General features: G+C 39.3%; 1 protein-coding gene across 1 annotated transcript; it reads right to left on the reverse strand.

The window, feature by feature from the left end:
- Positions 1–751: 751 nt before the first annotated feature.
- On the reverse strand, positions 752–13,498 carry camkvb (CaM kinase-like vesicle-associated b). The gene is made up of 10 exons (XM_041783678.1): positions 13,395–13,498; positions 13,145–13,276; positions 9,220–9,294; positions 6,882–7,020; positions 4,732–4,852; positions 4,548–4,623; positions 4,293–4,429; positions 4,058–4,136; positions 2,593–2,680; positions 752–2,423 (listed from the first exon to the last, which is right to left on the reverse strand). The coding sequence occupies exons 1-10, from the start codon at positions 13,487–13,489 to the stop codon at positions 2,076–2,078; spliced, it is 1,290 nt and encodes a 429-aa protein (XP_041639612.1). The 5' UTR covers positions 13,490–13,498; the 3' UTR covers positions 752–2,075.
- Positions 13,499–72,089: the final 58,591 nt, after the last annotated feature.

Genomic DNA, 72,089 nt, shown 5'->3' on the forward strand with positions numbered 1-72,089 from the left:
CAAAGAAATCCCTTTAATTGAACCTGTCTGAAGTAGTGAAGTAGACTAAAAGATCTCAAAAAGAAACACATCATGTCACCAAATAAATACATTTAACAGATGAGAACAATGTCATAGACATCTTCTAGTCTGGAAAGGTATGAAAAGTCATTTCTAAGGCTTCAGGACTCAGAAGTAATGTGAGAGCCATTATCCACAAATAGAGAAAACTTGTACCTTAGAGAAGTGGTGACCGAGGTTATCATAGTTAATTTAAACTAACAAAATAACTGACACTGAAATGTTAAAATAATTTGAGTTACCTGAAACTAAATTAAAGTTAAGCTTTACAAAAAAAAAAAAAAAAAAAACAACTTAAATTTAATGATGTGTTTACAAAATAAAATAAAATAAAATAAAATTAGGGACAAAATCCCCTTTTTTTAGTATTTGACAGCAGCAGACTGACTAAGAAGTACACCCAAGACTGAAGAGAGCAAAAAGGTCTGATTTGATTGAAGAAGACTTTACAGAATGGTTCATTTTAGGTCTTGCGTTAAATTAAAATATCATATTTGAATAAATAAAAAAGAAAAGTTAAGAGAAGCCTGTTTGAATATGTTTTAAAAACTGTATGATTTTCACCAGTTCTGACCCTTTTACCCCCCCCCCCCGACAATTTCCCTGTATTGCGGAAAAAAAGAACTCCATTTCACCAGTCATACCCAGACCTGAATACTGCCAGACCTGTTGAATCAAGACGCCCCTTAAGTCTCATCATGCCACTATCCAAAGACATTCAAGAACAGATGAAAACAAAGTCACAGACATCTATCAGCCTGAGGGGATTAAAAATCCATTTCTAAAACTTCGGGACTCAGGAATTATGTGAGAGCCATTTATCCACAAATGGAGAAAACTTGGAACAGTGTTGAACCTGCCCAGGAGTGGCCGGCCTACCAAAATTATTCCAAGAGCACAAAAGAATCTTGAACAACATCTGAAAACCTGCGAGCCTCACTTGACTCAGGTAAGGTCAAGATTCATGATTCAAGTAGATGAAAGAGACTGGGCAAAAAAACCACTGCTGACCAAAAAGAACACAAAGGCTCATCTCACATTTGACAAAAAACATCTTGATGATGCACAAAGACTTTGGGAAAAATATTCCCTAGACAGACAAGACAAAGGCTGAACTTTCTGGAGGGAGTAAAACTAGCAGCTCTCTACCATTCAATCCAGAAGGAAAATGTCAGGCCATCAATTTGGAACCTCAACTCAAGCACCACTGGGTTATGCACAAGGGAAATAATCCAAAACACACCATCAAGTCCACCTCTGAATGTCTTAAAAATATAAATAAAGGTTTTGGAGTGGAAAACTCAAAGTCTGGACCTAAATCTTATTGAGGTGCTGTGGCATGACCTTAAACAGGCCTTCAACGACCCTCCAGTGTGGCTGAATTGAAACAATTCTGCAAAGATGAGTGGGCCAAAATTCCTCCACAGCGATGTAAAAGACTCATTGCCTGTTATTGCAAACACTTGACTGCAGTTGTTGCTGTGGGTGGCACAACCAGTCATTAGGTTTAGGGGGCAATTACTTTTTCAAATAGGGCCAGGTAGGTGTGGATGGATGTTTTCCCTTTAATAAATGACATCATCGTTTAAAAACTGCATTTTGTATTGATTCAGGTTATCTATTCTAATATTAAATTTTGTTTGATGATCTGTAACATTTAAGTGGGACAAATAGGCAAAAAAAAGTATTACAAAGGGGACAAATACTTTTCACAGCACTGTAACCAGTTTGACAATAAATCTGTTTGTTCCCCAAAAATTTAAGTGATCAAAGATACAAGGGCTGTATATAATCAGACACAAAATGCTGGAGGGTCAGTGAAAAAAGACACAATACATAAAAAAGCCAATGCAACGCAGCACTCAGGAAAGGTAGCACACAGCCTTCATGAGATGATACTAATGCTGCGAGTGAGAGAGAAGCAGAGTCAGTGTCACCATGCTAGCAGCTAATGTACAGTGTGCAGGACTTGGTGGGGACTTCAGAGGTCACACAGGGAGGACTAGTTGCTGGTTCTAACCCTGCTCATCCCCAGCTTCAGGGCCTGCATTGAGAGCAGCAGAAGCTTCTCCGTTACAGCGCGATGTTGGCTCGGCGTCCTCTGGCAGCGGGCTTGGCTGCTGGAGCTCAGCGGCAGCTGAAGCCGCCTCTCCGGCTCCGGCTTCTGGCGCAGGTTTAGCTGTAGCGGAGGTGTCTGTGACTTCAGCAGGTGCTCCCTCAGGTGCTGCCACAGAAGAGGGTGCGGAGGGGTCTGTGACTGCTGGGGGAGATGTGGTATCTGCAGGGGCAGCAGCGTCAGCGCTGGTAGTCTTTGACTCAGGTGATCTTAGTCTCTTCATGATGGTAGTGACCCGCACTGCTTTCTGTAGGAGGAAGAACAGAGTGAACTCAACAAGGTGCTACTTCCTGAAGATTTACTCAGAGAACATCAGCTCCCAGAGGAGTGCCAGAACTCTTATACAATAGTACAACACTACACCGGCCTGTTCAGGAGCGAACAAGAGCGCTGTGAAGGAGAACAAAAAGGCTTACCTTCCATTTAGCTCTGGCGAAGTTCTTCTCTATCTGTGCGCACACATTTTCCTTAATGTTCTTATCTGAAGCTGCACCTCCAGAGATCCTGTTAGGGAAAAAAGGAATATGACACAATTACACCTTAGCCTCATACTTCCCCAAACTTATAGATGCCACAAAATGAATTTGTTGTTCATTATTTTTGTTTGGCAATTTTCTGCAGGTCCTTTCAATTTCCAACGATTTTTTTTACCCTTTTGTAATCCTTTTTTTCAAAATTTATTTGTTTTATTTTTACTTTTAAAGATTTTAACCTGTTGAAAATGGCTGGAGCTTAGTTTTTTGAAAAATCCTACTTCTGAGAGTAGTTATTGAGCAGAGTACTTTTTACTCCTACTCTGTTACATTTGTGATTAAAAAACGATACTTCTACTCCATTACATTGGGCATGCACTGGTCGCTACTTTTACTTTTCTATAATTTATTTTCATTAAGTATTTTTTACACTCAGCTGAGATCTCACAGCAGCGTGAGGTAAAATCCTCAGTACCACAGAGAAAACGGAGGACTGACCCCTCCCCCTTAACTATCAACAGTTGGAGATAATGGCTGAAGGTGTAATACCTGCGCCTCCTTCAGAGGAGCATGTTCATCCCTGGTCCAACATCAAGACTTTCTTTGCCTTTCGAACAGCGAGGAACAACAGCCACATAATGCGCTGCCTACTGTGTCTACCTAAAACTGTGGAAATCTCAAGCTTCAAAAGTAGCACATCAAATCTAAGAAAGCATGTTATGGTAAGTAAGATAAACAAGTTTATGACCGCACTGCTGGTTGGCTAAACATGTAAGCCCAAATCTCTGGCTGTGTCCAAAACCACACACTCATTCCCCACTCCCTATCCACTCTATAGTGAGCAGCATATAGTGGACTATACAGTGGACTCAACTGCAAATCACAAAAATGATTTCGGACACTACTCCGGCCGAGGGCGATGACGTCATTCTCAAAATTTAAAAGGTTTAGCAACAACGGCTTGTGAATTTCCTTGACAATGGCTGAGGATTGAAATTAACAGTAGAATGTATTACTTCTTTTAACCAGGCAATGATATTATTGGCAAAAAAATATGAAAACTTGTATAAATGAGCAGACATTTGATGACATTTAACACTATTATTCTTTATAAACAGCGCAATTAGACAAAACCAAATTTAGCCACAGATGTGTACAGAGCAAACTAAAATGTTTAAGCTACATTTGTTTTAGATACTGCAGCAATTTTCAGTTTTGAAAATGTTGATCATCTTTGCAGAGAAGTGATTTACCTTGAAAATAATGAACTCTAATATAACTGTGGTTTTAAGACTGGTCTAGGCAGACAAGAACCTGCTCTTTTACAGCTTTTCTGTTTACAGTAACGTCAGATCGTATGTCTCTTCTTTGACTGGTCTGCAGGATAAAGCAAAGCTCTGCTGCCTACCATTCATGATTTATAGCCTCCTGGGCTGTCAGTCTCTGGTCTTGATCCACCTCCATCAGACGAGCAACCAGAGTCTTTGCTGTCAGGAAGGAATCACAGAGAAAAGAAAAGTCAACAAAAAGAAGATTTTGTCCTCCCGGTGAACGGTAGTATAAATATGGCATGTGTTCAGGGCTGAGAAGGGAGAAACTTTTCAGTTTGAAACATTGAATCAGTGAGGTGTCATTCCCAGTACCTGAGTCTGAAATGTCATCCCAATAAGGAGAGTCGAACTCATAATCCCCTGCCAGGATCTTTCGGAACAGGTTCTTGTCGTGGTTTTCATAATCATCGTCATCAGATTCATCGTAAAAAGGAGGGTTGCCTGACAGCCTGAGGAAGCACAGGAAATAACAACTAACAAGCTCACAAATCATCTGCAAAACATTTTTACAAAAGCACTTCTGAATTCAAATGAAATGCAACGGTTTGTTTTAGCGGCATAACTTACAGAATGTACATGATAACACCAGTCGCCCAGCAATCCACTGGCCTGCCATAGCGCTGTCTACCAACCACTTCTGGAGCTGCACACAAGAAAGACCCTTCATCAGAATCTCTGCCAGTTTAAAAGCAGACAGCCGCATCACCATCTCCACTAATCTGCCTGTGTGAAATGTTAGAAAAACTCTCACCAAGGTACTCTGGTGTTCCACAAGGGTCCTTTATAAGTCCATTCTCCAGCTTAGCAAGATGGAAGTCGCTGATGACTATCTTAGAGTGCTTCAGGCGGTTGTAATAAACCAAGTTCTCCAACTAAAAAAGGAATGACAGCTTGCAATGAATAATTCATGTTCAGAGGCTATCATTTTCATAGTTATTTATGTGGTGAGAATTTTGAAGGTTGTATTTCAGTTGGGAGATCATTTTCATTTATATGAAGGACAAATAAGAAGACTAAGGACTTCAAAAAGTTCAATTATCTGCTGCAGATTAAAACAAAAAAGATTCAAATGTGTTTTTTTTTTGTTTTTTTTGTCATTTTATGATGTTTGGATATTAACTAAGTGCTCTGACCAACTTTGATGTATTTCCATTTTAGAAAGCATTGGTTTTATCTCAGTCGATAAAGCCCTATCAAGGGGGGTCAAGATCTATCACAAGGGGGGCCTTATCAAGTTGATTCTCTAATATCATTAAGGAGCTATTGAACTTGTCCTCTACCACCGAATCAGATTCCTAAATTGCTATTTCTGTAGTGCTTGTATTGTGGGGGGCTGCATAGTGGTGCAGTGGATGGTGCTAGTTTCCATGTGTGAAATTTGCATTTGCACATTGAGCATGCATTTTATCCATTTATAAATCACTATTGGTCAATGTCATTTGGCTATTTTGACAAATAAAAAACTCCTCAAAATTAAAGTGAAAACAAATTTCTCCAAATTCATGTCAAGACAAAAAAAGGTAAAATAAGCAATTGCATAAATATCCACAGTTAAAGTTTCTGACCTAATTCAAGGTTTCAGCTAACTGGTGCTAGGAGTCTCACAATTAGTGAAAATGGAGATCACCTGAGTGCAGTGAATGTCTCAAGTGGTTGTGGTGTAAAGACACCTGTGTCTGGAAGGTCCAGTCACTGATCAATCAGTGTCCCTTGCTACCATTACACCATGGACACAAAAGAACACTCTAAGCAATTTAGATAAAATGTTATTGAAAAGTATTAGTCAGGGGATGGATAAAAAATCCAAGGCCCTGAACTTCTCTTTGAGCTCAGTTTAATCTTTCATCAAGAAATGGAAGGAATATGGCATATGTGTAAATCTGCCTTGATCAGGCTGTCCTCACAAACTGAGGGTTTCCACCAAGACACCTATAACTACTCTGAAGGAGGTACAAGCTTCTGCAGCTTTATGGGAGTCTCTGCTACAACAACTCCCATAAAGCTGTCAAAGCTTTATGGGAGAGTGGCAAAGAGAAATTTACTGTTGAAAAAAAAAACAAATCAATCTTGACTAGAGCTGGTCAAAAGGCATGTGGGAGACTCCATGGTCAAGTGGAAGAAAGTTCTTTGGTCTGATGAGACCATCAGACAAGGCACTAATTTTGGTGGGCACAAAACACCCCACATCCACACAGTGGGGGCAGCATCATGCTGTAGGGATGCTTCTCTGAAAATCCTAGAGGACAATCATATTCAGTCTGCAAGATAACTGTGGTTTGGGAGAAGATTAATTTTCTAGCAAGACAATGACCTGAAGCATACAGGGAAAGCTACACAGAAATGGTTTAAAGACAACACGGTGAATGCTAAATCCAATAGAGAATTTGTGGCTGGACATGAAAAGGGCCGTTCACACCTGATCCTTAAGCAATTTGACAGAGCTTGAGCAGTTTTGCAAAGACGAATGGAGTAAATTGCATTTTCCAGATGTGCAAGCCTGATTGAGACCTATCCACACAGACTCAGTGCTGTGATTACAGCCAAAGGTACATCTACTAAATACTGACTTGAAGGACGTGAATATTTATGCAGTCACTTATTTTACATTACATATTTTTATTTTATTGACATTACTTTGTAGAAATCTGTTTTCACTTTAACATTTAAGAGGGTTTTTTTGTCAAAAAAGCCAAATTATACTGACCATGATTGAATTATAAAATCAACATACGGTTAAAACATCCAAGAGGGTGAATGCTTTTTATTGGCACTGTACATATGTCAGTGGATTTTACAATATTTAAACCAATAAAAAGTTCCAAAAGGATGCGTACGCCACTCATAGTGTCAACATCCTTCGATGATGGACACTGTGTGCAAAACTAAAGTGGTGGGCTTTACCTTGAGGTTTCTGTGAACAATATTCAGAGAGTGAAGGTAGGCGACAGCCTCCAAAACCTGGCGCACCACATTACTGGTATCTCGTTCTGAGTAGTAGCCCTGGTCCAAGATCCAGTCAAATACTTCTCTGCCTGTTGCTCTTGAAGAAAAGAGACAGTACATGAGTATCAATGTTATTACAGCTCATTTTGAAAGCTATAATTTTATAATAATAATAATTATAATAACTTTAGTTGTATAGCACTTTTAAAAACATGGGTTTACAAAGTGCTTTGAGAAGTGCAGAAGCAAGCAGAAGAACAAAGCAACAACCCAAAGAAAAGATAAGAAGACAGAACGTGACATGCAGACAACATCAGCAGAATCCACACATTTAAAGAAACTAAACAGGAATATGGATGAGATAGTAATTCATCAACATCAATATACATCAAAACCTAGATGTCATGTGAAGCCATGCAAACTAAGACATCACAGATATCAATCAGAGTGCAGACATGAAGCCATTCTACACAACTAAGACATCATGTACATCATCAGGATGCAGGCAAGACACAGACACCAAGTACCATAAAACAATAGGAACAATAGGAACCCAGGCAATGCAGAAACCCAGCTGCACAGGCTGAGACCGAGAGGACCAGAATTAAAACATGAAAAATTAAAAGAGAAACAAGGAGGAGTAAAAACAAAATAGGAGATAAATGAGAAAAAGCAGTAAAATGTAAATAAGAGGGCAAAAATAGACAGTAAAGCGAGGTAAAACGAGCTGTAAAACTGTAAAAACAGTAAAATTGATACATATTATAACAGAGGTAAACAAAAGGGAAGCAATAAAGACAAAAAAAAAGCAATGATGTGAGGGAGACAGTAACGATTAAAAAAAACAGCCAGGGGGCAAGGAAATAAAATGAGGTTGACAGGGAGTAAAGGAGAGATTAAGAGGAAATTAAACTAAAACAGGTAAGAATCTGTGAGAAGATAAAAACTAAATAAGATGAAGACAAAGACGACATCACGTAAAAGCCAGTCTATAAAAATGAGTTTTAAGATGTGATTTAAAAGAGATTCTGCATGCCTTATCTCCTGGGGCAGGTCATTCCAAAGTCGAAGGGCTCTGATGGAGAAGGCCCTGTCACCCTTAGATTTGAGTCTCGACTTTGGAATGACCAGGTAGCCCGTGCCCAATGATCTAAGGCTGCGGGTTGGCTCATAGGGGGTTAAAAGTTCTCGTATATAGATTGGAGCCAGACCCTTCAGTGCTTCAAAAGCAATTAATAAGATCTTAAAATCAATTTTAAAACTAACAGGAAGCCAGTGTAAAGATGCTAAAAGGGGGGTGATGTGATGTCGTCTGTTAAAACCAGTGAGAAGCCTAGCTGCTGCATTCTGTACAAGTTGGAGGCGAGAAAGTGATTTCTGGGAGATACCGGAGAGGAGTGAATTACAGTAATCTAATCTGGAAAAGATAAAAGAATGGATGAGTTTTTCCAGGTCCTGTTGAGTCAGTATTGTTTTTATTTTGGAGATGGTACGTAGTTGAAAGAAACAAGATTTAACGACTGATTTTATGTGATGATCACAGTGGATTTGATGTTAGTTGCTGCTAGAGAACCGAGGTGGCTGTTGATGAAGGGGGAGAAGTGGGGATTAAACAACATGATTTCTGATTTTGAGTTGTTGAGTTGCAAAAAGTTTTGTGCCATCCAACAGTTAACATCATTTAAACAATCTGTAACAGCAGCTAGGCTTCTCGGGTCCTCAGGTCTCAGGGGCAGGTATATCTGTGTGTCGTCTGTGTAGCAGTGAAAGGAGACTTTATGATTCTGGATTATCTTATTATCCCATTGTGCACAAAGGCAAAAGTAATGTGTAAAATTATTTGTGTAACCTGTAGTATATCATTGAATATTTTAAGATTTGATATACATTTATTACAGAATTCTTAGAGGACGGCATACCTTTTAAATGAAAATGGTATTACTTATTTCCCTAGATGTGTTTCTTTTGTGTATGATCATTTTCCCTCTAACCAGACCCCTAAACCCACTCATCACACATCCTTGAAGTATGAGACTACAATCACACATTCAGCATATCCACGGAAATGTATCTAATTCCCCAAGAAAACATGCTGATGAGAATGGTGCAGCTAGAAAGCAATCATATCTGAATACCAAATAGGGGGAGTTCAGAGCTGCTCTCATATCTACCAGGCCTCAGGCTACAACAGCTTATTCCCCACGAGTGTATAATCAACACATGCAGCCCAGCAGGCCTGAGCGGCTACAACAAGCAAAGAGCCTTTTCCCCCGACTCATCAGACATCTGAACTCACAGTTCAAGGAAGAGGAAGTACTCTTTTTTGGTCTCAAAGACATCCACCAGCTGGAGAATATTGGGATGCTTCACCCTGTGGAGACATGTCAGAAATCACGAAAGAGAAACAGAAAGAGAGAGGAGGATTGATTTGAAGATTTATGTAAGAGATGATAGCTGCATCATTCATGGAGGATGATGGAGGAATAACATAAAGATCGGTTGTGATCCTCATTAATAACGCATGCAATGGTGCAGCCATTGAACAAGCAAGATAAATTTTAATGTATTCTGTTAACTTAACTTCTTAGCTTCCTGTCCAACTGTCCATCCATAGATAAACAGATTTATATAATCTGGATCCTCCATCTGGGAACAAAACTGACCGTGCAACAGCGTGGTGCAGAGCATTTGAGCATGCTTTACACAACCACAGCACCAGATGGGAATCTTAATGGTGAATTGGGCCCACTGGGCAGCAGTTAGTTTAAAACTTTTGATTGCTGCTCTTGCCAGGAAAGTTGGCAATGCACCCACACACTGCCTTTAATTATGCCAAATGCAGAAAAGGGTTAACAGAGCTGAAATTTTGTCTTAATTTTCCCAGGTTTAAGATCTGAAATATCCATCATTATTTGCATCATTACTAACACAAATGTTGGTTTTGTAATTTACATTTCTGTGACAGCAGGAGCAGAGGAAAATCACTGCATTGGGAGATTTAAAGCAGAAATTTTGGGGGATCTGTGACAACTACATACATCAAATCAGGGTTCAGAATTTGAGCAATGAAATAATTTAGTACACATTAAATATATTTTGACAGGAAGCCTTATGGGAGAGAATATAAGGCATTAAGAATGGCTTCTTGCAGCTACATCAGGACAGTAATGTTTGTATTTCTCTGTATAATTCAGAGGGTGTCACTGGGCAACATATAGATGAAGTCATTTTTCCAATTTCATGGGTTTGTGCACAAAACTTGGTGTGTGCTGCCAAAGAATTGATTGCTTTACCACAGTACTGCCAGTACAAAATAAAATCTTTCCAAGCATTAAGAATCCTTAAGACATATTTTGGAAATGTAATATTACAGGCCTGGGGAAACAGAGAATCTTATATGGTCTTTTTGTGAAAAATTGCCAAGTTCATAAAGCATGTGTCCTAAAGTATAAAACTGCAGTTTGACTGGGCGTTTTTCTTTTGTTTTATGTCACACCTCTACTCTCTTCTCCTAGTTCATCCAGTGGCCCTTCAGATTTCAAAAACAGTGTGCTCTGAGGTTGTTGAAATTAGGTTCACTCAGAAAATCTAAAATCATAAAAAAATCCATATGAATGGTTCACATAAAGGTTTTTTGGTAATAACACTTGGGTGTTTGGGCTATTTTGTTCAGGTTTAACCAATGAAAACAATTCAAATTGATGTTACATATGTGTGTGTCGGGGGGGAATGGGGGGGTCGCTCAGTGGAAAAATGGTTGGGAACCACTGTTTTAGACTATAGAGACACTTCAACAAACATGCAGCTTCTTCTGTCTTAGCGCAAGACAGAGCGAGTACAAGTTCTCTGCCAATAGTTGACGGTCCATGACAAGGATTCTAGGAAACCACTATGGGGGTTAGCATTAGCGGCAAAGGCAAAAAATGATCTAAAATGGATTTAAAAATGGATATAGATGCTCAATATTGGATAGAATGGCATAGATTTAATCTTTAACAACCATGAAAAGAGACACAAGTACCAGGCTCACTAGAAAAGGGATTTGAAGGCCTGGATATCGTCATTGGAACGGCACAACAGCTAACCTCATGAGGACAAAAGTAAGAGGCCACGATTTATGGTTTAAAAGTTATTCAAGTTTAAATAACCTGTGCCTCTATTTGTCATACTCAACAACATTAGATAGTTAATGTAGTTAAACTGTGTGTAAACTCCAACTACTCAGCTCTGCACAGCTTTGCTTCTTTCTTGTTATTTTGAATAGATGACTCTCTTCGTTTTACTGCAGTCCATAGGTGCATTTATTAAGCATAACCACATAATCATGATGAGAAGCTGTTAGAAGTGGCCTTCCTTGTTTGTCCTGTGAGTTACTCACTAAACATCCTGAGGCTGCTTGTAGCATTAACCAGGAAGGCTAATTTTAACAGCTTTTCCCCCTCATTAAAAGATGATACAAAAATGGTGTTTTACTACAAGGTAAACACACCTTATAGAGAGATTAAAAAACAAACAAACAAACAAACAGAAAAACTCCTTTATTCTAAATAAGTAACCCACAAAGGTGGGCAGAGCTGAGCAAGCGTGTCTCTACTCTACCTTGAAATGTCTAGTGGGACCACAATGTAGCAGGGGTCAGGTGGTGGAGAGAAGCACAGCATAACTGAAGTCTAGCATAAGCAAGTACCACAAAACATGAGATATTTCATATTTTAAAAAAAATGTCCCACACTTGAATCTTGCAGACCGATACACTGATTTTGTCTATTCATTCCAACAATGGTCAAAGCATGGTGTTTAAAGAGAGGTCTCAGAGCCTCGTAGACCCAGCAAGACAAATGGAGTACACAAAAGCCTTTAGTCTCTCATCGTTCTGCTCCCTTTCTATATATAATTCTCTTTCTGCCATGAATTCTCTCATGCTGACATTTTGCGAACCTCACCACCTCCTAATCACAGCCTGTCTTCCCAGAATCATCAGCCATCAGTTTTTTAGCCATCCAGTCTCTGCAGCTTTTCAACCACCACCACCAGAGTCTGGACTCTGTGGGGGATTTTTTTCTGCTGCTGCTCAGACAGTCATGCTTCAATCACAAAATACCCCCAGAGAGCTCATGCACCAAAGAACTTCTGTCAAGAAGTTCTTTGGTGCATATCTTCCATGATATTTATTATAATAAACAGTTTTTAAATTTGTCTCTCCTGATAAAAATAATAATAACATATTTCAGACAAATATGTCTACCTTTTCAGATGGAAACCAAAGTATAGGGGCATTTAGTATTACTGTTGATCAGCAAGAATCCAAATCTAGACATTTTAGCACAAAATATTTAAATTCTACAGTTTTTATTAGAAATGTGCATGGTGACTGCTCTCTACAGGTTGAAACCATCTACTGCAACTGATTTTTTTTTTCTGAAAAATCTCTGTTGGCTGTTCTGGTATGCTGTGATGTAGGTGATACCACCTGCTTTTCCCCCTACTGGTAACTGCACTGTGGTGCAGGGGATAGCACTGTTGCCTTACAATAAGAAGGTCCTTGGTTCACTTCCTGGTCAAGGCCTTTCTGCATGATTTTGTCTTTGCATGTTCTCCCCGTGCATGCGTGGGTTCTCTCCAGGAAACAGCATGTTTTTTCCCACCACCATAAAAAAACTTGCTTGTTAGCATAATTGGTGACTCTAAACTAGCCTTAGGTGTAAGTTTGAGGGTGCCCAGTCGTCTGTCTCTATATGTCAGCCTTGTGCAGTCTAAGGTGTACCCCACCTCTTGCCCAGTCACAGCTGGGATAGGCTCCTGCCCCCCCCCCCCCCCCAACTTGGGACACGCTGTGTATCTTTCTTAAAACAAGGCATAATATGCTAGCTTGTGTCTTCTACATCTTTGGTTCCCGAGGTCTGGGACCCCCGAAGGGTTCCTGAGGGGAACAGTGGTTCCCCCACTTCCCCCATGTAGCTCATGTTGAGTCTACCTTGAATGCTTATGACATCATGGCTAATAATCAAATCTAACAAGCAGCATAGACTGAATGATGTTGTGGCTGATCAGGGACGGTAGGAAGGGGAGAGTGGACATATCTTATCCCGCCTTCCTCCTACCCCTCTTCATGACGTTTTTGAAATTCCAGGGTAATTGCACCTCAGCTAAAGCACTCAAGTTATATTACTCTTTAAAGTGTCTTGACTCTCATGTGAATATCAATCAAGTGCACAACTTACATCTTTAGGATAAGAATCTCGTTTTTGGCAGCCTTGCGGACTTTTCTTCCATCCTTTTTCAGGAACTTTTTACAAGTGTACATTTTCATTGTAGTTTTGTCCTTGGCTCTGAATATCTCACAGAATTCCTCCCTGAAAAGAAATATTTACAGCTCTTTAGATCAGTAAGAGTTGCTTACAGAGATGTTTAAAGTCTTCACTGATGATGTTTGTGCTTTAGAATAAGAATAATTAGTGCAGAGATACTTACGATTTAACAATTTGACCCAGGTCATATTTGTCTGTCACATCCGAAGGATTGTGATAATCCTTCTTTTCTCCAATTGTTAAACAGCCAAATGGCATGGCCGCACCTGACCTGTGGGAAGAGAACAGAAAAAGGCAGAAGAGAAGAGAATTAAATGAAGAAATAAAATAACATTTCTCTGAGATCCATGAGGATGTGCAGGGCATCCCACCAGGCTTATGATCTCTTTCCAATTCAGCCTCTCACTGTGCCATAATATTACATTGAATGATGACTTGGCTAAAATCAGGCCTCCCCCAGTCATAAACAATTGCTCCAACAATGCTGAGGAAGCCTTTCAAAGGCAGGATGGCTGTATAGCCACCGGAGGATCCAGTGTGATGCAGAGGATTGTTTCACTAATTCTGAAACAGAGCCTTTCATGAGCCCGCTTTAATAATTGGCAGAGCCAGAGAGGGACATGCAGCACAGGCTCAGCTTTATGCTAATATCTAACTTATATAAGTCTAAAACAGCAAGGGTAATGTTTTTGTAGTGACGCAGAGGTCTGAACTGAATGTACCAGTGCTTCACTGTGGGGTGAAAGTTGCAAACAACAGGGGTCAGGGAGCAGAAGGAGCAGCTGCTTTTGTGGTCAGAGAGCTCAGTGAAACAACAAGTGAAGCTTTTCCAATCAAAAAGTGAACCAGCAATTACAGCTACAGCACCCGAGGACTCAGAGAGGAATTAATGTTCTTTAGCTCTGCATCAACACTTCAACATCTAATTGCCGTGCAGCCTCTCTGTGCTTCACTAAAAGAAGAGAGAGAGGGTTTTTCTCCACAGGATTGAAGGTTTGTAGTCGGCTTTGTTGGAGTTGTTATTTTTGAAACAGGAAGGAAAAGAAAAGGCCTTTCTTATTTTTTCTCCCTGGACTGTACAGTCAGAGACCATGCTACTAAAAACAAGAAGGAAATTGGAAGTTTTCGGATTGTTCATGAAACATTCATGCACCCCAGCAGTAAAGACAATACAACTCTCTTTTTTGTTCTTTCTCCCTGAGTGTGTGCAATATCCCTGTAACCAACATGCTAAGAAACAGACGCTTTACAACTTAGAGCACAGATACAACACAGAGGTAACAGTGCCATTTGTTATGCATCATTGTATTAGAGGGTTACAGGTAGGCTTTAGCAGCTATACACAGGTTCAAACACTATAGATTATGTCACAGCTGCCATGCTCCTCATGTAACCACATCAGCTACAATAAGCATGTGGCATTGTCAGCGATCAGAGTTGCTACATGTAGAAATCCTACTCAGCTGTCTTTGTTTAGTCTTTTTGTTGTTTTCAAATTACGTAACCCTTGAATAGCTTTATTCTCCTGCTAAGGCAGTGAAACCATACACTCTATCATCCCCTCCTTGTAGATGACAGAATACATAAATTACTGTATGACGCCCTGCACAGACTCTGCATCCACACCTCCCCATCTAGTGAGGCAGGGTAGAATCAATCACGCAGTCTGTTTGTTTGACAGAATGAAAAAGACAAAGACTGCCACTGACAGCCAACCTGAGCTGTTGCCAGGCAACCAGCGGTGACTTTAGGTAGCTCCCATCCAATAAAAAACAGTACATTACCTGTGAAACAATGAATTATTCTTTTACATTGTTGGTATCAATGAATTCAGTGAGTAATTCAGAATTTATAAACACTTCAAACAGTTCTTTAGCTTTTGTGCACTTACATTTACAAGTACAAAATCTTTCCTGTAGCCTTTCATCCCACTGTAGGAAGCATCTGATAACACTAAGGCTGGAAATAGAGCTGGGCGATATGGCCTAAAACTCCTATTTTTAAGTGATATCATGTTATAGATCCTTGCAATGATACTGCTGAACAGGATCCATGATCGCTGCTCCAACACCAGCGTCCTGAACAGTCCGGCCTTACTCACAAGTGGTGTACAGTAGACCGCATTTCTACTTTCGGTCCTCACAGAGCGCTTTCGGCCTATGTTGACTTCTGAAAGACGTTTAGAAGGGATGACCTCTGAAGCAGGGGTGTCAAACTCAATCACAGCAGGGGCCAAATTCTGAATTCTAACAGGTTCAACATTTGACCATAAAATGTCAACCTCATATTTACCAGTGATAAATTGTTGGCGGGGGGGGCACTGACAATAAATGATTTTGCAATTAAAAAAAAAAGAAAAGAAAAACAAAATTATATGTTTAAAGCACTGATCATCAACTGGAGGCCACATCAGGTCCTCGACAGCTTCCCATCTGGCCCCCAGAAGCTTGATTAAATTGAAAAAAAGAGCTGAGGAAGAAAATATATTACTGTATTTAGGGTATCTTATCTTTCTTTCCTTTAATGTGCCCTACCAATGTTTAAGTAACTCTAAAAATAAGTGAAATTGAAACCTTTTGTTTTTAAAGACTGGTTTAATGTTCTATCAGTTTTACAAAAATCCAACTATCATTAAGTATTATTAGCAAATGAGATGCATTAAAAACAGTTCATTCTTGATAAAAGCAGCATAACCCATCAATCAGCTGACTGTAAGGCTGAGATCAACCACAGACTTGGACTCATGCAAGGGGTGACAGGTTTGCTGAGCAAGACAGAATGTCATACCCAGTCTGAGCGTGCAGAGGAAAATCAGATTCTTTTGGTCCTTGGGCCTTCCGGTCATGCAATACTGTTGTGAGGGCTGGACTTTGACTGATGCTCAAAGGTGCCAACTGGATTCCTTTGTGACAACTTCTCTTTGGCACATTCCTGGGTATTGACTGGCAAGACCATGTTTCTAATGCTGACGTACTCAGGAGAACAAGGATGGGAAGGGTCAGGTGCGTGCTATGGGAAAGGCAGCTGTGCTTTTATGGGTACCTAGTGTGCGTTCCTGGGTCTGATCCAGCTCAGTGCATACTGGGTGCCCAGGACCCGGTGGGAATTGCATTTAGACGGCTTAAAAAGTCCACATGATGGTCTCAATATAGTAATTTTATACATCTCATGTGGCAAACACAGCAATAAATAGGGAATACATAGAGTATACTTGGTACATCACCCATCCCCAGCTGGAAATTACATCAATTTTTCCCCACAAAAAATAAATCATTAAAAAAAATAACTGGGATTAGATATAAGAGGCAAGATTGGGACATTCTGTTCAGGTTAACATTTCTGGAAAAGGCAGTGAAAAGGCAGGAAATGCTGCTTCTGTAACATGATGTTTCCCTAGACCAGGCAGTCAACACTACTCATCATTCCTGTGATGCTTTACTGGAGATAACACAGCACTCTAACTCTGTTGATCTGATGTGAATATTTTTATGCAATGCTAATTTATATTAGCAGGGATGTGCTGTAAAATGATTGCACAGCAAAAAATCCTCCAGTTGACTGAAAGGTAGAAAATATTTATGTTCCTAGCCATACCAGATCCATCTGCACCGACGGCCGGGGTGATAAATATCCACATGTAAATGAGTGCAGCCAGCATGAGGCGCATAGCGCTATGTGTAAGAAGGGCAATCTGTTTGCTGTAGCTCTGCGAACTGACTGGTGATCTAATTTGAGAGACATCTCAAACTGCAGAGAGAAAAGCGTGCTCTCTCTGAACTTCCATTTCTCATCTGAGGCTGGAGTCTATAAGCTATAGTGTGTAGTCAGCGAGAGAGGCTGACCTTTTCTGGCTCCCTATCTCTTACCCTCAGTACACTCTGCATGTCTCTGTGTGGTAAATGCTTTGACTCGGTGAAGTTCTGCTGCGAAGAAGAAAAAAAAAAGAGCTCTGCAGGGCCAGTGGCTGAAATGGAGGTTATTCTGAGGAATTCTGACAGAAGAAAGTCATTAGTAAGCATGTCAGAAGAAAATCTATATTTTGCAAGGGTACACTTTTGATGTTAAAGTAGCTACAATAGTCAGCAAAAGAGATGGGTGAAAAAGACTGGAGGAAAACAGAGCTTTGTGCAGACATATGGAGAAGTCAGCATGTGGGAAAAAGTAACCAAAAGCTTAACCCCTAATTCATCTAACAAAGTAAGGCACATGTAATGAAGGGGCATCTAAAGTTTTCATCATCTAACACTTGACTCCATGCAATCTAGTGATCATTTGCATAACCGCCTAAAGTACATTATACAGTATTATACATATTGTATAATGAGTCATTTCACAACAATAAAGAGAGAATTTTTATCTTTAAATGGTAGAGATTTATTTTAAATCTAAAATGAGTTTATTTTAAGCAGATACATTGTTGAAATAATCAATACTGTTCTGGAAAAGTGAGTCACAACTTAATCAAACTATTTATCAAGTCACTAATAAGTAACAAGCATCCAGCTGTATTTAAGTTAGAAGTTTTTTCAAAAGCAAAAGAGATTCTGATGATAAAGTGCACTAACCTTGCAAAGCCAAGACATTTGGCAGATTTCATGTCTGTCATCAGGCAGATCCATCTTGCGAAACGTTAGTGGGAAACATACTTTCCTGGTCATTGGATGACCAGGCCAACCCGAATCATTGCTGGAGAGCGAGGTTGTAGCAATGAGAGTGGTTTAGTTTTACTGCAAGCCTGTTATTAATACCTGCAGTTGCCAGGTCTGAGGGATAAACCTAGCCCAACAGCCAATCAAAACCGCACCTGGCTGCAGACATAAGATGACCAAAAGACACATGCCCACTTGGACATTTGTAATTTTTTTTTTTTGGTGGTGATTTGTAATCTATATCCCTACTGAAGATGTCCAAGTGGGGTATGAGTGGTCTGTTTATTTGAGGAGACTGGTTGTTAAAGATCCCAGGCCCTCAAGTAGTTTGAGAGCACCCCGTTTGGCTAACCCTAACCCTAGCCCAGGCAAACCCTAACCCTCGCTTAAAAAAGCAGGGCTTGGAGAAGGGGCCCCAGGACCTTGGGGGTTGGGTTAGATTGGCCCTTCTATATGAGGGGACTGGTTGTGAAAGATCCAAGGACCTCACGTAGTTTGAGTGTGCTCTGTTTGGCTAATCTTAACCCTAGCCCTAGCAAACCCTAACTCTAGCTTAATGCCAGTGGAAGTTCAGAGCTCTACAGCTATGAAATCAGCAGAGCACTGGCAACTTTTTTGCACGATGGACCTTAGCAGTTGTTGACCACGCCGTGTGGTTTAAGTGGTTTTCCACTTTGTAATTTCACTGACATTTGACTGTGGAATATCCCGCAGGGTTGAATTTTCACAAACCGTCTTATTGCAAATTTGGCATCCATCCTAGTACCATACTTGAAGTCACTGAGCTCTTCAGAACAACTCATTTTGTAACACAAATATTTGCAAATGGAGACTGCATATATAGGTGCATGTTTTTATACACTTGTGGCAATGAGTTTGATTGAAAAACTGAATTCAATAAGTTACAGGTGTGGCCAAATACTTTTGTCCATATAGCGTATGTGCCATATCATGAATATTTGAAACAATGAATCTGGCATGTTAGGCTCAACATATATTGGTTAGCAGCTAATAAGATAAACCTTTGTTATTTTGCAAACACTTCCTTAGCTCAGTGAGCGAAGCCTTTATCAAAAGCTTTCACATGGTACTGTCTGAGAAAAATCCAACAGATTAATGTCGCAAATCCAAGTCTTATCCCAAAAAGTCTCAGTCAGCCTCTTGCATCTATAAAAAGTCAGATTTACAGTGATGGATGAGTATTTGTGATGCATTTCAAATGGAGAGTACAGGATGCTGCTTATATCATATAACAGAGGCTGCATAATGGGCCCATTTGGACTGACCACCATCAGCAGCATTCAAGCATTATCTCTACATATTCTGAGTGTTATCTGCCCTGCTGGAGCACCAATCAATGATTGTGATGCTTTATAGCCCACTATGCAGTCAGGGTCTCCAAGCTTGGATTTTCTGCTGTAAAGATGTACAAGAAAGAAGATGGATAGTGATAAAGATCTTGGGCTTATTAGGGGAGCATAGCACCTCCTCTAAGTGGGGGAGTCAAAAAGTAAATTATGTTTTCTCTGCCTCTATTGGAATCAATAAGAATCTCTTGTGCCTGGGAAGAATTTAGAATAAGGATAAATTCAGCGCTTTTGTGCAATTTCAAGACTTTTTAACAGCAGTGGAGGCCATTATTAAACCTGCTGCTGGGTTAAAACTGGGGGAGATGAAGATAAATGGATCTGTTTGGTATGGTAACCCTACATATATGTGGGTAAGTTTATTTCCCACATAAATTCCTAAGAGATTGAGTTTTTTAATTTTTCATTTGCTGTTTAGTTTTCAACAGTGTCCTCCTCCCACCCCTCCTTCTAACTCTCCCTCTGGCTCAGCAGCATCTTAATGAGGATGCACAGTAAAGATCAGACCCCATGCATCACACTTGTGCTGACTGTAGGCCATTACAGATTTACTGAAGTGAAACTAAGCAGTGCTGACTCTCAACGGTTATGTACAAACTATATTTTACACAGACCACAGTCCCTTGAGCCAGTTAAAAAATATGATCAAATAAAATATGCTGCATTAATTACATTTCATTTTTGATGGATGATCAGTTTTCCCTACATGATCTTCATCCTAAGCTCAAATGACGACATAAAACCACTGACTAATTTGTTTTAAATACCTTTTCAACATAACATAATGCACGTCTTTGATAGAATCTGAGCCAACATGTTAAATAGTACTAATAAAAAGTATTCACCCCCTTGGATGTTTTGCCCTTTTTATTGATTTTATAAATCAATCATGGTCGTTATAATTTTGTCAGAAACAACTTGTGAACCCTCTATAATGTCAAAGTGAAAACAAATTTCTACAAAGTAATGTCAATTAAATTCAAATGTGTAATAAGTGACTGCATAAAAATTCACCCCCTTGAAGTCAGTATTTCGCACCTTTGGCTGTAATCACAGCGCTGAGTCTGTGTGGATAGGTCTTAATTAGGCTTGCATCTGGACACTGCAATTTTACTCCATTCTTTTATTGCAAAACTGCTCAAGCTCTGTCAGGTTTAACAAGGATGTGGCGTGAACAGCTCTTTTTAAGTTCAACCACAAATTCTCTGTTGGATTGAGGTCTGGGCTTTAACTCCAGAACATCTACCTTATTTTCTTTAAAGACCCTGTAAAGTGAAAATAAATCTTTATTTAGGTTTCTTCTGTGGCAGGTCACTGTGTTATGAACCCCTACTTTAAATTTCAGTCAAATGAAACATCTCCAAGTTTATAAAATAAAGCTTCAAAATCATGACAAATGGGGTCGTAAAACCTGCTCCAAAATGGTGTGGGTGTGTCTGTTGAATGAGCTGAAGCCACGCCCACTCAGGAGAAATAGAATCCTCTCAAATTAAAAAAAAAGAAAAAAAGATGTTAGAATCTGAATGGAGGAAGGTTCTGACACCATTATCCTGCCCCTTGACCTTATGATCAGAGCGCGGATGCCTGACAGTGGCAGAGAGGAGACAAAGTCTGTTTTCTGGCTCACATCTCTGTTATGATGCTTTAAGTGATCCATAGATCACTGTGGCTAAAAGATTTGGCAAATTTACCTCACAATGAACAAAAAAAACAGCATTTAACTGACTTTTAACTTTCAATAAAGGCAGTGACAACAGCTAACAACAGACTGTAGAGATGAGCTGCTCTGTGACTTTACATTGTAATTGTAGAGGGGTGGGGTCATTCCATTCTGTGGGCTTGGGACATCATGAGCCCACACATTTACCCCTCCCAAATTAAACCCAGCCAGGAAAAAGGTGAAATACGTTCTAACAGTCTAAATCCAGACTTCAGTCACATGTAGATCTCAGTGTTTTCACATGTTTATAGCAACCATATTCCAAAATATCTAGTGTGTTGAGACAAAAACTTTGGATTTCACTTTAGAGGGTCTTCACATCATTTTGGTGTAGCTTTTACTGTTTGCTTGGGTCATTACCTTGCTGGAATATGATTCTTCTCCAAGGCTGTAGTTTTCTTGAAGGCTGAATAAGGTTGTCCTCTAGGATTATCCTATACTTTGCTGAATTTATTCTACCCTCTACCTTTACAAGCCTTCCAGGGATGGCTGCTGAGAAGAATCCCCACAGCATGATGCTGCCACCGCCATGCTTCACAGTGGGGATGGTGTGTTTGTGGTGCGCAGTGTTTGGTGTCTGCTGACTGTAGCGTGTTGTCTGATGGCAAAAAAGCACCATTTAGTCCAATCAGACCAAAGACCTTTCATCCACTTGACTATGGAGTCTTCCACATGCCTTCTGGTGAATTCTAGTCATGATTTAAACTAGGTTTTCATCAACAATGGCTCTCTCTTTGCCACTCTCCTACAGGTTTGACTGGTGAAGAACCAGGGCAACAGTTGTGGTGTGCAGAGTCTCTCCCAGCTCAGCTGAAGAAGCTCGTAACTCCTTCAGGATGGAAGTGAAAAAAAAAAAAAAAAACAGAAAATTGGCCCTTTATTGTTATTTGTTTTTCCATCTTGCGATCAAAATGAACAAATGAGAAAACAGCATGTTTTTCTGTTGTTTTTGTCTGTCAAAAACAAAAAAATGGAATAACAAGAAATTCCCCAGATTTCAGAGGCTCGTTTCAAACAGGAAATGGAACTGCCAGAAAATACACTGACCTGAACTTTCCCAGGAGCAGTTCTTCATGATCAGCACTGATAACGAAAGAATCTGTTAGAAGGTCGTCATATTTATATGGGCAGAACTGATTGAGCCGTGACTACCTGAGAGTTCTGTGAGATAGTTGTTCAACCAGCAGCCAGCTGTTTAGCTCAAACTATGACTGCTGATCCTGCAGGGACAAATGCTAATCTTGATTTAGTTTGCTGTAAAATGAAGCCAGTTGGAACAGTTATCAGCTACAGTTTTAAATCTAATGTGTTTTATTTTGTTTAGTGTTGACAGTGTGTCAAAGTTTGGTAGGTGTTATGAAACCCATTTACTGCCCACATGTTGGGACAAGTCTGAACAAGAAATCAATGCTGGCATCACCTGCCTCCCAGAGTGGTCCCAGCAGACTGTACAAACCCTCGCTTTGACTCGATTCTTTAATATACTGTCATTTTCAGACCATCAGGTCTTAAGAAGGCAAAAGCTGACATCACTTTAGACCACCTAAAACCCGGTCTGAGGTTGTTTTCAGTCTGGTGAAGTGTGTTCCTGATATTAAGGAGACTCTCCCAGCTGTCCTCTGTGTGGTTTGACTCCAGTATTTGTTGTCAAACAGAGACACACTATCTCACATGGTCTTATGATGTTTTTTAAATCATTTGCGATGTTGTGGGAATCCTTCAGTGAACAAAAATTCCAGATTGCATTTAAAATATTTCCTACAGAAATCCCACATGTGTTCTGAGAGAAGTTCAAATGAGCTGGCCAGAGTTTGTCTACTTCAGAATAAACACAAAAATCTAGTTTGTGTGAACCAGTGCACTGGCTAGAATTGGGCCCCTTGTTTTTCTCATTCACAGCTATGGATTTGCAAATGCTTGGTATGATTTTATTTTTAACCTCATAAGACCAGACTTGCTCTCCGTCTCAATCATCTGGTTGTGTAGGCGGGGTCAAATTCATAAGATCTGTCAGAGACACCATGGGACTTTTCCTACTCATTCTCACTCTTGAACTGTGAAAGAACTGGTTCAAGGTTTCTGTCTGGTATGTCTTTTATTTTATTCTACTGATAGATTTGATGTATTTTAGACCTCGCTTCCTGGAGAACTTGTGTTTTTCTCTGACAATAGTTTAATACAAGTCTTTGATTTTTCGTGCAGTTGTAGTAGGAAACTGTGTTCATTTGTTTGTATAGAAGTAATGCAATAATCAAATGGCTTCTCCACTAACCAGTGAGCTAATGGAGAGTCTATTTTTGGCACTGTCAATACTCAGCCAACTAGAGCCCATCACTGTGCTTGAGGATTAAAAAATGTCTCACTGGGTTTGCATTGCTCAGAATTAACTCACAAGTGTAAATGTATAAGGGGTTGCCTCACAGACAAAAGGTTCCTGGCTCTAATCACTGTCTGACAGGGCCATTCTGAGTGGATCTTGCATGTTCTCCCCATGAAGGCATGAGTTTGCTTCAGGTACTCCAGACCACTCCCACAAACCAAAAAGAAGCTCCTTAGGTTAACTGGTGACTCGAAAATGTATATCCTTTCTATCTTTTGAGTGTTCAAGGGTCAAGTCTACTGCAGCTCCTCACCCCGTATTTTGACTTTATTTCTATACAAACAAAGAAAAGAATCCATCCTTACATACATAATTAAGTTTTTATAGGGAAAACTTCAGCTGGGGGATGAAAATAACACGTCATAAAACCTTTCAGCTTTAAATCTAAAGTTAGCTTTTTCCCACCGTGACGTTCTGTCAGTTCCCCTCTGTATACTACAGTTCTGAGAGTTCAGACAAACTACTGATTCTGTTTTGACGGGGTTCCTCTAAACCATCGAAGATATCATTTCTACCCCATCTATCTTTCAGTCTTTGCCTGGCTCTGAGGGATTGGTTGGAGCCCAAACCCCACAAGGACAGACTACAGCTATTGGGAAATAAACATCTTTGATATTTAATTTCTTTTCATCCCCACTCATCTCCTGGGACTACCCAAGAAACTGGGATAGCACTTTGCTGTCAGTGGAAAGGAGAATTAAAGGTCAACAGAGGTGTGAATGGTGACAGCGGTGTAATCTTAATGGAGACCAGGGTGAAAAGAAAGTTCAAAATGCTGCTTCCAGCTATCTCCTCAAGTGAAAAAGTTCATGCTGAGAGTAGGAAAAACAAGCAATTCATGGTATATACTGTAAGTTGAGAAAATCAAACCAGCTTGTTGGTTTGAAGTGTTTTTTTTGGCTGACCACTGAGGTCAGCCCTACACGTGGCAATGTCTGTGTCTGACTGAGTGAGTGATCATACTTTCAACGCCCTACCATAACAGAGTTGCCTTTGCTTGTACTGAATGCTGTCGGTAACGGCTGCCTCCACTGTGTTAACTAGAGCCATACATACAGAGTTGCGCTATGGGCGGGGTGTACTTGTGCTGAAAGCCCTCTAATGGCTTCCTCCACTGCTGTAAATACTCAGATATAGCTTTAGCATGGACTCTGTTTAACCAGAACTGGGCCACATTTCTGTGCGACAAAGAATAAAAACAACCCTATAAGCTTTTCATGTTGGGAAAGATGTTTCACTCTTCTGCTGACCTGCTTTGGCATCACTATGTGATAGTTGAGGGGAAAATGTAACTTGTTGTGTAAATGCTTCTGTACGCTGGCTGCTTGGAGCGATTAGCTCTGAATTAGTCACAGCAGCACTTTTATTCATTAAAACAAGCGAAGACAGTAACACTAAAAGCTTTCTGTAACAGAAAGGGTGTTCTTGCTCTTCTGCCAAACTGCTTCAGCGTGAGTGTGTGATAGTTAAATGGAGAAAGGGTTACTTGTTGTGCTTGTATACAACGGCTGCTAGCTAACAGTAGCTCGGCCTTAGCCAGACCAGCACATTTCTTCATCACAGTTAGCGCTGAGAGCAACATTGAAAGCTTTCTGCGACAGAAAGCGATGTTGTCGCTCTTCTGCCGCCCTGCTTTGGCATGATTATGTGGTAGTTACAAGGGTTAGTTGTTGTATACAGCTAATGAGTTTTTTTTGTCCCAGCTAATGACTATAACAGGCCTGTCATTAGTTGGGACTGAGCTGCAGCGGTGCTTTTGTCCGAACCACACAAAGTGTCTAAATCCAAACAAGCACAGAGAGCAACACTGAAAGCTTGCTGTGACAAAAAAAAATGTTCCCGCTCTACTTCCGGTCTGTTTTGGCATGGCTTTCCGATCATGGCGGTGAGTTTGTCCCATTTAGTCCAGTGTTATCTGTTAGCCTGGATGTTGCAGTAGGACCGTTGCAGGTTACTCCAACCTGGACCACTGTTCTTGTTGAAACCAGGGCACAGAGCCACACTGACAGCTTGTCTTGTGCTGAGGAGAGGTTTTTGCTCTTTTCTTGTAGTGTTGTCCTCCATTCGCGCAGTAATAGCAAAGAATACAGAGAGTGTCAGGTCAGTCGTTGTGTGTCTGTGTTGTGCTTCAATCAGATGTGGTAGAAGAAAAGCAGATGGGGAGGGGGGATGACACTACTCTGGGCTTCATTAAAAACAGAAGGAGACAGACAGAGAGAGAGGGCAACATGTAGCTTTTTACATTTCAGACTTGTGATTTGAGAATCCTACACAACCTTTGATTTTTAATTTTTCCATCATGATCTCCTGTCCCCCCCTCTTTTTCTCCTATCGTCCCTTTCTCTTTGACTGTTCGTGCGTCTTTTACGCAGCAGCGTTGGCTGTTCTCCTCTCATCCTTGTCCTCTTTCATGCTGCATAAAAATGACACACAAATGCAACGCTCAAGCACCTACCTACACTGAAATGCACGCTAACATGTTGGTAATATAGACTTCAGGCTTCCATTTGTTGATGGCAAAAGTTTCGGATTACTAGAGGATAAACACCTGAACTTTCTCTAGCTGTGTGTCTCGTTGCCGCCCATGTGAGCCAGGGCTGTGCGCTATGTTAAAAAAAAAAAAGGTAAATATTCCCTTAATACTATATGTTTTTGGGGAACAAATAAATGTTAAAATCTTAGCATTTGCGTTGTTAAGAGAATGCTACTTAAAACGTTAACACGTCTTAATTTGCAGGGAATATAATAATAATAATAATAATAATAAATGTGCTGTTTATAGATAATAAATGGATATAAAAGACTATAGGAACCTGAAAGTAGAAATTCAGCTTAATTTTACAAATATAAAGACCCTTACATGCCTGTCTGAGGAGAATAACACATGTTAAAAAAACCTGCTGCAGTTCTTTTTAATTTCAGAATAAACTGTTTATTAACCGTTAGTGTTTTATTGTTAGTATAAAATTACTACCATTAAAGACTGATATCTGACAAAAAAACATTTAATCTCCAGTGACACCGTCTGTCTTCATCAGTGAAGTCTGACTCATGTCTCTGTAACGTTTCATATGTACACAGAGAAGAGTTTTATTAAGAGGAGAGACAGAGAGATAGAGGACAGAATGTAGCTATATATATTTAAGTTGCCACAATAAATTTGGCTCACAAAACATAACAATAATGACAAAATCACTCTGCCAGTCAGGCATTTCAACAGACATCCCAGATAGTTGCGGTCAGCCATATGCTAGGTTTTAACCTGGTCTTGTTTCAATGGAAAATGCTTTAATCAAACTATTGGGTTAATTATAAAATGTTGAAAAGCTATTTTTTATTTGTCCTTATGGTTTCAGTTCCACCAAAATCTCAGTTCTGGTTCATTTGGGCTCTGTGACCTGATTTACTAGAATTTAGCTCTTAGTTCTGATGACATTTTGTGAAAGCTCACATTATTTTTGTGGCACAAGGACTCAGCTTTTGTGTGAGCGTGAAACCTCATCATTTATTCTGTATTCAATATTTGCTGTATCTTTCTTCTTTGTAAATCATGATTGTGTCAAAAGATGCCATCAGTGGAGATTAATAAAAATTAACTGTAATCAAGGTTCACAGCAGAGGAAGACTCGATGAATGAAAAATGTGAAAAAAAAAAAACATGAACATGAATGAAACTGAATTTTTATCAGTCCTCTGGAGTAAATGATGGATTAATGTTAACTCTTAATGTCATGCAGAAATGGTTGACAGCCACCGTAAAGGGTTAAGCTGTGCCTGCCCAGAACAGCTCTGGTTCTGACAATTCAAGTCTTTTGCAACAGTGTTACTCTCTCTCCCAGGATGCTGCTGTGTTTACTTTGGCATCACGTCATCCACCAAACTGGATATTTTATGACCTTTATCATAGAGTTGCCGGCTGTGAAAGTAACAGGTAATGAGTGCTAAATTTTCTTTAATTGTGAGTTGTTCTGATTCTGGTACCAGAATGGAAATATGTCCGATACTGCTTATAATGCAGGTATTGGTATCAGCGAGTACAAGAGTTTATGCACCGATGCGATACCGTTTGGTTTAACTTTATATTTTACTTTGTTTAACCATGCTAAATGTTAGCACTATCAACCTGAAATGAATTCTTCTTTGCTGCCACAGAACACTGTATGCACAAGCTACCGTTTTTAGAGCAGCGAAGAAGAGCCAAAGGACCTACTGCAGCACCAAAGAATAACAGCTGCATGACAGTTTTCTCTGAATGTGATTGTTAAAACGCCTTCCAGACCAGCGCTGTTGTACACGACAAGAAGTGACACAGGTTATCAAAAGTTTAAAAACGTTTGAACCATAAATCGTTGTCTCTTACTTGTTTTTCCACTTGAAGCTAGCCGTTGTGCCTTCCCATTGTACTATTGATGTCTTTGAATCCCTTGCAACAGCATTTTCAGCAAGCCTGTAACTCTTGTAACTCGTATGCCCGAATAAAGTATAATGGAGAGAAAGATAGAGACAGCCTGTGAAGCAGCCCCCTGTGTTACAGTTATTTTAATATTTAGCAGTAAAACTCAATGAACAGCAGAAAAAAACAACTTTAAGGTCAGAGATGCTGTATACTATGATTCTATTTGCTGAGCCATGTTCTGAGTCAATTATAGGTCTAAAATAATTAGCTAGTCTGCACAAACAGTCCAGAAAGTTCACACCGGTATCGGATCAGCACTCTGTATTGGCTGATACAACACTTTGTTATCGGAATCATATTGGGAAGGAAAAATTTGTATTGGAACATCCCTAGTAATTGTTACAGCGTTAATGATTTAACAATACATTTTTAAAAATCCATATGTCAGCGTTTTTAATATAGGAACCAAGCTAACTAGCCTTAGCTACCTCCTGACAATCAAGTGTGTTCTGGCACAAAAAAGGCATTCAAAGACAGAGAAAAGTGCTAAGACTGTGTACTAAATTACTGTTCAAGTAATTAGTTACTTTTCCAATGCAGTAACTCACAAATTTTTGAGAGCAGTAACTAGCAACTGTATATAGTTACTATTTTTCAGTTACTTACCCATTTCTGGTACTGTTTTGCTATTTTGGTGTGGAAAAAAAGATCACTAGTGGAAGTTTCACTGTTGCCCCTTATTACCCACACCCAGAAGACTGGAGACAGGTACTGGACAAGAAAAGAGGGTTACACTACAACACTTAAGGGTTGTGGGCAGCTTATGGTAAGTCTATCCTGGACATCACAGCCAACGCTGAAATCAGCTATAGACAAAAATGAATGGGAATTTATTCCTGGAACCGAACTGTTGAGCTCTTTACAATTTCATCTACAAGCTGTCTCCAAACTATTTGAACTTTCACTCGGGACCTGGACCTCAGGACCTCCTTGTCTGATGAACAGTAGGAGCAGACGTCAAACGGTTTCCAAACTCCCTCTATTTGCCCTCTATTTAAAACTTTACAGAGTCCACCTCATCAATACTAAGCTGCCAAATACCCTCATAAAACATTTGCATTCGACAGATTTCAACAATTCCTTCCTTACAGTCATATGTTCCTGCTCTGTTCACAACCTTCAGAGTTGATCACTGCAACATTTGAAATGATTAACAGGCCAAACCTTAGACCCCGAGCCCCTCCCCACCCTTTTAGAATCTCTTCCTTGTACCGTGTGCTTAAATCCACTCACACACAAAAAATCTGGACTCACTACTGTACTTGCTCAAAGGCTTATCCTCCTTAAATGGACCCATCCCTTACCTCCCACCCGTAACAAATGGATTCACGAGATACTGCTCTGCATTACATTGGAGGATATCAGGTTCTCTTTGATAGGTTTCTGAAATATCAGGATATTTTAGAATAATTTTGATTCTCTGGTCTCTGAGATCCTAAGATCTGAAATAAAAATATACAGTGTAGTCCTTATTTTATTATTAAATTGCCTAATTTTGTTTAATCTGTGTGCTAGAGGGTGTTTGTCTATCTTATTATGTGGGTTTGAGTGAGGGATGAATTGGGTTGAGTGGGACTATGCTTTTGCTGTTGAGTGGGATTAGATTTGGAGCTTAATTCACAAAACTCTATTGCTGTAACAGTACAGCCATGCTGAATCCTTCCAACACACTGAGGGAAAAAAAGGTGAGGGAGAAAAGTGGCAATGCTTTCAGGCCTAAAGCTGTAAATGCTCCCAAAATGCTTTGCTTGAAGCTCATATCTGCTCCTGTCTGGTCACCAGCCAGAAGGTGTCACCACTTTGAAAACAGCTTTTTCTATGTATGATATTTAACTACGGCATAACAAAGTTGGTTTCTTAAGTATTAAATTCACATTATTTAATTTACTGTTTTTATTGAAATTCAAAAAAGCAAATTAGCAACAGAGGGGGGAACAGCTGTGTGGCCCACAGTGGCATGGCTCAGAGGAAATAGGGCCCATTACTGTTGCACTTTTGTGAAAATTGAAATTCTATTCATTGTTGTGTAAAAACAAGGTACAGTGAAAGAATGCACAGTTCACAAAACAGATAAAGTAAAGGTCAGACCAAACAGGTAGGTCTTAAGTTGCTTTTTAAAGGAATCAACAGTGTCTACTGATCTTAAACCCAATGGAAGAGAAATCCAAAGAGTTGGAGCAATGACTTTAAACACACAGTCTCCTTTGGTTTTAAGTCTGAAATGTGGAACAACCAACAGACCCTGATCAGAGGACTGGAGAGTCCTGCTCAAATTGTAAGATGGTAAAAGTTCAGAAAGTTAAGGTCTTAACACACTGGGTCCGTTATTTTCGGATGTGCACTCAGGCATTGCACACTAGGTCTGATGAGTTTTTATTTGCCTTCACTGCGAAAATTCGTAAAATGTCAGAAATAGTTTTGTGTCTCTGTCACTCCTTTAAAATCCTGCTGGATCCATCCTGACAGAGAGCTTCATACAGCACACGCTCATACGTCGTAGCGCTGAGCCCAGTTGGAGAGTAACTTTTTAATTCAGCCTCTGTTATGACCTGTGAGTAGGCTACAAACTTCCTCCTTTATCTGTCATATTTCTATACCTGATATCCACATAATACACCAGCAAACTTCGGTCTTTGCAGTGAGGTTTTGGTGCGAGAGAGCGAGAGAGAGGGAGGGGTTGGGCGGGGGTAAGCGAGCAAGAGAATAAAGCAACAGGTGCTGATCTGAATCGTCAATCACCTGTTATATTTCCAAGGTCGACATCCACATATTAAATAAGCAAACTTTGGTGTTTAAAGGGAGGTTTGGTGCGAGAGAAAGGGGAGAGAGAGGAGGGATCCGTCCGGTGTGAGCAAGCGAGAAGGAAGCAGCGGGCACTGTTTTAAATCATCAAGGTCCCATTTAAATGAATTGGACTGATGAGAAATTTCGCATGAAATCGAGCCTGTTTAGAAAAAGAAATATGACAGATGAAAAATTTCAGCTTCAGTGTGCAAACATGATTGTAACAACACGAGCTTGATTTTCTTTTTTAACGTGTTAAAAAATTTCGGTCGAAATAAATAGACTCAGTGTGCAAGGCCTTTATACTAATGCTTGACCATGTAGTGCTTTAAAAGTAAACATTAGAAACTTGAAATATATTCTGAAATGTATGGGAAGCCAGTAGAGAGAATACAGAATTGGTGTTATGTGTGACCTTTTTGAAGACTTGGTAAGTAGTCTAGCTGCAGCGTTTTGAACCAATTGTAGACAATTTACAGATGTTGTACTCAGGCTACGTCCACAGGGAAACGAATTTAGGAGTGTACGCAGAAGTTTCTTATTGTATTGGCATTTCATCCACATGGAAACTGTGTTTTGAGAGGCTGTAAACGCTACTTTTTGAAACACAAATGTTTTCAAATGACGACTACATGGCTAGAATCTTGATTTTATACAACTGTTGCAATGGATGATGGAAATCCCTAATTTCAATGGTTAACAGGTGTGGCCAAATACTGTTGTCCATATTGTGTGATGTGTGTCATCTGCTGTGTAGTCCCACTATTGTCAAAGCTGTCCACATGCAAGGAACTTAAATAGATGAATGTCCGACCCAAGAGCTGAGAGAACCAGGTAATGCCGAGATTTTCTCCATGTAACAGAATCCTCCTTGTACTCCTGGGATATGCCTTTGATAATTGCTGGCAAAACTTCCCTTTCAGCAGAACAGCTCTATAGGTAGGTCTATATCTAAGACATTCAACCCAAGATAAAGACAAAATCCATTTGCTCTTTTTGTATGTGTATTCACTGTTGAAAGTAATACCTGCATTCATTAAGTGGCATTTCATTGTATATTTGGAGGATTGTCTCAGGAAGTCACTGGGGAAGAGACAATAACATTATGCAACATCATCACATTGCCTCATTAATGCACCTTAACGAGAATGGTCTCTCTATGTTTGACTGTGGGGGAGATGGCTTCTTGGGAATGTTGACACAAAAGTTTTGCATACACTGTCTCATGGGAGTTTCACCACACTAATTAAAGTTGCTATGCATCACATAAGGCTTGTTCCAGCCTTTGCAGGGCCAGAAGAGAAGTGTAGAGCAACAATGGGGGGGGGGGGGGGTGAACAGGGCAACAACAGCAGATAGGAAATAAATTAAGGGACAGAAAGTAACATGTTGGAGTGGCATCCAAATAAAGATGGTGGCAAGCATGAGCTCATATGCAACTGAATTAATTATTCATGATTGGCAGGCTCCACTCCATGCTGTGTCTCACCGGGCCTGCAGGTCGTGTCTTTCTTGTCTCGAGGAATCGCTGTTTCCTCTAGTTCTCCCCTAACAGTATGCTAAGGGCAGAGGCATGTCAGCTCTGGCGCTGCTGTAATAATTACTAGTCATGTCTCCTAAGCTTTCCTACTAATCCCAGTTCAGTGTGCAGCAACGCTTGTGGGCGTCGGCATCAACACAGCAAATCTCTGAAGAATTGGGATGATTGGATTTCTTCAGGGACCATAATCATCCTTCCACAGAATCGTCACAATCACATTCTTTGTACTGACAATCATTCAAACCAAGAATCTGCATCTATATCATATTTTTCAATTTTTACTTAAAAAAAAAAGGGAGAAACACAATATAGCTTCTTCAGAAGCAGAGATTATTCACTTAAAGCCACAGATCCAAACTTGCCTTCTCCTGAACTCTATCAGCTGAACTGGATAGGGTGTAATGGGCAGGCCTGCCCACAGAATTGACCCCTGAAAAACCCAGTGAATGGGCCTGCCACAGTTGTGATTTATTGATGATGTCAGTGCAGGTGTGTTGGATCATTCTGGCTAACATTCACTTCATTTGGAGCTGAAAAGTGTGTGAAGCTGTTATTAGATTCTGATGTTCAAATTACTTATTTGTGAAACTTTTTAGCCACATTTTATCAATATTCTGCCTATCCACATTGTGAACCGTGGCAAAAAGAAGTAGTTGTTTTCACAAAAAAAGGGTTTAAATTTTGAAAAGGATATATATTGTACTACAGCATAAATTAATAAATAAAATTCACTTTTAATGCTTTGATAAGAGTGGTTATTGTTCAGGTTAATTATGAAATACGTTATCACAAATTGACTTTACAATGGACCATGATTTTCCTCCCTCCACTGGGCCCCCATATGACTGGGCCCTGAAGAAAGCTGTCCCCTTTATTCCTGTAAAGGGCTTACTTGATTATGGGTCAGCCTTATGGACCAGTGCCCACACATAAATGCAGCTGGCCCACCATAAATTATCCGGAGATTACACATTTTTATTGTCTTTCCTTTAGCCTCATTTGACACCTAAGATATATATATTAATAACCCCCCTTTGAAAAAGCTAAAGACATTAAAATTATGCTGCTATGAGATGTGTGAAGTCATAACCAGTCATATCTGGTTCAGGCTTGTAAAACTAGAAGGTGTGAGCTAGCTCTTGCACTTGTGCCATGCTTCTCAGCTTCTAAGAAGATGGATCCATGAGTGACAGAGAGAGAGAGAGCTACATGTGAATGACAGGGACTCAGCTTTAACCACGTAAACGTCAGACAACTCCTCAAGGATTCATGACCACCATCCCCTCATCCAAAGTGACTGGCACTGCTTCTGCTGAAAGAGTCATGTCTAATTTTCATAAGTGGAATAAGATGTCTTTATGACTACTAAAAAGGAATGTCAGGAGATAGCACTGGATATTCCTGTCTGATCTGGTTGTCTTTTGTATTGTCTTAAAAGCACAACCAAGCTGTTACTGATGATATAAGCTCAGACAGACTGAGCAGTACATTGCTCTTTTTCCATTCACGCTCTCTTTCTCTCCATCTCCATGATCAATACAAACAAATAGCCTGATTTATTCGTTTGTATCATCAAAAAAGAGGATATTCTTACAAAGAAGGTGAAGAACTGTATAAAAACTGATTTGTGGGATTTTCACAAAGCAGAGAACAAGCATGATTACGTATCTTTTTTTCGCATTGGGAAGTAAGAGGTGAATGCTTTACTCGTGTCAATATGACAAATTGATACATATTTCTCTTGAGAAGTCTGCAGATGAACTAAAGGCTGTCTCTATGAAATGTGTCAGAGAACGTATCAAGCATTTTCTTACAAAATGAGAGGGGTCTAGTTGCAGACCGCACATCTCTGACGGCCACTCTCACAGACCGTTGATCTGAGACACAGTCTCTTTCAGATCTAAAGTACACATTATAACTTTCACAAACAAATTATGAACTGAGGTTTAGGGTTAGCGTAAGGGATAAGATAAGGTTAGGATATCAAACGTGAAAAGTCAAAAACCTGACCTGCAAAACCTGACTAAAAAACACAGAATAAGCCGAGTAGCTACATTCACTGTTAACTTTAGCTTCGTTTGCTAAAGCTTATATTGCTGCAGCTAACTTAGCTGCATTGGCTTACGTAGTTATGTAAATTATGTAGCTAGTGCAGCTATGTTAGCTTTAGCTTAAGCTAACAAAGCTAAAGTGAGCCACTGTCACGTAAGTTGTTCTAAAATTGGTCTAAACATAATTAGCAAACAGAGCTAAAGCTGATCTAACCACAGCTGAATTAGCTGCATTGGCTTATGTAGAAATGTAAACTATGTAACTAGCACAGCTATTTTAGCTTTAGCTAAAGCTAATAATGCTAAAATGAGCCACTGTTATGTAACTAGTTCTAGAATGGGTCTAATTTAATCCAAGATTAGACTTGTGATCTTTTCTGTGCTATTTGTGAAATGTTGCTTAGTCTGTAATGTTTGCAATGTGGTTCTGTCATGAAGGTAACTCCAGACTTTGTTTAAGAATAGAGTTGAATTCAAAAATTTAATAAACAAGTTGTTTTGGCAAATTACAGCACTTCTGTTTTGAAAGAGACTGTGTCTCAGTTAAACGGTCTGTGAGAGCGGCCATCAGAGATGTACGGTCTGCAGCCGGCCTTTCAAAAAAATAGAATAAAGTAGCCTGATAAGAAGAGGGCAGTTTCAGCTTTTTATATAATAGGCCCACCAAAACCCAGCAATGGAGTACCCCAGGGATTAATTTTGGTTCCAATTCTATTTTCATATGTCCATGACATTGCAGAAAGATCTGCGTACTGGAGAGTTCATCTTTATGCTGATCAGAGGTGTCAAAAGTATTCACATTCATTACTCAGGTAGAAGTTTAGATACTAGGGTTTTAAAAGACTTCTGTAGAAGCTGAAGTATCAGCTCAAGCTTTTTACTCAAGTAAAAGTGTAAAAGTAATGGTTTCAAAACTACTTAAAGTATAAAAGTACGTAATGTAAGGTGTGTGTGTGGGGGGGGTGCCATTAAGGCTGTGCCACAGGGGCCTATAGTGCACTACCCCACCTCCCCAAAAACACATTTTTCTTAAGGCCATAATGAATATATGAATGTAATGTTATATTAAAATGTTAACATTGAATTTTTTTTTTCTTTTTTTTTTTTTTTTTTTTTTGGAAAGATGATCAGGAATCTATGGCCACCACTTGGTTTTCTTTACAGAAATAAGTCCTGCTGGTCAATAAGAAATAGAAAATAAAATTATCCAGGCTACAATATTAACAGTTTAGGACTATGGAGATATTCACTGTATACATGTACTGCTTCTGTCTTGAAGCCATTGGATGACATCTATTACAGCATTCTTTGCTTTACCATTGGCGACAGACTTTGTACTCACTTTTTTGACTTGCATTGCTCTGTAGGTTGGTCAGCATAAATAGCAGCACATTTCAATTAAAGCAAAGCTTGTCATTAATTAGAAAAAGAAAATAATCCCATAGAAACACATTAAGCAGTGTAGTCCTACTATGCTGCTTCAGTTTTAACCTCCAGTATGGAAGCCTGAGTGTGCCAGTTTATGACCAGGTCAGCCTATTTTTACTGTATGTCCCTCCTCAGGTAAAATGGCTCATCAGGGCTTTCCCTTTAGAGGGCATGTGAGAACAAAGGCAGCTTGTTTTGATAAAACCATTACAGACAATTCATCCCTGAGGGAGTGAGTGCGTCTGTGTGTGTGAGTAAAGCCATGAGTGTATGCCTGAGTGCATACAAGCATGTGTGCATTACAGTGTGAATCCATACACTCCACAGAAGTAGGAGCATGTGTCTTTTTCTATTTACCAGAGATATAACCACAGTTTCTAATTTTAGCCAAAACATGTCCCTGCTGTCACAATTCCTGTACCTTTATGTCAGTTTTAGTCCCATGAAGGAGAGTGTTTGTTTGAGTGTGATAAGTCACAGCATGAAGTAGAGTGACAACATTTTACACTTCCTTATTAAAAACACAGTTTAAAAATAAATGAGAAAGGCAAGTCTATAAATGAATGTGTTAAATCAGCCAACCCATTCATTTACATCTTCTAAACGCCAACATTCAACCATAAACAATCAATGCAAAACATCTTATGGCTGGAATGAGTAGAGATGCATGATTGTATTGACAGATATTAACTAAATAAGTTAATTACTGGTATCAGCTGTATTGAAATTTCTGCTGACATTCCCAACCCATATATCAGCTTTAAATATCAGCCTATATTGGCTGTAAATATTTGCCACTTGGTCAGATAAGTTTGTGGAGTTTTAAGTCGGACCTACAGGTCTATGCTGGCAGAAATCTTTTTCTCTGTTAGTCTTCTTTCCTTGCATTTTTAAAATCTATTTTGCTTTTATTTGGAAAGGCTGGGACAGTAACCTGATCACATTCATCTGGGAAACCTGTCTGTCACATTGAGGACATGAATGCACACATTTTATTTTCCTCTTTTCTAGAGATGTCACATTATGGGTAACCCAAAATAATAAGACTAGATCTCAACAAAAACATCTCAATTTTTTCCTGATATTCAGGGCTGGAGTGGGGAGAAAATTTGGCCCTGGCAGTTTTGGTTTAAACCGGTCCCTCACAGCGGGCTGAAATGCAACATATCATCACAATACCTTGTTGTCTTTTTGTAAATAGAGTTACTAAAAATTATCAAACTATGACATAGTTTAGAGCAGTGTTTCCCAACCATTTTTCCTTGGAGCCCCCCCTATATGTACACAGGAAGTGGAGCCCCCCAGGACCCAAGAGAGAAGAAAAAGTGACACACTGCCGTCAAACATCAACATAGATTTTAACTGTGTCGCTGATAAATCCTGAAAAAAGGCCTATGCATGTTTTTCTTATTAAACAACATTTGCATAAATTACTTAATAACTGCTTTATCATGGTTAAGTCAATATTTGGAAATGCAATTTCCAAGATCCCCCCCCACCCTGGATGGTCCCGGACCCAGTTGGGAACCGATGGTAAAAAGGTAGAGCCTCTGACACAGCTGATGGGGTGTTTTTACTCTGTTTTTACTATCTTGTGGTCAGAGGTGAGTATACACCATATCAGGTAGGAGTGCAAAAATGTATACACTTATTTTGAAAAATCTCTGCCTGAACTTATTATATTTTTAAATTCAAACAGCCTTAATTTATACAATATTTACAACATTTCCATCAATATACAGAATTGAAACTGCAGATTACTTAAGAATATTTACTGGAATAATGTCAATAATCACAAATTTGATGTTGCATACTTCAGAACAAGCTACTTAGCTTTAATAAAGTCTGAATTCAGGACTTTTATTTATAATGCAGTAATTACCCGGTACGGTGAGAGGATTTAACCAACACTTCATTCTGCAGATCAGAGCTACAGATTTAAAATCAAATTGTTTGAGTTTTCTTTCTAAAGTGGACTCATAGTCAGATTATGTTTATTATGACACTACAGAGCTCACTCACCCACTGCTTCACTCTCCTCCTATTCATGGTGCACCTGTCACACAGCTGCCTCTCCTCCTCCTCCTCCACCTGCATGCAGCATCAGACCATCGACAGTATGGCCTGCAGACTCTTTTGTGCATCTTGTCCAGCAGTTTTTTTATTCTAAGTTGACGTTTAATTGATCATTTCTGCACATAAGTTCTGTTTTCTGCTGACACTTTAGTTTCACTTTGTAAGCTGGAGTAGGGTGTTGAGGGGAGGGGTGTAAATGGAACTTAAGCAGACGCGATTGGGCCAGTAAAATGTCATTATAAAGAAAACAACCAATGGGCCTCTGCCCCTGCTCTATGGGCCAGTGCTTAGAATTTTTTTTATGTAGGTAGGTATGCTGGTATTGTCAGTCCACCCCTGCTGATATTGCAAAATAAAGAAAATAATATACATGTTCTCTTATAGCAGGAGTGTCCAAACTATATCCTGGGGGTCAAATGTGGCCCACGGCCCACTTTTAAATGGCCCACAGCAAATTTTGAACATAAAATGAAATTAGAACATGAAGCTTTTGCTTGACTGTATTGTACTTCTTAGTTTCAGCACAAGGCAGTGCTACCATGCTCATTCTGTTAACAAACATTTTGACAAGAATTTATCGATGTTTTTATTAATTTGTGACTACACTGAGATGACACTGTACATGGTAAACATATTGGCAACCAAAGTAATAATGTTATAATGTTATTTATAATGCCCTGAATAATTACCCTACTAAATAGTGGCACCAATAGTGTTCCAGGTGTGTAGCCAGTGGTATCCAGGGCCAACCAGGTCTCCCTGATATCTGACTGGCCTACCAAAAATCCTTAAATTGATTGGCCATTTGCCTTGTCAATTACTTACTAGCCACGTGAGCACATCCAGTCACTAAAAATATCTTAATCTAAGACTGGTTTAAAACTTTAATATCCTCAAGGTGCACTATATGAAAGTGGCCCCACCATTCTTATATATTTCAATATGTGGCCCTCAGTGGAAAAAGTTTGGACACCCTTGACTTATGGCTTCCATACATCATGGACTATTAGCCACACTATCTTTGTCTAGGGTCACATTTGTGACCCACTGAAAACAGCTCTGTACCCCAATTTTGGGTACCATCCAACCAGTTCACAATCACCGGTCTAAATTAGACAAAAATCATATTGACACCAAAACATCCCATTCATCAATATGAATGAATGTCGCTACAGTGTTTATATTTACACTGGAGGCTCTGAGTACACAGGGCCTTTATGGGAGAAGCACCCAGAAAGATACAACACAGACAGCCTAAATGCTTGCAGGAGCCCATAGAGAATGGTCCCATGATTTTGTGCAACATCCCTGGATGTCTGTTTACAGGAAATAAAACAAAGCTGAAATCATTGCCAGAGGACTGCTGATGGCTTCCTGGATTGCACCACTGGCATTGTTCTGCTTCTTTTGTTCCATTCAATGACTGTTTTAGAGCATTCATCCAAAACCTGCTGCAAATGCTGGAGGAAAGCACTACACACAAATGGAAAAGAGCACTTATGACACCAAACACTGAGTCAATTACCCATATTCTGCATTTCAATGTAAATGTAATTAATCAAACAGATTAGGATCCCTGTTAATTGTGTGTGGGAAATTTATAACAATTAAAATGTCTCAACCTCAATGATATAGAGAAAAGAAAACATTTGGCATGCTTGCAAATGGATCAGAGGCAAAGTGTATAAAAAAGCAGCAGATATTGTTATTGAATTATTCTCTATAAGAAAATCTGATACTATAGAAGGCATGTAGAGGTTTTGTGAGCAGGGGTTACTGGAGAAGACCCACTGTCTCAGCTCCTCTCTTAAACCACCAAAGACTCTCCTCTGCCAATGTCATTAACTTTCAGTTCCTCCACGCTGCACCAGTGGAGAGAAACTTTGATTGCCACACATAAAATCGACATTACATGAAATATTATGATCCAGAGGAGGGGATAAATAAAATGAACTCTGTTTGACTGTCGGGCTTACACTAATTGAAAGTCCCCTCAGAGTGCTGACTGTGAAATTGACAATGCAAAAGAGACCCAATTATGAGCAGTAAATTCAACAACACCCATTAGTGAAACTACTGAGGGATTTTTTAAATGTTTGAGAGCAAACATGGTGACCCTCCCTGGAATCAAGTCTCCCCTGTGGCAAGGCTGTAGGATGTTTTGTTGCACAGCAGTAATTTGACAGCAGTAGGCCAGCTTAGGCTGAAGTAAACTAGTCATACTGCGTCGTGTCCAACGCTTCCAGCCACACTAGTTCTCTATCCGGTTTGACATAACTGTTATACAAGCACACCATTAGGCTCACTGTACAGTGCAGTTCCCTTCACTTCTATGACATTAAAACAGAATCCCTCTTCAATACTGAGTCAGGATGGTTCAAACTCACACTAGGAAACCTGCCCAAGCGCATCTGACCCCTCAACTTACAGATGCACTGATGCATCTGATTAGCAGACCTGACGACAAACATTCACCAATGCTGTGGCATGAACAGATATCAGTAAATAGTGTTCATCTATTTCATTTTTCTACCATCTTTTCAGGAGTTTTCATGAATATTTCAGGGAATATATTGTACATTGTACATTAGCAACTGTTATGTACATTTTGGAAATGGATTAGCATTTTTTGGGATTCTGATGGGAATTTTGGGGAGGAATTTGACATATTTTCAGTGATACTTGAAAAATGTATTCTTAAATTTTGGGGAATTTGACTGGGAAATTAGGGTGAGGGTGTCCTTTGAAATTTTAAAAAAAAATTTAACAGAAATTCCAGGGATTTTTTTCATGTTTGGGGGATTTTTTCTTTTTTTTTCATGTGTTTTTATGGGGATTTGGGAACTTTTTGGGGAGGTTTGGTGGAATACATTTGGAAATTTTCATGAAATTTCATGTACATTTTGAAATTGGATTAGGATTTTTTGAGGAATCTGATGGTTTTTTGTTTTTTTCTTTTTGGTGGGGGGTACTTTGGAATCTATATGTATTTTCAGGGAAACTAGATACATATATGTGTAAATTTTGGGGAATTTCATTGTGAATTTAGGAAAGGGATGTCCTTTGATATTTTTAACATCACAGAAATTCCAGTGATTTTTTGAATTTTTGTTTGTTTGTTTGTTTGTTTGTTTTTTATGGGAAATTAATTCTCATGCAACTTTGGGGAATGTATTCATATGTTTTGGGGAATTTGTAAATTTTTTGGGGGGGAAATTTGATTTGAGATAGTTTAAACTAAATTTTGGTGCATTTTTTTAAATTGGAATTTTTAGGCTTTATGATAAAGATTAACTGAAAAATTGGGGTAATATGTTAAGAAATTATGGGGTACCTTTTATGGGATACATAAAAAATGTTTCACAGATATTTTAAATAATTTCTTGGAAATTGTGAAGAATTGCAATTTCCAAGAAATTGGAAGAATTGCAGTGGTGTGTATTTTATAAAGGAAGGTCCATCATCAGAATGACTTCACCATCCCTCTCACAATGAAGACCCTGAGTCAGGATAGTCTAGGTTTATCCAATGTGAGTCCATCCCTGGCCCAGGCAGTGATGGAAGAGGAGGGCTCGGCGTGGTATGGTTACTCTTTTATGTGCACAAGCACAGGTGTTCAACAAGTAAAATGCCTTGTATAAAAAAGAAATCCAGGAGTGTTCTAGTATCTATCTCATCAAAAAAAAAGTCAAAAATAAACCACAAAGTTACAGTCTCGCTCTCTGTGTTGCTCTCCAATGTGCCGACCCACAATCGTGTTGTATTACCACATGATGATGTATCTACAAGTACAAACGGTAATGTTTGTCTGCTTTGGATTGATTTACAAAAGACAGTCATATCAGACTGTCTATGTGACCTGCCTTTATGTGGGAGCAAAGTTTTATATCTGTTTTAGTTTCAGCATTTCTATTTACTGATTTTGAAAGATGTTAAATCCCATCAGCTGAAGTGAGAAACTTCTGCTAGCCCTCTGCATTTAAAAGACATACTGTATCCTCCATCTCTCAAACTGATAACGTTTATGTGGTGAGATAATGGGTAACACTAATGGCTGACCTGATGTGACACTTTAGGTGCCTCATCTGCCGTCTTCTTGGTGTCCATGTTGTAAATGCCTTATCACATGATGAGCAACTACTCAACTTAAAGCAAAAAGGCTCATCACACAGCAGTGAAGCTGACCTGGTGACTCGTGTAATCTCTGTGTGCATTGTCAAACTACAGCATTAGCATGTTTTTTTTTTAATTTTTATCTGCTAATATCTTCTTTTCTGCTCTTTTGTTGAAATTGAAATTCACTCAAACTACAGCATGGGTATAAATAAATATTCTCATTGTTGCCTCATATGGCAGACTCTCTTGCACCGGCTGCCACTTTCGTGTCATTCTTTTTACATCATGTCTTGCTTCAGGAGACCCCCCAGCCCTTCGACCTCCCTCCGTCCCACAGGAATAGAATCACGCTATGAGGTGCTTGTTTGAACAACCAGATAAGGAGGATTTCAAAGGCAGTCTGCCTGAAATTCTCTTGAAACTTTCAGAAGTGCATGTGTGAATATCTATAGCTGTGCCAAGTTTTATCTGTACAAAGCTACTTTCTGAATCTGCCTCGGCTTTTAACAGCGCACAAAAGAAACAGATTCAAACTGGGATGTGCTTTAGTAGCAATCCTGGCAAATGTAGTTTAATAGATCAGTTGTTTTAAGAGCTTAAACCTGTAGCATAGTACAAATGAAAATTTTGACTCGTCTGAGGTTGAGTGGTTTATTTTACAAGTAACATTTTATGACAACCCACCCAGTGTTGTAGATCTGGCCCACTTACCAGCTGACATTTTATACATGACAGCATGAAGACAACAAAGAGAAAGGCAGCCGTATATCTGAACAATATCGCTCCTTTCTGCAGACACAAAAAAGAACAAATCCTTGCTGTTTACTCTGAAATGACAACAAATCATTTCCAGCACCTTCTCCTTGTTCTCTCACACAGTCTGTTATGTTTTTCTCCCTCTGTGTAAAGTAAATAGATTGTGTCTAATGCTCTCATTAGTCCTCTGTATCTCTCAGAAGTATTGCGTCCTAGCTTCATCTTTTATTCTTTCTATTCATTCAATCTAACAGCTCTATGTCGGGGAGAGGAGGCATCTTGTATCAGTGTTTCACTGAAATGAAAATAGGAAATTCACAGCATGGAAATGTCTTTGGCAGGAGAGGGAGGGAGCGGGCTGAGATTGCTGCTGTTGCAGCCAGAATTAAAGACACAACAGATCAATATGAAGTCAAACACAGCTCAAACTAAAGGCGCTATAATAAAAACTGCTCAAAGGTAATGCATGAGTGATGGAGATGTGAGTATCTGCATGGTTTAGATTGACTCATATGAAAAGTCTTTTTTTTTAAGCTGCGGAACTTCAAAGGCTACACTGTTTGATAAAATTTGTCGGAATGTCATGTAACAGAAAAATGATGTTGAAATTCTTATAAATGTGCAAAAGAAAGAGAGACATGTGGGAAAAAATAAGCTTAGGTTTTATAGGTGATTATAATAACACGACTCAGCAAAACAGATGCGCTGTCTCAGTCCTGCGACTAACTACAAAGACACGTCAACTCTGAAGGAGCAGATTTTGATATTCAAAGGTGAGTCAGCAAAAGTGAGTGCGCTGCAGGGAGAGGTTAAACAACGAGTAGTTTTACCATCAGGCAAAGGTAGGCAGTTTCTTGGGGCTTTGTGCTCCAAGATGACTTAAGATGCTCCTTAAAGATGTACATCAAATACAAGCATAACTGATGCCACTGCTAACAGCTCAGTCCGAGTCCACTCAGCAGTAAGTTTTGCTCCAGCATTCTGAGCAGCCAAACTGAACATCACGTGCTTGTAAATTTTGCAGTTCCTTTCTAAATCAAGGCCCCAGAGTCTTGAGGAAGAGGGGAGAGGTGCAGAACCCAAGTTGACTGAAGTCCAGTGTAAGGTTTCCACAGTCAGTGATGATCTCTGGTGCCATGTCACCTGCTGTTGTTGGTCCACTGTGTTTTAATAGTCCAGAGTCAACGCGGCCATTTACCAGGAAGTTTCAGAGCACATCATGCTTCCTTCTGCAGAGACGCTTTATGGAGATGCTGATTTTTATTTTACAGCAGGACTTGGCACCTGCCCATGCTGCCTAAAGTACCAAAAGCTGGATAAAAGACCATGAGATCCCTGTCCTTCATTGGCCAGGACACTCACTGGACCTGAACCCCATAGAGAATCTCTGGGGAAATGTCAAGAGAAAGATGAGAGATACTGGACCTAAAAATGCAGAAGAGATGAAGGCCACTATCAGAGAAACCTGGGCTGCATAACACCTCAGCAATGCCACAGACTGATCGCCTTTATGCCACACCGCACTGATGCAGTTCTTCATGCTAAAGTAGCCTTGACCGAGTGTATTTAAATGGCATACTTTTATGAAGGCCAACATTTATGTGTAAAAAATAATTTTGTTGGTTGATCTTATGTAAAATTCTGTTTTTTTGACATACTGAATGAAGGCTGTCCAATAACTGTAAGCTGTAATCATCAAAACTCAAAGAAATAAATATTTTAAAACACTTCTTCTTGAGTGTAATGAATCTAAATAACATATGATTTTCACTTTTTGGATTGAAATGTTGAAATTGATTAACTTTTCCAGGATTTTCTGATTGATTAAGCTGCACCTGTAGGTCTAAAGTTACTAGGTCTAAGGTCTAAGCCCCTCAACAAACCCCCATATCAAGCAATTACAATTACAAATATTGTTTGAAGCAGAAGAATGGGTATTGCACCAATAGTGAGCCTTGTTTTTAACTATATAGGTCACACCTGAGAAACAGAGACGTGCTCAGATAGTTTTAATGTGGTGAGTTTGAGTTATGATGACACTCCTCTGAGAACTGTGGGTTTCAGATTTGTGTATGTTGTGTAGTTCTCTGACTTTTTTACCTGAAACAAGATGCTTGAAAAATGTTCACTTGCTAGGATTGCTTTTGCCCATATAAAGAAAGGTTTCTGGTTGGTCTTTGCCTGGGCCTCTAAATGACTAAAACTGCCCCTGAAAACAACTAAGTGTGAAGTCAGGGTAAACCAAACTGATTAGCATTACTCCGTTGCTGTTTCTCAGGTTTTAAAAGTATAACAGAAGTGATTTTGCACACATACCGTATGTTTAACAAGTTTTAAGATTTTGTCACTCTCCAGTCAAGTCAGATGTTGAAGCCGTCCCTGTGTTCTTCTCTTTAGATGTAAGAACAAATAAACGTCATGAAAAGACGCCGTGGCTGCAGCCCTGTGCTGCTGTTGTCTGAAGTGTGTTCCAAGCTTCTGTGAGGGGAAACTAACTGATGGGTTGGACTGCTGCAGAGCTGTTGTTTTCTGAGGGCTTGGTGTGAAATCAAAGAGAAGTTTCTCTCTAACGCTCACTGCTTTGGAGCGAAGCCTGGAGAATGGTACAATAATATTTCATCCGTTGGTGTTAGCTTATGTGATACTTGTCTCAACTCTCTCTGCTGTTTTGATTAAGTGTTTCAGTACAGTCAAGGATTAGACTCTAAAACAGTTGCTAAAAAGAATATTTATTATATAAAAGGCAGTCAGTTTATGCTTTTTAATGGCTGTGTTGTAATGTTTCTGCTAACACACCTCTTCTAATGAATCATCTTTACACATTATGTAGAATTAATCAAACATTTCTGCTGCTTTTAAATTCTGCATGAATGTAAATGATGCTGTATTGCAGCTTACTTTGCACAGACAGGCTTTAGGACTGATGGTTCAGTCACAAATGCTTACACAAGTGTAAGAGATACTTTATAAATGCTAGAAGAAAAATGTTTTATTTTTACTTTAATTATGATAAACTTACAATCATAATGCGTTGTCATATTCTGTTTGCAGTTGATACTTGTGGTGACCTCCATTAAAGTATCTGGTTCTTCAAGAATCAAAATTAAATACAACTCCAGTTCCAAAGAAGTTGGGACATTGTGAAAAATGTGAATAAAATCAGAATTTAATAATTTGCAAATCTCATAAATCCACATGAGGATCTGGCAAAGATGACCCAGGACTGTTGAGCGTGCTACAATATCAAATAAGAATGGGACAACATTCCTCTCCTAAAACTCCAGCAACTGGTCTACTCACATCGCAGATGTCTACAGAATGCTGTTCAAAGAAGAGGGGATGCTGCATGTTGACATCCCAACTTTTCTGGAATTGAGGTCATATTTCAGTCTTATTTAGAGCTGCCACAGTCAGCTTTAATGCAGCCAATCAACAATCACCTGTGAGTGAGATTCAGTGATAACCTGTAAGCATTACATTTTGTGTTTTGATGTATCAGCTGGTTTAGTGGTCGTAGTCTAGTGAGATTTATAGTCCTGAGACCTACAACTGGAGGAGTAACCTGATAAAAGGAGCATAAAAGTCATTGTTATTCAGTCAACAAGGTGATTTTACTGGCTTTGTTCAAAAGAGGAGAAAAAAAAACTCAGTATCTTAGAGTAAGGACAACAGGAATACACAATGTGATGATTCATTCATTAACTGTGTTCATTTATGTGAATTAATGAACATGATTATCACCAGACTACATAAAGTATTTAAGCCTATTCAGTGGGCTAAACAGTGCAGGTAGTTTAATACATAAAAGGCACTGAGTCTCAGAACATTATCTCAGCCTCATTATGCAACTGATGCAAGCATTTAATAATGCTGAAGACATATATTTCATCTCTTTACAACTATATTTATTCATAATTCTCATAAAAACCCAACATTTCTCTTCTGGAAGTAGCATTTATGGTCACTGTACTGACATGACCTAAACACATCATAAATAACATTTTATCAGCTAAAATAAAGGAGCTAAAAGGCATTGATCTGCTGGTGTCAGCAAGGATTTCAGCTCAGATTTCTACACTTTATTGACAATTTTTTTAGTAAATGGACTTAAAGTTGCTGTTTCAAGTGAAGGACTGAGCAGCAGCTTCACCAGGTGACTGGATCAGTGACTCCCAGAATTATTTGTGATACATTCAATCATGCATTCTTAATAGTGCTGTCATGTAATGACAAAATAATCAAATTATATTACAGTCTTTGTGATTAATTAGTCACATATATGGATAAGTGAGATGAGTACAATGTATGCATGACAGGTAGACCTACTGTAATCCTGTTTGTAATTGGTTATATAAATAAGATCAATTAATCAGTTCACACATAATTTTAATGATTAATCTTTACAAAATATTTTAAATAAATATTGCCCAATCATGATTGGTTGCTGATCAGTCAAGTCAGTTATGGGAGCATTTGCCGGCTCAGCAGTTCACCACGTTAACCTTGGTCCTGTTCTGCACTGGCCATCTCTCTCCTCCAAGCTGCCCCCTCCATGAAGCATGTGGTCGCCCTTGGCGTCTAAACCAGCTCACTGGGTCCTGGGCACCCAGTAATGCAGCCAGTTGGATCAGACCTGGAAAAGTGTGCCAGGTGCCGGTAAAGGCTGCCGGTCTTGTATCAAGCAGCTGTCCCTTCCTTTCCTTGCTCTCCTAAGCAAGTCAACATTTGACATACGGTCTAATGACACCCAAAGATGCACTGAAGAGAAGTCATCACAAAGGAGTCCAGCTGAAGCCTCAGTCCATCAGTCAATATCCAGGCCTCAAAAGGGAATAGTAAGACCAGAAGGACCAAGAACCCTAAGACTCTGACTTTCATCTGCATGCTCAGATACCAGGAACACCTCACTGTCTTCCTAAGTGAACCCATCATCCCATCCACGAGTCCGTCTGCAATTGTTCCATCAGTCTTAATATTTTTAATGGTTTGATTTTACTTTATTACTGTCCTGGACATAAACAATATGCATATATACGTTTCATTTATTTAAAAGTGTTCTTCACTCATTATAGAAGGGGCAAATACAAGGAAATGAGATTTACTCTTACATTCTCCTAAATCACAAAGTTCACACGGTCTGTGTTCCTCAGAGATGTTTTTAAATCTGTAGACTTCTAGAGCCAGGGGAGAGATTCCTGTTTTCAACTGAGCAACTATAACTCTAACATCTTGTTAAGTTTGCTTTAAGATAAAATCCGGTACCATCCTTACACTGGATTTGAATCTACAGTCCATTCAGAAAGAATCCAGACCCCCTTTACTGTTTTCTTGGTCCCCAACAACAAGAAGCTCTGCAGCCCATGCTTAAATCTGCACTTACCCCAAGAAAGACTTTCTCATTGATCCTGTTATCTGACATATTAATGCAACAATTCCACAGTCCAGTCATTTCACATTTCCTCCTTATTGATCAGGAATCTGGCCTGTGTCACCCTGAGCAGCCATGGAAGGAGAAAATTTATGAATGGGTAGGAAACAACACATAGCTGATCTATACAGAATCTGTTGCAGAGTATCTGGAGCTGTACTCTGTTTGAATCCCATCATCCCAGCAGCATTTATACTGCTCACAGAGGGACACCAGGAAGCATCATTTCTGAGACAAACTTGGCCAGTAATTAGCCACATCATTAGTTGTGTGTGAGTTATTTTATTTATTTTTTATCTCAAAGCAATAATTTAACTTTAAGTTGCATTAATGCTTTAAATTCCTATTGGAATTTTATAATTTAATTATCAGAAGCTGAAATTGAATGCGGCCTAAAGCAGACACTCCTTGTACAGCAGGTTTTAGCACTTCTTTTTGGCTCATGCTTTTAACTCCTTAGGTTACGTCATGGGTTTATCATTAATACCTGGCTACTAGGCCTAAAAATGGTGCCTATTCAGTCCACTGAGAATCTAGATGATGTGTTTTCCTGTTTGGTTTCAGGACATGAGGCTGACTACACTGACTAAGGCTGCAAATTCCTGCTCAGCTCTATGACTTTCAGTAAGGTCAAAATATTTTTGAACAAGTATTACAAATATTAACTGTAAAAGGATCAAGATTTGATTTTTTTTAAATCTGTGGCTTCTCTATGCCCTTAACAGGCTTCCAAAGAGCCAGCCAGTCAAAAGAAAGCACACTTTTAGGTAGAGAGGCATTAAAGAGAAAGGAGCTTAACTAAGGGAGGTGCACAGAGAATTTTAATGATCTGTAAATCATGCAAAGCTACTCTGTTTGAATCTCAGAGCAAGAAAAAAAACTAGAAACGGAATGATAGATCTAACTTAGAGGAGACATCTCTCATGTTCCAATGCATTGTTAGTATTTCGTGCCAATGCATGTGTGCCAGGAGGTTGTTGATCAGTCTAAGTCATTTTATTGATACTCAGTCACAACTAATTCTAAAATGTCCAGGATTGTTTGAATGCTGCAGCCCCATATCTCAACTATTCATTCATTATTTTTTTCTCTACCAGTCAAACTGAGGGCTGCATAGAGGGCAGTGGTTAGTGCTGTAGCCTCACAGAAAGAATATTCCTGGTTTAAGCAGGCATTATGTGTTTGTTCTCCACATGCATGCGTGGGCTCTCTCTGGGTGCGCCAACCCCAACAGTTTACATGGACATGGTGCTGCTGATTGTGGCTGCAGAGAGATGTGTAGTGGCTAAAACAAAGTGTGAAGAAAGGGGCAATAACACGTGATTATTGTGAATTTTAAAACTTATGTTGACAGAACTGATAAAGAAAAATAATGTGATTAAAAGTCATTTATTGACACAGTTGTGCATGCTTTGTTGACACATACATACATACACACACATAAAGTTCCTGGTTGGCTTCCCGGTCAGGGCCTTTCAGTTTGGAGTTTGCATGTTCTCCCCCATGCATACGTGGTTATCTGGCTTCCTCCCACCATCAAAGACATGCTCATTAGGTAATTGGTGACTCTAAATTGGCTGTAGTTGTGAGTGTGCCTGGTTGGTTATGTCAGCCCTGCGACTGACTGGTGACCAGTCCAGAGTGTACCCTGCCTCTCACCCAATGACAGCTGGGATAAGCTCCAGCCACCCCGACCCTGAATGGGATAAAGGGTGTAGTAAATGGATGGATGGATGATGACCTAAGCCACAGGTGTCAAACTCAAGGCCCGGGGGCCAAATCCGGCCCATGGAACAGTTAAATCCAGCCCACAAGATGATCTCATATATCTGTTATTACTGGCCCATCAGTATGAGGTCTGCACATTTCCTCAAGTATGAAAAGGTGAACCTATCCTTGATGATTTAAGATATCCTTGTTAAGTCATAAAATCTAAAAAAATAAATATTTAGATAAGAAGTCAGGAATGTAGGAAAAGAAATTAATTTGTGTTTTAATTTCATATTTCAATTTAGCATCTCACAATTAAGACTCAAACTTAGGATTTTGACTTTTAATTTTATACTTTGAGCATTTGAACTCATAATTTTGACTTCTCATATAATATTTTGAACTTTTAGATTCATAATTCAAATTTTTAAGTGATATTTTGAACATTTTAACCAATTATTTTGTATCTTACCTCATTTTTTCAACTTCAAACTTCGACATCATAATCCCATAGTTTGATCTTTGAAACTCACAATTTAAAATTTGAATCATATTTTGACTTTTAATTTTATGATTACAAGTTTTGTTCCATATTTTGACCTTTTAAACTCATGATTTTGACTTTCTTTCTAATATATTTGCCAATAAAACACAATATTTTTCCATTTTAATTTCATGTTTTGACCTTTTTGAACTAATAAATTTACTTTTCTCAGATTGTGAGCCTTTAAACTTATATCTTTAACTTTTTAAATGTCAAAATCGTTTATCATCAGTGCTAAGGTTTTTTTTTCTTTTCCTATTTTATTACCAGTGAAATAAGGTTGACAGTTTCTGGTTAAAAAGGTGACCCTGTTAGGCCCTCAGGTTAGTCCTGAATCCAGAATCCGGCCCCTGCTGTGATTGAGTTTGACACCCCTGACCTAAGCTCTACCAGTGTTTTTTTAATGCATCATATTAGTTGAGTCATTTTTAACTTAGTTTATAAAATAGATATTAATAAGGCATTAATGCTTGCTTACATATTTACTCATGCTTTACATATGCTTCAATCATTTATTAAAGTGTGTAGTTCAGGTTTGATATCCATATTAAACATCCCATTTGCAATGCTCATTGTAATGATACTCTCTGACCACTCAGAGGTTGGCAGTGTCTTGATGTGACATTTTAGTATCAGCTGATCCTGACTGGAATCTCGCCAGCTGTGATGCCAAAAAGAGAAGATGAGAAAAGAAAGGAAACTTAAGTAAAATAAAAAATGGTTCTAATTCAGTCCCTAATGAGAAAAAAGAATAGAGACAAGTTGAGCTGGTACCACATAGAGGAAAAGCACCATTAAACAGAAAAAAACACACCATGAAACTTTAAGGGAGAAAGGCTGATTAGTATGAGTGTGTAGCAGACGGGATTTGGAAAAAGTGTCTTAAGTTCAGTACCTTGATCTGATCTGACAGCCAAACTCCCCTTAGCACAGCTGAGCGAGAAAGTAGTGCATTTTCATTCTACACAATGAGCATGTTTTGAGGTGGGGGTGCTCCTATCATAGATGTACTGCATATAGTGCAGCATATTTCCACAATCAAGCCATAGAGAAATATACCTCGCCTTCCACGACATTCTTGAACAAATACTGTTTAAATGAATAAATCACAGAGTTGTAAAGTTACGGTCAGTGTTTGCTCGTATAATCTGGGGGTTTAGGTAGCTGCTGTGTGAAGGAGCCATCGGTAAATAGCTGCAAACTCATAAATCAGATTAGACAGAGGCCTCTGGGAAGGAGAACTGAAGGAATAAGTATGCAGAATGTTTGCAGGGGTCTTTAAATTCTGCCATACCCTGATGATTTCAGACATGTGCTGTGGGGGAAGGTTAATTTCCTGAATTTTTCATAATTAAGAGTAAATTTCCTTCATATCTTAACATAACTTATAAAGCTTTGACTGCTCCTGAAAGCCCCTGCTGGATTAATTACCACAACAGAGCTGTCATAAAAAGAGATCATGCATTTTATTCTCCTTGCATTACACTCAGAAACTATAGAGTTATAATGTGCACTGAGGTCAGCTCTGTAATACTCTCCTTATTTACCAGCTATTCCCTCCACGGGAGGAAACCCAGCAGGATAAGGGGTGCGTAATCTCCCCTGACAGAATGATCATGAAAATTTGGATGGTGTCAGTGCAGCAGTGTGAGTTAAGATACTAAGCAAGAGAAGCCAGCTTGTGTTTAATTTCTAGCTGCTTCACAAACCTCAGCAGAGAGGAGCAGCTGCATTTCTCATGGTGAGCAGGTAAACAGATGTTGGAGACACTGATGAGTGTCTTGAAGAAATCCAAGTCAATTTGGAGAACTAAATAACATTGCACCAGCGTAGTCTAAATGTAGGATAAGAGCCCTGTTTCCATGGTAACAAAGCTGTCATTTGGGGGATATTAAGGAAAGGGCAGACTCTATAAGAGGTGACATATTCGAAGTGTACACAGAACGTTGCCTGCTGAGAGGAGGACACGCTCTCGCTCCTCAGACTGTGCCGACTACATGTGTTGTGGGCAAACCGAAGCGTAGACTCGGTGAGGGGTGGCGAGCGCTTCTACATATGGCCTTTATAGTCCCAGTGGAATCACAGCTCTGCCTTTCCACCAGTCTGCTCCACCTGCTCCGAGCAAGAGCCAAGCAAACAAGGTCCACATGCTGGCCACATTTCCTGTTGGACACACGCAAAAACCAAGCTGCCCAAAAAGCGTCATCGTTTTAGCCAATGCTTAAATTGTTCTAGGCATTCATGCATGTTTCACACCCACAGTGTGATCACATTTGTCCAGCTCAAAAGGAAGAGAGGGTGATCCAAACCTTAACTGGTGCTGTACTCCACTCCAGAGAGGAAAATCAAGCAGAATGTTCAACTCTGAAAACCACAAACTGATGTTCATTGAATCACTCTAGTCACATCTGTAAAGTGTCTTTTTAGGGTTTACACAAGGCTGCTATAAGGGGGGATGAAGGGGAGAGCTTTCTGGGGTCGAGCCACATTGGGGGGCCCGTAGAGGCCCGGAAAATCCTGGTCCTTTGTAATATTAAATTGTGATAATTATATATCTATCTATCTATCTATCTATCTATCTATCTATCTATCTATCTATATATATATATATATATATATATATATATATATATATATATATATATATACATAATTTTTTTTTTTTTTTTACCTGAAAGCCTTTAATGCCTTTGTTTATAGCCCTCTCAAAAATATAACCCCTTTTCTTAAAACAGAAGTAAAATGGGAAAAAATGACAAAAATCAGAAGAAAAACTGGTGGGAAGGCAAAATGGCAAAAAAAAAAAAAGGATGTAAAGCTTCAAAAAGTAGTAGGGAAAATTGTGAACTGTGTCAAAACTTGTACAAATTAGCGTGTTTTTTTTTTTTTTAAAGGGGTTAATAGTGGCAAAAATGGATCAACAGAGGAAACAATAGGCTTAAAGCGCTGAAAAGAGTCAATAGTGGCTAAGAAGTAGCAGAATTTGATGGAAAAGGTAGGGAAATGGGATTACAGTGAAAAAAATAGGTTAAAAAAGGCATAAATGGGTGGAAAAGGTGGTAAAATGAGATTTAGAAAGTAGAAAAAATTGGTTAAAAGTGGCAAAAAAGGGCAGAAAAAATTGTCTAAAATGTGAAATGGAAAAAAAAGTGGAAAGTAGGAAAAACATACAGAAAAGTGGTGGAAAAGATTTAAAAGTGGCAAAAATTGATTGAAAGAGCAAAAAGAAAAAGTGCTGAAATGAGATTTTAAAAGCAGCAAAATTGGATTAAAGTGGCAAAGAGAAAGTGGTGGAAAAAAATGATTTAAGGGATTAAAATGTGGCAAAAATATGTGGAAAAATAAGTAACAATAGGCAAAACTGAGGAAAAATTCCTTAAAATTAATGTAAAGTGGCAAATAATTGTGACAAGAAGAGAAAGAACAAGGAGTTAAAAAGTGTCAGAAACAATCATTTCAACATTAGAACTCAATAACAGTTTGACAGACTTTTCAGCTCCAAAATGACACAACTGTAAGCCAGGACTCTAGCACTCTACTGATCCAACATCCACACACTGATATCATCAATAAATCACAGCTAAAGGGCCATACTCAAGGTTTGTCAGGGTTCCAGCCTATGCTGTGGGTGGGCCTGGGTTTATATATCAATATATGTGTTAAACATGTCCACTCATTAAAACATATGTTTGTTGATGATAGGACTTTAGCTCCTTTTTGCTAAGGTTTTACTGAAATGTTCACATTAGCAAGCTGAACAAACAAACAATATGGTCAGTCATGGTGATGTATTTGGTTAGAGTTACAGTCAGTCAGTTACAGTTTTATTCCTGGGGCTGACAGATGTAATGTGTTGTTGAAAGAGATTGATTTGTGACATTCTACATAAAATTGAGTTCACTGAAAAGATGCTTGTTGAAAGACTATTTCATTCACATTCATCCTTTCATTCATCAATAATCACTTATTCAAATGTTTTCTTGTTCTGGTAATCAGCTGGTATGGACAGTAGTCTACTCACTTAAGTTCTGGTCAATTCCATTCTGCCACGACTTCTCTGGATCCAATCATCCTGCTGTCATATTTTGAAATCTTTTACCTTCCCCTCAACAGTCAGTCTGTTTCAGTGCAACTGCTGCAACCCTCCTCCACACCAGCCACCTCCCTTACATCTCATCTGTGGCCTGGTGCGCCATTCTGCATCCCATCATCACTAACTCAAAGTCTCTGAATATAAACTTTATCTTTATAAATGTCTTTCCCTATATCTTGTTTGAAAATATATCAATACATCCTTAAAACCTGATTTATTGTCCATCCCTGGTGTGTGCTAACCTTGCAAAGCTGATGGACACACCCGTTTCCTTGTTTTTCACTGGTGAATCCATCTTGCAAAGCTCCCATCTGAACTGTTTGGGCCCGGTTAGAGAGCGACAGGACCAATCAGCGACGAGGGGCAGTACTTTCAGGCGCAGCAGAGTCGTGATGTAAACAAGCAGCAGCAAGAGCTGGTGCAGTTATGGAGGAAGTGCTTAGCGTGGATGCTGCTAAAGCAGCAGTTTTATCAGAACTTGACAACATTTCTTCGTTAAAAGAAGATCAAAGAACAGCACTGAGTTGTTTTCTTTTCAAAAACGACAAAAGTCGAGTACTTACATGTCTATGGTCGCCATGTTTCGTGTTATTCCTCGGTAGCTGCACACGCGCAGCTTGCTAGCGGCTACGTCACGTGTTTTGTTGCTCTGATTGGCCCGTAGAGATGTGACAGACAGAACGTTCACCCAATCATACTCTTTTTCAAAGCCTCTGCCTTTTCTCAAATGTTTCCTATTGAAGGTTTCCCAGATGGATGTGTGAAACAAATCCATCTGGTGTGTCAGGTTAGGTGTGTGCCATATCAGTTGATAAATATGTCTATAGACACGTCTGGGCTGATGTTATCTTCTACCTGTGCAAAAACTTTCTCCTTTTCTCAACTGCTCCAGTACTCATCTTCAATTATCCAATAGAAGCTGTTTTATGGACCACAGCCAAAGCCAAATCAGCACTTCTGTCTGAGTCCAGTGTGTCAAAAGACAAAATAAATTGTTGGAATGACCATAAGGCTGTGAATTTATCAGTTGTTCCACAGTTTAAAAATAAGTTAGATAAGCAAGCAGGTACTATAAATCATAGAAAAGAAATACCCAGGATGGACAAGTATATACAGTTGATATTAACACAAAATATTTAAACAGCATAGGTTTACCTGCAAAAACAAAGGATGACAACAGCAAATAAAATCACAGATTGTTGCATTTGCCCTTGGCTAAGGACAATGTTTTTTCAAAGTAGGGTCCTATATGCTCATCAGACAAGCATTTAATAAAAAATATCCAAAGAGAAAGACCCATGTAGGTGTACTCTCTTTTTAACAGTTGGTTTAAAGTCAGTTCTAAAGAGAGTCATGTTTTCAAGACAGTCTGGAAGCAGACCGCCTTTCTCAGATGCCTACCTCTGCAGTCCACCACTGTTAGACACCACCACTCTCAGGATGGAAATACAAAATCTCTCAACGTAAAATGAGATACACTTATGGTTAAGGTTAGATTTGAGGCGAAGCGATGCTGGTGGCATCAATGCATGGGCAAAACAGAAGTAGGGTAAGGGTTAGGGTTATGGTATGGTAGGGTGGGTTAAGAATGGCTTGAACAACAGTAAAACACATAATTTTAATACAAACTATAAGCCTATGTTAACAACAGTCACTAACCTGACCATAATATCTAATTCTATAACATCTAATATAACTGACTAAACCGTGTTCTTAAAGGAAGTGTCCTTACGTGGCTACATGACATACCAGTACGTCATACTGGTAAAATATGTCACTTATAATTTGAAAGAAGTGGTGTGTCACAGTGGTGGTCTGCAGCCGGACCCCTCTCCATGTTTTAAACCCAAGCGTTTGCTAGCCTTAGTGTAACCCCTGTAAAAAGTTGAGTACTCTCATAAGTTAACTGCTGAGCTGGTCTTTGGTAGTTCTCGCGGTATTTCGGCGCCTTCGCGTGAACTCAGTCACATGACGCACGTGAGTCATGTGAACTGATCCTTTGAAAATCATGGCGGTTCAGTCGGTCGGGAGACGTGGGGGACGCTCCATACAGGGCTGCAGCAGGTCAGTAGTCGCTACGAAACTCACAAAAGTACTTGATTCTGTGTATGCATCGTCTCATACTTGTGTCAAACCTTCTTTAGATGTTTACAACCTAAAACGAGCCGGTTGAAGCGACTGACACGCTCTAAAAGTCGACTTGAATTGGTGAGTGTTGTTGTTTGCTATTGATGCTAACTCGGCGCTAGCCGCGTGCCTATTCATATTCATAGTTAGCTTAGCATTAGCTTAGCATTAGCATGCTACACATGTATTCTTATGGACCTTTATTAGCTTCATGATATGCTAACAATAGTGTTGGTCGCAGGTTGCGCTCACAGCGTGACTTCATTTACCAATTAACTGTGGTTCTATGGAACATGTTATATTTATTATTTGAAATGCATTTGAAATGAATTTATGACATTAATAGTGCACTATGACTGATGTTTGTATTTGAGTTGAAATTGTACATTTATTGTTGGTTATCCGCTAACAGCTAATTCATTGGTCCTGTTACTTATACAGGCCGGGTTTTTTCTGTTCCTGATCTAAACCAATCTAAGATGGCGAGCTTACCCAGAACCTGAACCTGAACTGATCAGCGTTGATTTCTCCACCTGTGCAGTAGGAGATCTGCATTCTAGTTCTCTCTAGCCCAATGCCCCCCACAGCTCTCATCTCACTGCTCTGGATTGAACTTTTGTTGCATTCTTCCTTGGACTTTAACTGAAAGACATTCACTGAATTCATCCTGATCTCAGGGGCATAGAAGGAGACTCAGTTGAAACATATTGAACTGTCGAAACATATTGAACTACTGATTCATAATGAACTGCTGATACTAATGGACTGTTGATTCACATTGAACTGCTGATACATATCGATTGCGGATTCATAATGAACTGCTGATACATATTGACTGTTGATTCATAATGAACTGCTGATACATATTGGACAGAAACCAATTGGGTTATCGTTGGGTTAAAGTGTTTGTTTTGTTTTCTGTTAAAACGGTCATGACTGATCTGTATATATTGTAAATATTCTGCACTATAACATAATACAAAAGGTACCTGCAATACAACTTACCTGTCTACTGCTTGTTGTTACTGGTCCTCAGCCTCCTAGAGTGAGCCTAGAAATTATAATTTGATTCTAGCCCATCAACTAAATACTTTTGGTTTTCATTGCTTACCTGTTAGCATTTTTACTTTCCAGATTTCCCAACTGCATACTGAGTGTAAATGCTACATTAGCGTTAGCAGATTCAGTGTTTGTGTTACAACTAAGATGGTGCCATAGAATATGTGATTTTACACTTGAGGAACCCTTCAAGCCTCAAGGTATTCTTAACCATTTTGTCTCTCCTGGATTTATTGTCTTCAAAAACTTGTAAAACATCAACCCTTTGGTGCACAGTGAAGCTCTAAACACTTTTTTTTCTCCAGAATATCCTGGGCTTTAAGAAGGTGTGTCCAGCAGTAACGTAACTTGAATTTTTATCAAGTTACGGGACTATAACAACAAAAGAACAAACTTTGAGTAAATTAAAACTTACCAAGATTTTTATGTATTACATACTATAAATTTACTAAACATTTTTATGCACAAACTTGTTCTCCTATCTTAAAATATGGACAAATTTACAAAAAAGTCATTGCGCTTATTTATATTGGCTCTATTTGTGCCTTTACTCAAAGCAGTTCCTGTCTGCAGTGACACAGAGGGCCACGTAAAAGCCTCTCTTTCTCTATTTTATTAACTTTTTAGCTGTCTCCACCAGGATCTGTGGCAAAAGAGTTGCTCAGTTTGACAAAACATGACTGGACAATGGACATTTATGCCATTGGTTGCCTAGTCCCTTCAAAAAGCATCTTCGGATACAAATGTTCACAAATTTGCATTTAGCATTAACAACTAGCAGCAGAAATGATCAAAAGCTGATCTAAAAAATTGATTAAAAAAAAAAAGACGTCCAATATAAAAGAATGGATAGTGTCATTGAAATGGCTTAACGGCTAGCTTCAAGAAGTACAAAAGTAAGAGGCGACAAATTATGATTCCAAGTTTATTTAACTTTTAATAGCCTGTTTCCCTCTTATTATATACAACAACACTGGTCTCAGAGAGTTAAATAATTTGCATGTATCTACTAATAAAACTGAAACCCTTCGATACTTTCCTTACACAAAATGTGCACTATGAAAAACAATGCAAATACTTTATGGACAAGAGTATTTATTCTGCACTCCTATCCAGTGAGTAATAAGTCCCTTTTGCTTTCAGACTGGGATGGAACAGTCACAGTGACGTCACATACGAAGGTTCAAAGACCCCTGGCTGGAGTGCTTAAATACTGTTAATTCAAGTTAGTTAGACCATCTGCCTGCACAGAAAAAAACATCCTGTGAGTCATGCTGTGGAGTTCCGGTTTTAAGTGGCAGATTGGCTTTAGGTGTGTGCTGTTTGTGTGTATCTATGTGCAGAAGTGATGGATGAAGTTTTGATGATGACTTACTCAGAGACGTGACTTTCGTTTCATATGCAAAACATACATGTATGGATTTTTTTTCCTCTGACTCATTATCAACAAAAGTACTTCCTTCTATGGCGTGTCCATGTTCTGTCCCATTAAATTCATGTCAGTCTTCTGTTCTTTGTGGTGCACGGCTCGCTGTGCTCTACTTTTGTTATCATGATGACAGTGTTCCTGGCAGAAATAACATGCAACTGTACAGGCAGACGAGGGCTGGTCTAATCTGATGATGCAATGCATCATGAAAGCAAACAAGTGTCCACAGGCTGTACAAATGTGCTGGGATACTTAGAGCTGTAACGCTGAAGGCTATTTGTCCTCAGATGCTGTTTGGTCTTGTATTAGTAAATGTGGGTGAAAGACCAGACTCACTGCTCAACAAAAACCTACTTTCCACCACGAAGCTGGACTTGTGCTTCTTCTCGTCCCACGTGAATGAAAAAAAACACATCTATAAAGCCTTTGGCCAGTCAATGGTAGCAGTCTGCACCAAATATACTCTTGTCTGTTTCTCCTTGCCTTGTCTAGGCACTGATACAGTTAATGTGCTCTGGGTGTGTTGGTGTGCTCAATGAGGAGATAGAAAGAGAAGCTGACGTACCACGGTGAGAGAACAAGCAGAGAGGAGTGGCGAGGAGCCAGGTGACTCAGAACATGTGACAGGGGGTCAGTGCGGTAGGAGGTGGTGAGATGAATGACTGAAGTGTGAATCGCAGTCGCTAATGGAGGCATCCACCTCCACCAAGCTCTTTTTCCTGAGGTTTGTGATTGGCTCCTCTCCAACCCTGTGATCAGCTACATGTATTTGCCTTTGAGCCCATGTTTAAATCCTCCTCTGTGATTGTGCACCATGAATAACATTTGAATTAGTCAAAAAAAAAAAAAAAAAAATCCCAATCTGGTTATCGCTAATATTGATGAAGTGCATTCAACACCAGAGAGGCTTGCTTGAAGTAATCTCCAACAAGGTGGAATGGTTGGTTTCATTTTTAACACCCTATTGATGTAAGACAGCCTACCCGTGTTGCTTTATGTAAAATGTGAAATGCTTCCTCTTCACACTTCACCGGCTAATCTGACCATTTTCTTTGCCTGTTGTTCGTTTCCTTGGTTACAAAGTCCTTCAGTGTGGCATCATAGTACAGTACAGCTTCTGTTCAATGCAGAGAAACGCATCGTTGGGTCTGGAGGAGGGAGATATGTTGTGTGCTGCAGATTGCTAAATTTAGAAAACAATTTTTGGAGGTTTGTTTATGTCTCCAAATAGCAATATGGGGTAAACACTGATGCGCTTTAGCAAATGGATCAGCACTACTATCCAGTCTTTCACACAATAGGATCACTTATTTTAGATGCATTGAATTGGATTGGATCATAGTTGTCTTGCCAATGCCACTGCATTCATTAGGACATCGCTGTATTATAGGCTGGCCACACCACATCATTTTAAGCCTGAATTTAACCAGATTAGCCCCCTTTGACAACTGAGTAGAAATCCATTGCAAATGATTATTGCTCCTTATCCCATCAGAGCCTACCTTGGGTCATAAATATCAAACATTTAAAGGGATACTTCGACATTTTGGCATATTTGCCCATTGCAATAATTCCTATAGTCTTAGTAATAGGTCCGTTTCCTTTAGTTGTCAGTGCAAGCTGTTTTTAGATCTGGGGGGACCGTTAAACCAGCTGCCCTGCTAACCTATGTTAGCAGATGAAATTTATGCTTTCCCTCATCAAACTCATCAAATACACAATCCAACAACTCCAAAACGCTTGCGTGGACAAGTTGTGACCTGTACATCCACCACGCTATGAAATAATCATGGAACATTACGAGACGGAGATGTTTTAAAGTTAAATGCAAAGCTGGAACTACACTCCAGACATGGCTGCTGCACTGTGTCACTCCGCCCAGTGGTTTACTCAAGAAATAGTTCAGAGTATTTGCTTCATGTGGCGTAATGTTACATAATTATACTAATTATTTCATAGCGTGATGAATGTGCAGGTAACTACTTGTCCACGAGAGCATTTTGGAGTTGTTGGATTGTGTATTTGATGAGTTCGATGAGGGAAAGCATAAATTCAGTCTGCTAACATAGGTTAGCAGTGCAACTTGCTTAACGGTCCCCCCAGATCTAGAAACAGCTTGCACCAACAACTAAAGGAAACAAACTTATTACTAAGACTATAGGATTTATAGCAATGGGCGAATTTGCCAAAATGTTTAAGTATCCCTTTAAATATTTTACTATCCTAGAACAGACTGTCTCTGACAGAATACCCACTATAACCAGTAAAAGTGAGCAGACCTGGTAGCTTCACCATCTGGATATTATGTAGTCTTACGGCTCACAAACAGAAATACTAATAAATACATAATCTGGTATGGGATGCCATCCCTCTTAGCAGATAAATTTAGATTTTTTTTTAAATTTTGTAAATCAAACTGTATTCATTAACATAGTCCGGCAGTTACATTTGTGGAAGACCACATTGTAAACAAAGGAGACTAAGCCAGGCCTGGAGTGACTAATCTGGAGAACTGGGAGAATCCCTGGTGGGCAGCACTGTTTGCAGGCCAGGAGGGCGGGTGTACAATGGCGTTAAATATAGGTTGTAGTCACAAGGAATGGACACTGGCAGGAGCACTCATGGTTTGAGTTGCATTTCCACTCACAAAACTCTCTCTTTCTGTGCTTGGTGGGTCAAGTGGGGAGGGCCATCCATGTTTGTCTGACTGGAAACTCTGCCATTACATTAGTTCCACATGTACCTTGTCAATGGTGAAATCCCCTGAAAAAATACAGTCAAAAAGATGATAAAGAGAGAAAGATGGATAACAAGGAGAGAGAAGTTGGCAAAAAGTAGGACTTATAAAACGGAAAGCTGTAGAAGCTTAGACGGCCAAAAATGCAAATTCATGTGTCATTACAGGCTCACAGCTTGATGCAACAGGTTAAGGGTCAGGGTAAGTCCAACAACATTTCAATAATTCAACAGAAAAAATGCTTAGATTTCTAATCCATGGCTAAACTGTTTATAGACCCATTTGAGATGTTGTTACACTAATGGTGGCTTGCTTATTAGCTTTAGCCACCAGCGACATACATTACTGCATAAGACGATGTACCTACATTAGAATTAGCTAAAGCTAACGAAGCCAAATCAAGCCAACATTGACATAACTACCTCTAAAACTGATCTTGGATAATAAATGATCATTATATAGCTTACTTGGCTTTGGTTAGCTCTAGCTGTAGCTTCATTAGTTGGCTTTATTAAACACTCTGCACATAGGTTTTGCTAATTTTTGACTTTTTGGATCCTAAACCCTAACCTTCACTTATACCCTCACCCTAACTGGAAGTTTAATCGATTTTTATTTTGAGTGTTTTTCCATTCAGAGGTGGCGTCTCACAGTATCCGTCTGCAAGGGGGGGCATCTTAGAGCTGCCGCCTGCAGCCAGACTGTCCCGGCACAGTCAGCTGAAGATCTCGATCATCCTCAGTGATTGTTTTTCTACTGATGTCAAATTTTCTCACACAACTTTCAGTGAGAACTCCTGTGTGGGAGTCTTCACTGTGAGATGCTTATCACAAACAGCAGATGTAAGGTCTAGTGGTGTGGCTGAGCCATCTAGTTTGTGGGTTAACAGGGTTATAGAAGGAAATTGTTTGAAACGTCCCTTGTATGCCTGTGTGAATAATGAAAAAAATAGACATCAGTACTGTCCATTCCTATCAGCCTTGCTCCTGATTTTCAGAGCTGGAACATCTCTAGTGCTCAGTCTGTAGTGGCATATCATTTCATCCTCCTTTCAGGGCTTTCCACAAGCACAAGCTGTCATCCAAATAGCTGACTAACTTATTCACAGCTGGCTACTTAGTTGACTAAATATTGCATGACCAATGAGTTACAAGTATGTCCTGCTTTGCCTGTACATTTTAGAAGCCCTCACTTCCACTAAAATCACTGATGAGAAAGATGCCTGCCTGTGTGTGTCAACCCTGCCCACTGAGAGTCAGAGTGTGGGGTCACAGGAGCACTCATGCCTCCACATCCCTGAGCTGGCTGCTTTTTCCCACTAGCTGACAACTCCGTATGTCTGTGAAAAGCCCTGTCCTTTCATTGAGGGGCACTAATCTTAATACATTTTCAGGGAACATCTCAAATCTGCCTTAGAGAAGCTTTTCACAGCCAATCTCCTTTATGCATTTCGAAATTCCACTCTTTAGCATTTTAAACTGTTTCTGTTTCAGTTTGTATTTTTGTACTGTCTTTCATTGAAACCTACCACACACAGAAAGTTTTTTAAAATCTTAGCTGGCTTTTTCATTGTGGGAGGCGCCACACATGGAGAAAAATAACCACTGCTCTTACTGTTTTGTTTGTATAGTGTGTGAGGATCAACTCAGCACATCACACAGATTCTGCTCACCGACTACCAGAGTCTCAGCCTGGTCCTGTCTCTAAAAACACCAAATATCCTGTCTGCAGTGACACAGAGGGCCACGTCACCGGCTCTCTGTCTCCTTTGTTCTCTACTATGAGATATTCAGGCCATCTCTAACATTGTCAGCCCAGTCAGACATGCACAGGTTGGCACAGCATGATAAGACAACTAAACAGTCTGCCATTGGTTATCACAGCCCATTTGACAAAACAATATGGTGGCTAATGCTAAGCTAGCAACAGACACGATTTAAAAAGGATAAAAATCTTCAAAATCTAGTTACTGGTGTGGATTTAATCTTAAAATGCCCCGGGAAGTCACCCAAATTCCAAGTTTAGTAGAAAAGGTTCTGTACGGGCTACAAAGGCATGGATGGTGTCATTACAATGCCACAACAGCATGCTGCAAGAGAAAAAAGTAAGCTGCTTTTTGACAGACATTGTTGCATACAACAAAAAGAGACATGGGTAATCAAAAGTTGAATAACTTTTGAACCACAAGTCACTTACTTTTCTCATCCTAAAGACCTCAGTTTTTTTTTTCCAGCAAGCCTGGAACCTCAGTTACTTTCCTGGGTCTTTAAAGATTAAATCCACACCAGTAAATCTGATACTGAATGTCATTTTATCTACTTTTTAATCCATTTTCCATTGTTTTTGCTGCTAGCTTGGTATTAGCCACCTTGTAGTGTGCCAAAAACAGATATCACATGGGCTGTGACAACCAATGGCAGGCTGTTCTCTCATCACATAATGTTTTTCAGAACAGCGTATGTGTCAACACTTTGAAACTGAAAAAAGAGCCTGAGTGGCTCATAAGAGAGAGAAAGAGACACAGACAGACTGTGATCTGTCTGCAGACAGAAACTGCTTTGAATAATGGCTTTTGTTGTGAATATGTGAATATTTTGAAGACTTTGGTCACAAAATGCTTTTTATTTTTCACTATTTGGTTCCCTTGAGATGGGAGAAGTTTGCACAAAAAAAGATGTAATTATGGTGTACTGTGTGTGATAAATACAAATCTCTAAGTTTTAATTTTTGTTCAGTTTTTTTTCTTATATATATATATATATATATATATATATATATATATATTAGGCCTGTAGTTAACCAAAGAAAACTTGCAACAAAATTGCACCCAGGCACCAACCAATCGATTGGTCATTCAGGTAAAAACAAAAAAAAAACAAAAAAAAAAATAAAAATGCAAAAAAAAAAAAAAAAGTTTAAAAAAATCACCTCGATGGGGACCATTTTAATCCATACAGGCTCCTTACTGCACCTGTTTGGTACTCTAAATGATCTTAAAATGAACATAAAAAGCCATTTGAAGCATTAATACATTTTTTTGGCTCATCATGTCATACTAAAAAAAAAGTAATAGTAATTGAGAGATGATAAGCCATGATCAACTTGGTCGTCTCGACGACCAGGGTGATCTTGGTGAGACACAGGCTTTTCAACCAAACACTCGACCAATTGAATGGAAGCTGTCAGCCTCAATGTACAGTACCATAACTTTTTTTTAAATTCTAGTGACATTACTGCAGAGAACATATTCTTAAAAAACAGGCTGTCCTAAAAAAGGATGTTTAGAGCTTGACTGTGTACAACAGGGTTGATGTTTAAAAAGCCTTCTTAGACAATAAGTCCAGGGCAGATAAAACATAGCTCAGAAGGTAAAGGAGAAGAAGTAGACATATTTTACATGTCTATGGCTGCAGGGAGTTGCTACAGTGGCTTAAGCTAAGTTTTCTGAAATATACAAAAAGCATGCAATTAAAAAAATGAATGCACTAATTATGGACCTTAACTAATTGCAATTATTGCATGAGGGCTGACAGCCACATAAAAAATATAAAGCCATGACTCAGAGATGTCTCATTGTCACGAACTGACAGAGTACTTACTATCTGATAAATGTGTAGCTCCTCTTGGTTTCATGGATTTTTAGCTCTTTGTGTATCCATCCAGCCCTCAACTTTCCTCAAGTGGTTCAAACTCCTTGCACCAAAACACCATTTTCAGCTTCAGCAGGAAACAGTTTCAGAGAAAAGCTCCAAAAGCTCACTGCACACTATCTTCTAAGCATCCTCCAGATGACAATCATGGATAGCAAATGTTTAACATTATGGGGTATTTAGCAACTAAAGGACTAAGTATTTCCTTCAGAAGTTGACAGAGGCTAAGTTAGAGCTAAAATAGAATCAGAATTGGATTTTTATTAAAAGAGGTGCAACCACATGACTTCAGCCATAAGCTTGATGTGCCATCGTAAAGGTAATTATATGTAAATGTTCTCACTAAGTTTGCCATCCCCAGTGGCCAAAGAAACCTGCAGATGCAGGTGTAATGCTTGTTTTACTGAGGCAATAAAGTAAGCAGCTGCAGATAAATACTCTTTAAACAGTAATTAATCTATGAAATTATCAGTTATGATTTGCAAATAAATTATCCATCATTTCCACCGTACTTAGAGAGGTAAAGCCAGCTAAGCAAGGCTGATTAATTTAAGTTGTTTGGGGGGCAGAAGTGCATCCTATTGCTCCCTTAAGTGACTCAGAGCGCTTTAACATTTCCGATTTAATTGCATACAGTCTGTTGCTGCGTTGCCTGCCTTAATAACAAGCCTCCTTCCCTCCTGTCCTCCCCCTCCTCCTGTTTTGCCAGAGGCAGAAGCTGCACTGTTGCACCTTTTAAACTGCAAACTGACATAGCTGAGCTTGTCCTGGTGCTTAGAATCCAACTCAATGTACAGATTAAGGAGCTTGTGTGCAATTCAACATGCTTCCAAATTAAGGTGTCTAAAAAAGTGCTGCAATAAATAACTGCAGGCCAGCGGCAGAGCATCATTAAGCCTTGATTTAAGGGTCAACTGAAGGCACATCTGTACTTGCGTCAACACGGTGACAAACTAGCAGGGCATGAGGGAGCTGCATCGATTGTAGTCATGCAACTGCTGGTTGTCTTCAGGCTCTCTCATGCCATTTTAATGAAAATAGATTTCCAATGTCCTTCACCTGTTCAAAATGAATTAGAGATGAGTGCAACATGTTGAGTAGAATATCTAAAGCACAGAGAAATTAATTACAAGACTGAGGACAAAGCCTGGAAGCTTATTGTTATTTTTTTTGTCTCAGAAAAATCTAATTCTCTATAAAACAGAAGCTTGAGTGTTGCATGGATTTCAGTTGGTGAGCGTCTAGAAATTTCAACACATTTCATCAGTTTATGCTGCATAGAGCAGAACCGTGCTGCAGACCCGAGCTGACGCCTAAAATGTCACCTGCGGAATTACCTCGCCCATTTAGATATCATGGAAAATGTCACCTTTCTCTTCAGGACACAGTCAGCAAACACCAAAGGGAAATAATAACGCCTTTCATCATCTATCCCCACCTTTTCTGCCTCAACCCCTTTTACCTTCTCTAGTGTTGTGAATGAGAACATGACAGAGCAGAGAAATGGGGTGACATCCTAAGTGGGGATGACAGCGTTACTCCACATTGGAGGCCCATTACTTCTAATGCACCGCTGAGGGATGAAGATGTGGCGGATCAAGAGATTGCCGTAAAGCCAAAGCATGCCTCTGCAGATGAAAATGTCTACAGTGGCAGCGTGAATCAATGCTGAGGTGAAATATTAATCTTCAATTTAAAATTCTCCTTCAAATTTTCTATTTGTGGATGCTGGGTAGGCTGCGTCTTTGAAGCTGCATGGGGCCATGAGTAACCCTTTCACTGAAGACGAGGCTTGAGGGCATTTATTTATTTCATTTTCTGTCTGAATGATTGTTTATTTAAGACAATGATGACATCATTCTTGCTTATTTTCTTTAATGCTTGGCACAAGTAGTTTTCTCTTCAAGTACAGTGCAGTACAAGCAGTGTAAAGTGTCATTAAAACTTAACTGCGGTTACATGCTCCCTCTGAGACAACCCATAATAACTAATGACAGAGTCAGAGTCAGCAACTTATCCCTGGATTCCTGCCAGAAACCAGCCTGGACAGAAGGGTCTGAAGGGGACCCTGACTAATCTACAGCTGGACCTCCTGTGGAGGATGATACATTTTCACAATATGATTTCCTGCAGAGAATGAGCTGGATGCAAGCATGACAACTGGCGATTTTAGGAGACCTGGGCACCCCTAGATCTCATCCCAGCACCCCTGAAATAATAATAACTGAAGCAAGTGCCCCACTAGATTGTTCACGTTTGACTCAAGTTTTGCAAATATGTTTATTTTACATTTTAGCATGAAAAAAGTTCAGCAGTTCATTAATAAAAGGCAGAAAAGTCCAGAAGTCAGAGATGCAAAAGGTAGGTTACATGTAGGCCATTATACTTAACAGACATATTGGTAAATGGCCTGTATAAGTTACTGTTGAAAGATTTAATAGTACAGAATAGAGAAACAATGTGAAAAGTCCTGCATTCTAAATGCTGTTTATATCTATTAAATATAATAGTATTAGCATTGTGACATAGCTCATGGGTGTCCAAACTATGGCCTGGGGGCCAAATGTGGCCCACAATCTAATTTGATTGTCCCAAGCAAATTCTAGAAATAAAATGAAATATTGCCCACAGTTGAATATTGGCAATCAAAATAATCTCTCACAGATGAGTTTCAGCAACAAAAAGCAGTACAATAATATTCTAAGGGCCAAACAGTGCCCCATAAAATCTAATTGGTATCTCCAAAAACCTGGAAATAATTGGCTATCTGCCTCGCCAGCCATTAAATCGAGCATTTAGCATTATTTCAGGCAGGTCACAGAGCCAAGCTCTGCCCCAGTCAGCTGATCTAATACAAGCCCTCATCAGATGATGGCCAGCTGATTTGCTCCAAGCACACTATTGGCCAATGCTTTATTTAAACTTCTCTTGCCTGGCCACATCCTGCTGCGCTCGCTGCAAGCTGCTCTTGCAACCCTCCTCCACCCCAGCTCCTCCTTTACTTCTGACTTTGAACATCATACATCTCATCTTGTGGGTATTAAAGTAGCCTAACATACTAATATTTCTGCACGTGTCCCTCAGTGGAAAATGTTTGGACACACACAAAAAAACCTCCTCCGTGTCAAAGTGAAAACAGATTTCTACAATGAAATAGGGGTGGCATGACTTGAGAATTTTTAAAGTGGACTGTTATGTGATGAATCGACTCTGACTAGTCCTTGATAAAATCATGAATGGCTCCACAGGAGAAGGGAAAAGTTTGAAACAACCAACAATGTATATATTTTACAAATCATATACACCTAACAACAGGCAGCTTACAAACATTTTTGGTGCAAGTGCAAACAACAAAAGGTTAATATGGTATATAGCATTCACAAAAAAAAAAAAAAAGCCTGATGCACTGTTATTAGATTTCTAGAGTGGCACATTATATGCCTTGCCTGCCATCTTCTTGGTGTCCATTATTTTATTTTATGTTAATTTCGCCTTCATTTGCCCCATTTAGACCAAAGGCCACCTGTAAAAAGCCCTCTAAAACCTAAGTATTGCTCACAATCACTAAGAAAACACAAATATTTATAGTTTAGAGACTAGCTCAATAGGTCATTCTTATGTACATTAAATTGATGGAATCTTCCCCTGTAAATCACTTGTATTAGAAAATACCATCAGTTTGGTTTCATCAACATTTAAGACCAAGTTAAGTTTCTGCAGACAAGACTGAAAAACACTAAAAAGCAGACTAAAAACTCAAAAGTGTGCAAAATTGATCAGCAACAAAAAATGATGGTGTCATCTGCATAAAAATAATACGAAGCATTTGCGAAGTTATCACACAGATTGTTGATATAAATGGAAAATAAAATCTTAAGACTTAAGGTCTTGAGACTGAATCTTGAGGAACACCTTCAGGACCTTTAGAAAAGAAGAGATGGATCCAGCCATTGGAATACATTGCCAATCAGATAGTTGGCAAACCATGATGCTGCTTGTTTGACATGCCAATGTGATGAGGCATATTTATCAGTAAACTGTGGTCAACCATGTCAAATGCCTTGGATAAATCAATTAAAAGAGCTACACATTAGGCATTGTAAATGTCTAATCTTGTGATGAGTGACTACTCGACTTGAAACAAAAAGGGTCATCACACAGCAGTAAAGGCGACTAGTCAACCAGCTGACTAGCCAACGCAGCCCCTACAAAATCATGGCAATTAGAAAATGTACTGTAAAATAAGTGATATTTCACCCTCTACCTTTACAAGCCTGACAGGGCCAGCTGCTGAAAAGCATCCCAACAGCATGATGCTGCCACCACCATGCTTTACAGTGGGGATGGTGTGTTTGTAGTGATGTGCAATAGCAAACTTTTTTCCTCTTGACCATGGAGTCTCCCACATGCCTTTTGCCAAACTCTAGAAGAGAATTAAGAGTTTTCTTCAATAGTGGCTTTCTCTTTGCCATTCTCCCATAAAGCTTTGACTAGTGAAAAATCAAGGCAACAGTTGTTATCTCTGCTGCTGAAGCTTGTAACTCCTTCAGAGTAGTCTTAGGTGTTTCATTGGCCTCTCTCACTAGTCTCCTTCCAAAAATCTGCATTATTTTGACCATGACTGATTCATAAAATCAATAAAATGGTTAAACACCCAAGGGGTGAATACTTTTTATAGGCACTTTATTTAGTAGATTTGTGGTAATGTAGTAGGTAAATGTTTCTTGTGCTCATAAAATGAGTGGTTTAGCAGTATTGATCACGGTCAAGGACCTCTTCATGCCACAAACTGATGAGGATCTGAGCACCCCTAAAGGTCTGATCCTAAAATTGCCATGAGCATGACAGAAATGCTAAATGATCTTTGTGTGGTGCAAGAAAGTGGTGCAAGCTACTTTTTATCTATTTTTATTGTTTTTTTTTTCTGACTTTCTAAATGTTAAAATGAATTTAAGAATGGTTCAACTTAAATTGGTTAAAGTGTTCTTTAGCAGACACATTTGTCCAAAGTAACATGCACTATATTGCCAAAAGTATTCACTCACCCATCCAAATAATTGAAATCAGGTGTTCCAATCACTTCCATGGCTACAGGTGTATAAAATCAAGCACCTAGGCATGCAGACTGTTTCTACAAACATTTGTGAAAGAATGGGTCGCTCTCAGGAGCTCAGTGAATTCCATCGTGGTACTGTGATAGGATGCCACCTGTGCAACAAGTACAGTGGTGAAATTTCCTCGTTCCTAAATATTCCACAGTCAACCGTCAGTGGTATTCACGAAGTGGTAGGCCATGTAAAATGACAGAGTGGGATCAGCAGATGCTGTTTGTTGGTAGTTTGACTCATGCGTATATTGTGCCTCCTATGCTGGTTGGATCTTGAAATGGTTGACATGGTCAGTAACATAAGAATGATCACTCATTCTTATGGTACTGATTCTAACAGGCCTCTGCCCGTAGCCACTTAACAGACTTAATTATGTCTCCTTAGGGACCAAACACCTGGGGTAGCACCTGGGGTGGATCCTGGACCACCGCTCAGATTAGAGAGTCAGTCTGTAATATAAATGTTGTATGTTGACATTTTTTTAAATCAAAATCATTAAAAATCATTTTAAAGACAGGCGTGATCTCATGAATAGGAATTGCACTGTTCAATAGAGAAAAGTTAAAAGAAAAGTTGTGAAGTTGCATCTGAAAGTGGCCTCTTCTTCTTTCCTTGATTTTCTTTTGTAATCGACTGACCTGTACTTGTAAAACTTTGGAAAAAGTGGGTTAAGAGAGGTCCAGAGGTTAGCATTTCTTTTTTACTCTGCATATCACTTAAATAACAGACAGTGTTTTTGAGAAACTTGATGTTGGTAACTTATAAAAGATATTCGGTAGACCAATCACTGTGCTGGCTCACTAGAAAGATTGAATGTTGCCGATTTACAAATCTGTTACTGAATCCCTTTTTCAAATGATGTTAACATTGCATAATAGAATAAAGAATTTTAAAATGTGTTCATTTCTGTCATCCCTGGAGTGAGATTCACAGTAAAAAATATCCTTTTTGTTGCATCTTTTTTGTGTGTGTTTTGTAATTGATAGGCTCCGAGGGCTCCCTGTATGATGGGTCAGTTGGAAGTAGACAATGGGGGGGCTGCACCCCCCCCCAGCTTGGTTGTGCTTGGAAATCCGGCCTGTTTTGCTGCATGTCAAAATTCTATCTGCTAGGACATGGTTGCTGGTCCTCCCTTGGTTGCTTTCAATTAATTAACAGAATGTAATGGACAACAAAAGATACTCTTTCTGACTGTTGTCAATTGTGTCAGAGAGTTTGTAAAAACATAAAAATACCTACAAAAAATAATGATCACTCCTTATCTGTGTATAGCATGATTCTTAAACACAGCAGTTGTGTAGATATGATATAATGATAATGAAAAGAAAATGCAATGACGGCCAAGCCGTCAGACTGACAGAAAGTTTAAAATCTTGCATTAACTGAAGTCAATTTTGAAGGCAGTTAATGTATAAATGGTTAGCATCCTTGTCAAGAGAGTAATGGTCAACAAAGTACAACTTTTGATAAGGGCTGCACATTTAGCATGGTTGGCTCACAGCCAGAAGGTTCCTGGTTCAAATCCTCATGGGTCAGGGCCTCTCTCAGTGGAGCAGCATGCCCTCCTTGTGCATGCATGGATTCTCTCCAGGTATTATGGCGTTCTCCCACAAAGTATTTATAGACCAGTACTTCTACTTGTTCTTAACT

The sequence above is a fragment of the Cheilinus undulatus genome, linkage group 3 (genome assembly GCF_018320785.1).
Source record: "Cheilinus undulatus linkage group 3, ASM1832078v1, whole genome shotgun sequence".
Classification (NCBI taxonomy): Eukaryota; Metazoa; Chordata; class Actinopteri; order Labriformes; family Labridae; genus Cheilinus; species Cheilinus undulatus.

What these genes read in the sequence shown, in the direction of transcription:
- camkvb (XM_041783678.1), bottom strand. Translation starts at nt 13,489, where the DNA reads ATGCCATTTGGCTGTTTAACAATTGGAGAAAAGAAGGATTATCACAAT. An exon ending in CTGGGTCAAATTGTTAAATC is followed by an intron (nt 13,277 to 13,394) that starts GTAAGTATCTCT and finishes ATTTCTTTTCAG; the next exon opens with GGAGGAATTCTGTGAGATAT. An exon ending in GAGATTCTTATCCTAAAGAT is followed by an intron (nt 9,295 to 13,144) that starts GTAAGTTGTGCA and finishes ATGTCTCCACAG; the next exon opens with GGTGAAGCATCCCAATATTC.